Source organism: Symphalangus syndactylus, chromosome 15, assembly GCF_028878055.3.
Source record: "Symphalangus syndactylus isolate Jambi chromosome 15, NHGRI_mSymSyn1-v2.1_pri, whole genome shotgun sequence".
NCBI classification, from domain to species: domain Eukaryota; kingdom Metazoa; phylum Chordata; class Mammalia; order Primates; family Hylobatidae; genus Symphalangus; species Symphalangus syndactylus.
This window is the reverse complement of record NC_072437.2, coordinates 25,927,564-25,978,869: the sequence shown is the minus strand read 5'-3', so window position 1 is coordinate 25,978,869 and position 51,306 is coordinate 25,927,564. Positions and strand designations below refer to the sequence as shown.

Genomic DNA, 51,306 nt, shown 5'->3' with positions numbered 1-51,306 from the left:
CAACAGTTGTTAAAAAGTAACTGGGGATCGGGCCATTCCCTAAGCAACCTCTAGGCAATTTATCATATTTCGCTGTTAACCTAGTCATTTGAATGAGTTGTTTTTGTCTGTTTTTCTTTCCTTTTTTTTTTTTTTTTTTTTTTTTTTTTTGAGATGGAGTCTTGCTCTGTCACCCAGGCTAGAGTGCAATGGCGCGATCTCGGCTCACTGTAACCTCCGCCTCCCAGATTCAAGCAATTCTCCTGCCTCAGCCTCCCGAGTAGCTGGGATTACAGGCGCCCACCACCACACCTGGCTAATTTTTGTATTTTTAGTAGAGACGGGCTTTCACCATGTTGGCCAGGCTCATCTCGAATTCCTGACCTCAGGTGATCCGCCCACCTCGGCCCCCCAAACTGCTGGGATTACAGGCGTTAGCCACCTTGCCCGGCCTGTAATTCTTAAAACCTTAATAACCTTGGCTGATGATGAAACCTCCTCAGAATCCAGACACCCCAACTATCCACACACAAAAAAATATATCAAAATCAAACAAAAAAAAACTGCCCCCAAGTAATGTGCATAGTGGTTTGTCTAGAAGAAATAGCGTGGCATAAGAATGAAATCTTGTCACATCTAAGAAATATAAATTCAACAAAGATAGATCTGCAGACCTCCTGTAGAGAACCCATCATCGTCATGGCCCAAAACTTTCTAAGAGAATTTTCTCTAGGAATCAATTAGAATCCTTTAGAAAAAAATCTTGGCTGGCCATCACAACTGCACGTGGATGCCAGGGCTCAGCCCAGATTCTGGACACAGTGGCCAAGATTTAAAATCATTCACCAAAGAGCAAATGTTTTGACTTTCAAAGAGCAGAACTGCAGCAGAATAGCCAACAGGAAATTAAATTCCCTAAGTTAAATACTATGTACTGCCAGCGGTGTGGAACTACTCTCCATCTCACCCAATATGAAACCTCCTCACTAGAGATGTAGTGTCCCTTTGGGGCAGAAATAAATTGTTTTTGTAGCTGGGCGCGGTGGCTCATGCCTATAATCCTAGCACTTTGGGAGGCCGAGACGGAGGTGGGGGGGTATCGCCTGAGGTCAGGAGTTCGAGACCAACTGGGCCAACATGGTGAAACCCCTTTTCTACTAAAAATACAAAAAAGTTAGCTGGGCATGGTGGAACATGCCTGTAATCCCAGCTACTTGGGAGGCTGAGGCATGAGAATTGCTTGAACCCAGGAGGCAGAGGTCACACTGAACCGAGATCGTGCCACTGCACTCCAGCCTAGGCTACAGAGCGAGGCTTCCACTGACACCCTTAGCCCAATGTATTGGATACAACAGGGTCTCAACAAAAGTACCCTTTAATTTGTACGCTGCTCTCTGCCTTTGGCAGCCCCAGGAGTTAAAGAACATTGCGTGTATTATGTATGCATTAGAAAGCTGAAATTGAAATTACGCCTCTAGGTTCCTAGACTGAGATTGAGATATCAGCCCTGTAAACCAGTGCTCCTTTAGGAAGAAAGGTGTCTCTCTTGACGTTCCCCAATCATTGAGAGAACATAATTCCTAAACAAGGGATTCAAAGGAACAGTCACAGATCCTGGGGTGGGGGCATGTTTGCTACGTGGACATCCGAGGACGACCGCGGGCTGGTGACGGGCGGCCTGGCGGGAGAACCCCAGGCTGAGTAACCCCTCTTCCGGGCAAGCCCCAGGTGTGACTCACTGGCGAGCACGGCGGGAGGAAGGGGCACCCTGAGTCCACAGCCTTGGGGGAGGTCGGCAAAGCGCGGAGTCTGTGAGTGGAAGGTACATAGGAAGTGGGTCTAAAGGGACTGCCTTCCTGGGGTGGGTGATGGGCTGGATCCCAGGGGGCGAGGGACCAAAGGGGTGGGGCCTGCAACTGCGGCCGCGGGGAGGGGCCGGGGGTCCGCGAGAAGGAGGCCGACCAGCCCGCGGCGCCGAAATCTCCCGCGCTCAGAAGCAGGCCCCTCCTCCCCGGCCCGGCCTCAGGCCCCTCGCCGCGGCCGTGCCTGCCGGCCAGCTCCTCCCGCTGTCCCCGCGACGCAGCCCTGGCCCCAGCCCAGGCCTCGACCTCGACCCCGATCCCAGCCCTGGCCCGGCTGCGAAGCCGCCAGCCTACCCCACCCGCGCACAGCCGGCGGCCCCCGCCCCGCGGCCAGTGACGGCACCGCAGGGTGCGTGGCCAATCAGCGCGGCCCCCGAGGCGGCGGCCTCGGCCCCGCTCCCCTGCTCCCAGGGCCAGTGAGGCGCCAGCGCTGGCGGCTGCGGCGGTGTGAGAGGCCACGAGGCCCCGCCCTGTCCTCCCCTTTCCCCTTTGCCCCGCCTGGCCCCCCTCCCACCCCGCCCAAAGCCCCGCGCCCTAGCTGGTGCCGGTCCCTGCGCTGGGCCCGCCCCCGCCCCTCCCGCGGCGTGGCGAGCGCGCCTCACGGCTCATGTCTCCCTTCCCTCCTTCTCTCTCACGCGTAGCGCAATGGCGGCGGAGCAGCAACAGTTCTACCTGCTCCTAGGAAACCTGCTCAGCCCGGACAATGTGGTCCGGAAACAGGCAGAGGTAACCGAGTTCGCAGCCCGCGTCTCCGCGCCCTGGCCGGTGCGCCGACCCTTTCCCGACGCCGGGCGCGCCGGGCCTCGGCCAGTCCGCGGCGGCCGCGCAGCCCACGTGTGAGGCGGCCTGCGGCTCCCGGTCGTGCCCCCGGGCTTTTCCGGCCATTGCTGCCGCGGCGCCCGGCACCAGTTACCTCCCCGCCGCTGCTCCCACCACGTGCCCCCGTCCAGGTGCGGGGGGCCGGGCGGGCCCCGGGCCCCAACTCCGCTGGCCCCTCCCCCGTTCCGAGCTCCCCGCTTGCCCCTTTCCCGCTTTCTCCCGGCGGGAGCCCCCACTGCCCTTCCAGCCGCTGTCTCCACCCAGCCTAGCGCTGTGGGTCTCCCAAACCCTGGCTGCTGCCTGACCCGTCACGCCTGCTTCTACCCCCTGCTCATCTCCCACACCGTCTGTCCCTCTCTTTTTAAATGTGTGCACTGCCTTGTTGCTACTGCCTTTTTCCATTTAGTTCTTTCTCATTCTAGTTCCTAACATCAGAAGCCAGATTTCCCTGCCCCCTCCCACCCCCAGTTTTGTAAAGTTGCCTTTAGGGTTTCTTTCTATGCAGTTTCCACCTTACTCTGGGCTTATAATACACTTACTCTGCTCTGCAGACAAATTTTCTTTGCTCTCTAGAGAATCGTGGGATAAATGGGAGGTAGTGGGACTTCCGTTGTTTAACTGGGCCAGTACCATATGTTTATCTTCAACTTCATTAAATCTAACCGTAATCTTTATTTCACACCACCTCTTGTTGCTGGCCTCCAAAATGTGGAGATACTTTCAAGTGACAGTATTTTAAATATATCTGTAAGCTCATTTACCAAGTTCACTAGAGGACTGATGTTACATTGTCAGCGTTGAGACCACGATTCTGGTGGGATACTTCCAGGGGAGGGAGAAACTTTCCAGTTTCTTAGCTGACCGCCAAACTTGGTTATATATGGGGTTTTTGCAACCAAGCGATTGAAGAGTTTTATAAGATTAAGTGAAGGATGTTCAGCCAGATATTTTTAAATAACAAAAATTAATTTTACATATAGCCAATGAAGTTGACTACAGGTCCTCTTCTGAACTCAGGCCTGAAGACTTTTCCAGGTGTCTTTAAAACGACAGTGGTAATCCTTGTTTTTAATAGATGGTGGATATGCTGGTTACACTTAGGGGTTTTATATTAAGTGAAGTAAACACACCCAAAATTCGGTTCTATGTGAAAAGGTTTTTTCAACTATTCATTAAGTTTTTATTTTTTATACACGTAATACATGTTCAGGGTAAAAATTCAAACAGTGAATAGTTTCTTACCCCGTTTCCCAAAGGTGACCGCTTTTAAGTGTCTTGTGAATCTTCCATGAAAATTTAACATACATATTCATTTTTTACTTAATGGGCTTATAATACTATTTACACTATTTTGCAACTTGAATTTTTCACTCTATATTTCACATTGCCTCATGAGTGAGTTTTTTGGTCAGCTGTAGATTATACATCATATGGATAAATATTTATATAAGCAACCCTCTGTGAAATGGATATTGCGGTTTCCAGTGACCTGCTCTTTTAAAAATAGTACTATGCACAGGAGTACATGTATACCTATCTTTGCATACTTTGCCAGATTTGCTTGTAGAATACTGAAAAGTAGCATTTGTTCCTAGAAGTAATATGCATGTATTGCACCAATTTGCCGTGGGGATATGATGATGCTTAAAACAATATTAATGCTTTCTGCTAACCCTTGAGATAATTTTTCGCCAAAATAAGTTTTTAATCCCAGCCTATAATAGAGATTTTCATGTTACAAAGCAGAACAGCATTGTAATTAGTAAGCTAGCTTATTCTCCTTCTTCCCTCCAGTCGCTTAAGTCTCTATTGTCAAGCCTAGTGGGGAATCTCTCTTCTATTGAACTAAATGCCAGTGTCTGGTTTAGCTTGAATTCCAATTGGTGCCTGTTGTAAATCTTTTATCACTTACATCACTTTGGGGATAGTTATCAGCATTCAGCACATTTTCTCATAAAGAACAATTGGAAATAAGTACTGTTATTCTCTTAGTCTCTTTATTCCTAATGAAAACATTCAGATGCTAGGTTTTTACTTTCTTTGTATATCCTGAGAATATATTAATATGTAAACTAAATACTGTGATACAGAATTTTCTAATTTGACCCCCAAAAAAGTAAATGTTAAGAGAAGCTCTCCGGTGCCATATAATGCCCCTTTCTTTTTTACCTAATGAAATAAGTGTTTTATAAGAAATCAAATGAAATAAAATTAGCATTAAGTCTGATAGAGCAAATATAGAAATATTTTCTGTGAACTGAAAAATTGGCCAGGGCTCAGTAAATATCTTTGTAATTTACTCATTCAAAATAAAAATACTTAATCGACACATAAATACCAAACTGTTGACTAAGGTGACTTCTTTTGTATTCAAATATGGTTATATATTTGGTTGTAATCATTGAAGGGACATCAAAACTCTAAAAAGTTAAAACTTTTTTCATCGTATATGCCATTTAGTAGGCTTTATATTTATTTCTATTTTTAAAAATCTGTAAGGATATTTCTCTTTATAGAAAATGTTTCTCATTTGAAGAAACATATGTGAATGTCCCTGAGTCTCAGAATACAATAACGTGAATAAACCATTGAATAAATAGTTGACAAGTAGTGCAAAGTAGAGTATTCATGGTATTTATCTCTAGACGTTTTTATATGACATAAGCTTAAGTATTTATTAATTATATGCATGGATTTTATTTTCTTACTAAGGTTCTCCATACAGAATTTGTTCCTCATTGACTCTGAGAATTTCACTGAGTGTTTTTTGTAGAGATAGGGTCTTGCTGTATTGCCCAGGCTGGTCTTGAACTCCTGGCCTCAAGTGATCCTCCCATCTCCCAAAGTGTTGGAATTACAGGCATGACCCACCACACCCAGCCCATTGTTGAGATTTCAATAGACGGAGGATAAAATTGAAAAATATGCCTGATTGTTGAGGAACCAGGGTGTTAATAGATAAAAGTCATGCGTCCCCTCTTACTTTTCCTCATACAAGGTAGGCTCACTATAAATATTTATGGAATGAGATGAGTACATATGAGCATTTCTTCTTTGTGGGCAGGGAAGAGGTGGAGGAGAAGTCTTTGCATTGTGTAAATTGTATGAGGTGGAATCAAATCGAATTGAAATTTTGTTTGCCACAACTCATAACATTCACTGAACCTAACTGGACTAGTGCTGGGAATGGTATTAGAAACAGTCTGTATAATTCTTATATGCTAATGTGCTAGGTACTCAGATACAAAGATAAAGAGTTACCATCCCTGTCTGTGTGGAACTTAGACTGTTTAACCATTATCCTTGACCATTGTGATGCTTAAAACAATATTGATGTAATCCTATATTTGGATTACCACAATGGAACATATCAGATGGAGAGAACCCTCTCTCAACAGACATCATCTGTCACTCGTACTAAACTCTCCCACCATTGGCTTCTAATTCATTATGGAGTAGAGTTTAATATTTGACCCTGTGTTAAGTTGGGTCAAATGTTAAGTCTGCTAGTTACCATAGTCACACCAGCAGTTCACCCTGGGCAAGAGTAGGGAGCCTCAAGATTTATATTAGGTATTCTGAGAGTGACAGCATAGTAGAGAAGTTTTTGGCCGGGCGCGGTGGCTCATGCCTGTAATCCCAGCACTTTGGGAGGCTGAGGTTGGTGGATCACTCGAGGTCAGGAGTTCAAGACCAGCCTGGCCAAGATGGTGAAATGCCGTCTTTACTAAAAATAAAAAAAAATTAGCCGGGCGCCATGGCAGGCGCCTGTAAATCCCAGCTGCTCAGGAGGCTGAGGCAGGAGAATCTCTTGAACCTGGGCAGCAGAGGTTGCAGTGAGCCGAGATCGCCCCACTGCACTCTAGGCTGGGCGACAGGGTGAGACTCCCTCTGAAAAAAAAAAAAAAAAGTTTTTACAAAAACTTGATTTAGACCACTGAAAATTTAAGTGTTAAACATTGATCACATTACCAGTGTTTAAGTGGCTAAGCTGGGTGCTTTTTATTGTATAGTGAGATACTTTTTAAATGAAAACATACTACTGGTATAAGGAGTTGCTTTGGTAAATATTAAGTGAAAAGTCTCAAAGGTACATAACCATTTTTGCATTCAGCTTGTGAATATCTTTACATAAATTATCTCTTCTGGATAAATAAATTCAGACCATCTTCTCAGCTGTGAATACTTGTTGGCACAGTTTTCAGCATTGTTATAATCCTATGTGCTTTTTACTAGAATGGGAACTTGAGGTTATCAGAAGATCTTGAATCCTCCTTTCCCCCAAAATCTGTTCTTCCCCAGACAGATATGTTTGAAAAGTTTGAAAACTGTGTAGCACTGCATAAATACAACTGATTGTTTAATGAAGTGAGACAGAGCTTTCAGTACCAGAGAGATTTTGAATATGGTTGGCCTTAGAGGACCAGAGTTCTGTCTGCTGTTCATTGTCTGTGATCTTGGGCAAGTGATTAACTTATAAGCCTTTATTTCATTATCTGTTAATATCTCATGGATGCCATGGGGTGCTTAGTAAAAGGTTTAAGGTAGATGTGGATTCAAAATAGCCTTGTTTTTCCTCCCTTGTCACTTTGTTCCAGAGAAACCACGTAGATAAAGAGGTATGGTAACAATGGGGAGCAGGTAAGCTCTAAAGAAATTAATGTCACCCACATTAGACTCAACTCTAAATTGCTAGATAGGAATGGATTATCTATTTACTAAGAGGCTTCTTAGGGTAAGCAATTCCAAGTGTACTTAAATTGATTTCTTTTCCACAGTGAACGAATACCATTAGAATTCTTGCATATGAATCTGCACTTCTCTGGACAGCATATAGTTGGTTCTTGTCGTTTAATCCGTTCTGATCATCTGTCTTTTAATTGGTGTCAACTTTTTTTGTTAACCAATTTGTTGTGATTTTACATTATTAGCAGAGGATAGAGTGTCCTGAGTCACAAACCTCTTGCTAATAGATCTGCAAAAGACAATAAAGCCTCCTGGCCAAATTTATCCTGACCACATTCATTTATCTACGTAGTAAGGTTTTAGGACGATCCTTGCTTGGAAGAAAATGTAGCATGAAGGATTTGAATACTTTGTTTCTCTGACTTACTTCCAGGTGTGTGTCTGGTGGTTCTAAGTAGCAGTAATTTGAACCAGTTGTACATCATCCAGTCTCAAAAATGTTAACAAAACAGTTTCTCATGATGTAAGGTGATTTTAAGTGAGCACTAGAGTTTGCAGCACAATGGCTTAAGTCACATTTGGCAATTTTTTGGCCCTCTTAGGCCTTGAGTTTTGTTAACCAGGGAGCATAAGTTGGGAAAACATGCACACACATTAGAAACATTTAAGAGATATATGTAGAAAGGAACTTGATAAATAACCCTTTGGACATCTTCTCTTCCCTAACGTATCTGAAGTATATTTCATGTCACAGAAGGTGTTAACACCAGACCTAGATTAAATAATTTCTCAGGCATCCTTCCCACTCTTTATTTCTTTCACTGGTTTACTCATGAAGTTTTCTAACATTATTTCCTAACCATTTTTTTTTTCCATGCAGGAAACCTATGAGAATATCCCAGGCCAGTCAAAGATCACATTCCTCTTAGAAGCCATCAGAAATACGACAGCTGCTGAAGAGGTACTACCTTAATATTTGTGACTATTACATTCTTAGAAAATAAGTTATTAGATGATCATAGTACAAATGAGAATTGTGATTAACCACATAGACTTTACTAGAACTTTGTACTTATTATTTGCTAAAAGCTACTTAGGAGTTATAATGTAATTTTTTGAAGTACTTTGTATTAAGAATGAGAATTGCCTTTTATCCGCATAAGATGTGTCCAGGGTAGATGAAGGTTATTAATGAAGGTTATTAATGAAGATGAAGTTATTAGTCAAGTCCCAGCAATTTGGGGCCAACTGTTACACAAGTTATTGTTTAGCTTCCCAGATGGTTACTAGACACAGAGGTCTGACCTCCCGCAGGTCAGGCGGGCTTGCTGGGCTGTTTATTGTAGATAAGGGGTTGGTTTCCTGAGAGGTTGCTGGAAGCCATGGTCCAGTTCTATTGTTATATACGGTCTGACCATGGTCTATTTAGATATTCAGCCTCTCACACGCCATTTAGTGTTAAACAAAAAAGCTTTCTGGGTAAGTGTAACTCAGCAGATACAGGAAATGCAAGAGGGTGTGTGCACTGGTGTTGGTTGTTTTTCTTAGAAAACAATTGTTAATAGCTCCATGATGGGAGAACTTGTTAAAGGGTAAATAGAAGTGCAAGGTCCAAGCTGCGTGAATCTCATCAGTGGTAATAACAGGCGTGTGGTTAAGTGCTCACACACTGCGCTGGAAATTTCTCCTCAAATATTTTAAAAATTAAAAAGCACAAAGAGGATTCAGTTCACATGGAGCCTGCCCCACCTACCCTGATCTCATGCCCTCAGGAAAAAAGAAATGGGTCTGTTACTGCAGAAGGGTCTAAGAGGTCATTATTTTGAGCCACACATCATGACAATAACCAGGGTAGCAGTCTCAGAAGTGATTCTAGATTATTGCTCACAGAGGAGCACTCTAATGTTTTTTTCATTTGAGCCAATTATTTAAGGCAAAACTGTCTTTCACATTAAAAACCCAGTGGGCAACTTGTAAGCATCAAATAAATTGCACTGGGGGTCCATTTTCAGGCTCCGTTGTATAAAACTGCCATTACTTGCCCCACTAGTTATGGGGAAACAGAAAAGTTTGCATTATTCTACATTTCACATGCAAACAACTGGAGCTCAAAGGCATTTTAAAAATGCAATCTTGTCTTTCCAATCTTTGCAGCTTCCCTGGGCTCTATGAAATGGAGTGAGCTGAACACACTAAATTAGCCCCACTTGCTAACAGAATGAATGTCTCCTCAAAACCAGGTAGAGGAAAGAAGGCAGGAAGCCCCCTGCCAGCAGCAGCGACAAACCATTTCCTCTCCTTCCAGAAAGGGCCAAAGAATTAACTAAATCCTTAGCTCTTCTGAGAAGAGCAGCAAAGATAACAGTGAAGATTAAGCTTGAAGGAAAGAGAACCCCTTGGCTGCAGATTAGCAAACCTGAAGCAAAGAAAAACTGCTCATTTCAGCTGCATTGCCTTGGTCCCCAAAATTGCCACTGCACAGCCTTTTGCTATATGGTGAAGAAAACCCCACTCAAATACCCCGTAAAGATGAGCTAGGTCCTCTGTTTCATTATTTGTTTGAAAATATCTGAGCCTGTGCCTCACACAGGAGTTACTAAGGCACATTCTCAGAAAGGGAGAAAATAATAGTAGATTAACCAGAGCCAGGGACACCATTTCCTCCAGCTTCAATTGCTTGCCCATATTGTGTTCTTCTGTTAAGCAAGAGCCCAGAAAGCTAATTAGATTGGTCCTGCTCCCACAAGTCACCCTTGGGGAAGAGATGTTGGGAGGATGAATGTCCCCCTAAGGCTCTATGTCTTTCATTTTGCATGAAGTCAGTGCTCTTTCTGCTACAGGGGTGGGAAAGTGAACGAATGAGCCACCTTCCTGGACATTGTGCTTGTTGATTCTGGAACGTATCACACACACACACACAAACCCAGACAATGAAGCTGTATACCAAACCACAAGGATTTACATGTAACTGGAAAAAAAAAAAAAAAAAAAAAAGAAAGAAAAAGACCATGCACTATGCAGTATAATCACTCATTGATTTTTCAAATCGTTAACACCCATGATGTATCAGACACTGGGATTTCATAGATGTGAAAGTCATTATTCCCACCCTCAAGTAGCCCATGGTCTAGAAATTCAACCTCCAATCCGTGACCAGTCCATCACAAAATCTTGTCAATTTTACCTTCTAATTAGCTCTCAAAAGCATCCAATTCTAACTTTATACCCACCAAAGCGACCCAAACCATCATCTCTCACCTGAACTTTTACAATAGTCTTCTAACTGTTCTCTCCACATCCTCTCTTCTTCCTTATATTCTCCAAAGCCAGAATTACCTTTTTGAAGGTAAAGATACATCTTAAAATCTTTAAGTGATGTCTTTGTACACCTTAAAATCTTTAAGTAATTGCTCAGTATTCACAGACTAAAAATAAAATGCCTTAAAATGTCCATAAGGCCCTAAGTGTAATAGCCCCAACCTGCCTGCAGTCAAATGCAAAAAACAAACAAACAAACAAACAAACAAACAAAAAAACTGCCCCAATTCTCCAGCCCTCCTGTATCCATGGCTTTGCAGCATAACTTTGTAGCTCATTCCATTACAAACGGGAGTCTACTTCTCCACCCGTGAATCCAGGCTGCTTTGTGACTTGCTGTGGCCAATAGAATAGGAGAGAAATGATGGCGGTGTTCTAAAGCTGCATCTCAAGAGGCTTTAGTCATTGCCATTCATTCACTTGGAATTCCACCACCACGTTAACGAGCCCAAGCTAGCCTGCTGCAGTGTGACAGACCAAGTGGAGCACCACCACGCCATCCGGGTTTCCTAGCCAAGGCTCCACACACATGAGAGAACCCAGCCACGATCAGACACCTATCCAACCCATAGCTGACCACAGATGATGAGTGAGTCCTGGTCAGCCCAACCTAGCCAGGAGACTCACACCACTGACTACAGATGTGGAAGCAATGATAAATGGTTACTGTTTTAAGGCAGGACATTTTGTTTAGCAGCTTGCTGTACAGCATAGCTAACAGATACACTGTCTCCACATCCCCATCTAGCCCTTTCTTCTTGTCTGAAGCCCTGAGACACTAGCCTTCTTTTCAGTCTCTGATACTGGCCATGCTTCCTCCTGCCACTAGGCTTTGAACATGCTGATCCTTCTGTAGACATATTTGTAACCCTTCCCTCCAACACCATTGCCTAGTTAGCTCTTCTTCTTCCATCCAAATCAGCTCAGCCACTGCATCTTGAGGAAAGTCCCTACTGACCTTGATTATTTCATTTCCAAATATTCCCTATTACATAATCTCTAATATATGTGACAGTACAGCATAGTAGTAACAGCCCAGACCCTAAGGCCAGACTTCCTGGCTTAGAGCCCTAACCTCCCAACTTGCTAGTTCTTAATCCATGGAAAGAAACAAGAGCTCTGTGTCTCAGTTTCCTTATCAGTAAAACAGTGATTATAAAGTTACCAGTCTCATAGCCTTGTTCTGAGGACTCGATGGGTTAGTAAAATACTTGGAATAGTTCCTGGCATGCACCAAGTGCAATGTAAGAATTAGCTATCATTAAAGTACCATGCGCCTCTGTTAAAGAGATTGTAATTTTCCATTTATTTGTGATTCTTTGATGAATGTCTGTAGGCCAGTGTATTAGGGTTGTCTAGAGGGACAGAACTAATAGGAGATAAACATATATATATGTATGTTTATTAACTTACACAATCACAAGGCCCCACAATGATAGGCCAACTGCAAGCTGAGGAGCAAGGAGAGCCAGTCTGAGTCCCAAAACTGAAGAAGTTGGAGTCGGATGTTCAAGGGCAGGAAGCATCCAGCACGGGAGAAAGATGTAGGCTGGGAGGCTATGGAAGTATTGTCTTTTCACGTTTTTCTGCCTGCTTTATATACCAGCCGCACTGGCAGCTGAGTAGATGGTGCCCACCCAGATTAAGGGTGAGTGTGTCTTTCCCAACCCACTGACTCAAATGTTAATCTCCTTTGGCAACACCCTCACAGACACACTCAGAATCAGTACCTTGCATCTTTCAATCCAAACAGGTTGACACTCAGTAAATTTGCCTCTTTATGTCAAAAGGTGAAACGCAGGGCACAAACCCATCTTGCGTGCAGTCTGAGTGGACTGGCCAGCACCAGTCTGTGGTGGGCAGTCATTCATTAAGCAGCAGTGTTTTGCAAGACTGGTTAGCTGTCCCACCAAAACCATAATGGGGGCAAGGGAGTTTTTGGCCACAACATAAGGTGGTCTGTTAAGATTGGTGGAGAAATCTTCCAGACATTGTTTTTCAGGAACTGGTTTCTGTTCAATCATAGGAAAGCAAGTCTTCTAGCAGTTAGCAAGGTAGGAGAATATTGACCTCTGACTGACCTCCTGCCTTGCCAAAGCCAGAGAATCTGGTTTAAAGTTTTCTGGGATTTCTTTGCGCCACAAGGACTCTGTTTCATTCTGCCCCGGGGGTTTTAAGACTATTTCACAGTGGTTCTAAACCCTCAGAAATGACCATACTATTTGTCAGGTCTTTCTCAGCCTTTGCTATAAAAGGAGTGAGACCTCAAAGCCATTCAAGAGATGTAGCTTCTAGGTGGGTGGATTGGGAGAGAAAGTCAAATATTCACCTGAGAAAACACCATCTTCTGAGGCATTCATTCATCAAAAAAATATTTATTAGGTGCTTATTCTGTGCCAAGGAATCTTTTAGGTGTAGGAGATACAATAGTAAACAAAAAGACAAAAATAAAATTCCTGCCCTCATGAACTTATATTCTCACATGTGTGTGTAATAGAGAGGAATAGAGGCAAAATTTTTCCTTAAAATAAGTAAAATGTAGTACATTATAGGGTGTAAGTTCTATGGAGAAAAATAAAGCAAGGAAGGACCCTAGAGGGTGCTAGATTGGGAATATGGGACATTTCCGTTAACTCTCACGGTGTTGGGTAAATGAGCTCATTCCTACTTTAGCATTTGGCATTACAAGAAGAAACTTCCTCATTGCACTAGAAAAGTATTTGGCTATTTGATCTTCACTTTAGGGAGGAAAGTATTGAAATCTCAGCTTTCTGGGAGTTTCAAATTTTTAGCGCGGTTACAGTAACAATTCATTCCCCTACCCTGAACCTCTTGTGTGCATCTTTGACATAACACACTTGTCCAAGTGGAAAGTCATACCTTGGTCCACCAAGAAAACAAGGACACAGAATACAGAAGTTGGCTGAAGCTGGCCATTTGAATATGGGCTGGCCAAACTCATATAGTAGTTTTCTTATCAGGGTCAGAAATCTCTGCAAGCCAGGGAACTATCCTTCAGGCTCCCTTTACTTCATTAGGCATTTTCCAAACAGAAGGAAGGACCCATGTTTCGGAAATTCTGGTCAGAGTATTCGGGTGGTCACATATGAAAGTACTCCTTCATGCCTGCCAACACCCACTCAGCAGTGCTAAACCCTGCAAGAAAGCAGGGGCTTGGGGAGAGGGCTTGAGTTTGAAACATACTGCCAATGCACTGAAAACCATGAAAAAAATCTTCTCGACTTAACTGGCTTGGCCAATGAGATTGAATCATTTGCAAAACCACTTTTATGAAGCATTGTCCAGAGACTGAGAATACAGCATAAAGATCTAAACAGCCCCCAGTCTTCTCCTAAGTAATGACAAGAGTCTTCAGTGTCTGATGAAACAAAAGCAAATTCTGTCTCTCAGAAGGTGGGAAGGGGGCCACATGACCTATACTGCACTGCAGAACCCCAGGTGATATGCTGAACGGGAGTGGAGGGGAAATTGTGGAAGAGCTAGAGAAACTTCCACATAAACAATTTGTAAGGTAATATAAATGATCTCTGGACAATTTTAATTGCTCTCAGAGTACAATGAAAAGATGCTAAAACATCCCAGCAAATATTTATAAATGTTTTTAGCTCAACTCTCCATAAATCAGTGTGCTTTTTCATGTTTCTCGTAAGATTTACACCTGAACAATTTTTAAGAGATGAGCTCACTGTGATTAGTTAATTCAGTATGGTTACTTAACAGCTTGCTATTCCTGAGGTATAGTGACCCTAACATGCTGATTGGTGTTAACTGCGAAACCAAGCTGACTGACTCACAAGAAGACCTCTTAAAAATAGCAAGCCTTCATTTGCTCTCTGTGCCACCAATAGCTTCTGAGTTTTGTTTTGTTTTTTTTTTAATTGAAACACGTGAAGATTTGTTTAAAAGTACCATTCTAATACTTCTTCAAAAGTGGCTTCTCATTGTACTTCAGCGTAAATATGAGCACCGGGAACAGTTTCATGGAGTTTAAGTTGAGTGAACATCGGCCATGAAAATCCATCACAAATACTTTTGGATCAATAGTCTATTTTTAAAAAGAAAGGAAAAAACCACTTTTTTATAGTCCCTAGCTTTGCCATATGCCCGCCTTAAGTGGAAGGAAAATTAATCACTTAACTATGTTTTACAAAAAGCATTCCAAGCCCTTTTTTTCTTTTTGTAAAACATAGTTAAGTGATTAATTTTCCGTCCACTTAAGGCGGGCATATGGCAAAGCTAGGGACTGCAAACAAGTGGTTTTTTCCTTTCTTTTTTAAAATAGACTATTGATCCAAAAGTATTTGTGATGGATTTTCATGGCCGATGTTCACTCAACTTAAACTCCATGAAACTGTTCCCGGTGCTCATATTTACGCTGAAGTACAATGAGAAGCCACTTTTGAAGAAGTATTAGAATGGTACTTTTAAACAAATCTTCACGTGTTTCAATTAAAAAAAAAAAAACAAAACAAAACTCAGAAGCTATTGGTGGCACAGAGAGCAAATGAAGGCTTGCTATTTTTAAGAGGTCTTCTTGTGAGTCAGTCAGCTTGGTTTCGCAGTGTCTAGCAACTTAACACCAATCAGCAGTGTAGTCAAAATCTCTGAACATTTCCTGCTCCTCTTCCGAAAGTATCCTTCGTTCTCGAGGTGGAGTCAGAATAGGTGCTTCTGAGGTAAATTCATCATGGAAATTGCTAACAGCTTCTCGTCCTCTTATGGTGGGTATAAATGGTGGCTTTACTTTTTTGTCCATCAGAGCGCTCCAATCAATTAGCCGGAAAAATGGGTGCTTTTTTACATCTTCTGCATCTTTCTTGCTAGCCCCAAGGCGCCGCTCAGGCTTTCTTCTTAACAGCCTTCTCATTATAGAAATGGCTTCTGTAGATAAGAACCTTGGATAGTTTACTTCGTCATTTACAATACTGTCAAAAAGTTTCTCTTCGTCATCACCAAGAAAGGGATAGTCACCAACAAGCATTTGATATATAAGCACGCCAAGGCCCCACCAATCTACAGCCCTTGTATAGGAAATTTCTGTTAATACTTCTGGGGCAAGATATAGAGGAGTGCCACAAAATGTGCTTGTTCTATCTCTGTATCCCATTCCTTCTTTGCAAAGACCAAAATCAGCAATTTTCACAAAGCCCTCTGTATCTAGCAATAAGTTTTCCAATTTCAAATCTCTATGAGCAATTTTGTGTTCGTGTAAATACTGCAACCCAAGAACTACACAAGCAGCATAAAATACAGCTGTTGGTTCAGAAAAGACACCAGTATTAATGTGCATCCTTAGGTCCCCACCGGCAGCATATTCCATTACAAAGCAAACATGCTCTTTGGTTTGGAAACATGCAAAAAGGTTCGTCAAAAAGGGATGCCTTACGCTATTCACAGTCTCAAAAATTCTTTTTTCACACATCAGGATGTCTACTTGATGTCGAGCCACAATATCTCCTTTCTTTAGGGCTTTTATAGCAAACATCTCATTTGTGTGTTTATATTCAGCTAAAAGCACCTTTCCAAACCGTCCTCTTCCCAAGACAGCACAACACCTGAAATCTTGCAGATTAAACTGAAACCTTTGCTGCGATCTGCGAGTCGTTGGGCAATCTGTAATATCTTCTGGATCTGATACAACAATATGTGCATTTAATTCCTGCAGCTTGTGATGTAGTTCTTCTAATTTTTTATTTGATTTTTTCAAAATGTTGTCTACATAAGACAAACTTTTTTTATCTCTTGTGACTTTCCTCAGATTTTCAGCTCCCTCTTTGATTTTCAGTTCTTTCCTTATTTCTCTCTTAATTCGATCCTTGATATCATCCAATTTCTGCTGCACCATTGTATCTGAAAAGTCTAATTTTTGAACAGCACTCACATTCTCAGAAAACGGAAGACTTCGGGAATCCCCCTGCAGTTCCGTGAGCAGAATCTCCCCCCGTTGGGGGTTGGACGCCATTGCACTCCGGTATGGACTCCGCACCTGGACGCGGCCGCCGCTGACGAAGGGAGCCTTCAATCTATTGTTGCTAGTAGAACAACGAGGGTCACTATTTGGAATATCTGGAGTCCTTGGGCAATCTGTAATATCTTCTGGATCTGACACAACAATATGTGCATTTAATTCCTGCAGCTTGTGATGTAGTTCTTCTAATTTTTTATTTGACTTTTTCAAAATGTTGTCTACATAAGACAAACTTTTTTTATCTCTTGTGACTTTCCTCAGATTTTCAGCTCCTTCTTTGATTTTCAGTTCTTTCCTTATTTCTCTCTTAATTCGATCCTTGATATCATCCAATTTCTGCTGCACCATCGTATCTGAAAAGTCTAATTTTTGAACAGCACTCACATTCTCAGAAAACGGAAGACTTCGGGAATCCCCCTGCAGTTCCCTGAGCAGAATCTCCCCCCGTTGGGGGTTGGACGCCATTGCACTCCGGTATGGACTCCGCACCTGGACGCGACCGCCGCTGACGAAGGGAGCCTTCAATCTATTGTTGCTAGTAGAACAACGAGGGTCACTATTTGGAATATCTGGAGTCCTTGGGCAATCTGTAATATCTTCTGGATCTGACACAACAATATGTGCATTTAATTCCTGCAGCTTGTGATGTAGTTCTTCTAATTTTTTATTTGATTTTTTCAAAATGTTGTCTACATAAGACAAACTTTTTTTATCTCTTGTGACTTTCCTCAGATTTTCAGCTCCCTCTTTGATTTTCAGTTCTTTCCTTATTTCTCTCTTAATTCGATCCTTGATATCATCCAATTTCTGCTGCACCATCGTATCTGAAAAGTCTAATTTTTGAACAGCACTCACATTCTCAGGAAACGGAAGACTTCGGGAATCCCCCTGCAGTTCCCTGAGCAGAATCTCCCCCCGTTGGGGGTTGGACGCCATTGCGCTGGTATGGACTCCGCACATGGATTCGGCCGCCACTGGCGAAGGGAGAAGGCGGGACGGAGCTCGGAGTGGGGGTGAGGAGAGGGGAGAGAAAGCAAAAAAAAACAACTAGGGATTCATGGAGGCGCAGCCCCTGCGGGAGGAGCGGCTTATTCCCTCCGGTTCATCGAGAGAGGCGGGGAACGAGGGCACTTGTAGCGGGCTTCCTCTCACTGCCTGCCGGCCGCCACCACTGCCCACACCGGAATGTTGGTCTAGTCGCTCTGGGTGACACCAGAATCTGCCTCAAGCTTCTGTGTTCTGACCATTGTGGCCGCCTATTGCATTTTTTTTAAAACTTGGAGTCAATGACATGGATGACCAGTTAATCAAGGCTGCCCACTTGGATGCCTTTTTTCATGTCTCTGCAAATTCAGAGAATTCATCGAACATTCACTAAGCATCTAGAGCCAGGAATGGTGTGGACACATTAAGTTATTGCTGAATAAAAGAGTAAACCACGCTTACTTAGAGGCTGGTCTTGCAGATATTACAGAAACACTTGTCAATCATAAAACAAGATGCATGTGTTCTTATAACCTGCTGACCAGTTTCTCAAAGTTCTCCTCAGAGTCTTCCTTAGGTAATTGCCCTCTATTCAGCTGGTCTCCCTAGCAACAGCTGACATCCTGAGAAAGGCAGCTGTGGCTCTGCCTCAGCTCCATCCATTGCTCACTCTAGTGGGTTTCTGTAATTTTCCATAGCAGCAGCACCTATGTTCATGTTATATTATCTTCTCATTGTTCTTGTGAATTTTTAAAAAATAAGGGTGGGTTATATATACAGTTTGACTCATTTCCATTAAAAACAATTAAAATGATTGATAAAATGAAAACAAACAAAAAATTCACCATCATAAATATGTCTCCAAGCTGGCAAGAAAGTAAGGAATCCTCAGATTAAAAACTGAATCGAGACAGGCACCCAGAAACAAAAGCAGAGACAACTTTTGCATTGAGGATATTTGCCATGAATTTGAGCCTGGGTGCTCAAGGTCTTGCAGGGTATGGAAAAACAGAGACAAAGACTAGGGCCCAACCAGGTTGTGATTTAATAGAAACCCCACCCCCACATATAAACCCTGGACCCCAAAGCCTATACCCTACAAATAAACATGCTCCCTGCCCCTCTCCCCAGGGGACAGTGAGGACACATACTATCTGGAGTCACTGACTGTATTAGTCTGTTTTGACACTGCTGATAAAGACATACCTGAGATTGGGTAATTTAAAAGAAAAAGAGGTTTAATGGACTCACATTTCCACGTGGCTGGGAGGGCCTTGCCATCATGGTGGAAGGCAAAAGCCGTGTCTTACATGGCAGTAAACGAGAGAATGAGAACCAAGCAAAAAGGGAAACCCCTTATAAAACCATCAGATCTCATGAGATTTAGTCACTACCAAGTGAACTGTATGGGGGGAAACTGCCCCCATGATTCAGTTATCTCCCACCAGGTCCCTCCTATAACATATGGGAATTATGGGAGCTACAATTCAAGATGAGATTTGTCAAGATGAGATATAAACCATATCACCGAGTATACAGGGAAAGTCTCCTTTGGGAATTTGCAACTATACACTGGCCCTCACATGGTTTGTAACCCAAATTCACACAATCTATGTTGTCTAAAAAACATACCATCAAAAATGTAGTTTAAAGTGATCCCAGGCTGGTAGTAGTACTGCTTGCCTAGTGGAACCAAGTGCAGTTCTTTTCTGGAAGAACTACCTTGCTTCTAAAAACAGAAGGTAAGATATGGCCTAAGACAGAATAGTGAATTTAAAGATAAACCTGAGGAAACCACAAGAATAAAGCATAGACAGAAAACAAGATGAGAAACAGGACAGTTTGAGAACCATGGAGGACAGAATGAAAAGGACTAACACAGGTCTGATGTGAGAATGACAGGGAGAAAGAAAGAATCGGGTAGAAACAATATTCGAAGAGAGGGCAGCTGAGAGGTTTTTAGAAAGCCATCTACAGATTGAGAAAACCCAGCTATGGTTGGGTGCAGTGGTTCAATCCTGTAATCCCAGCACTTTGGGAGGCTGAGGTTGGTGGATCACTCGAGGTCAGGAGTTCAAGACCAGCCTGGCCAAGATGGTGAAATGCCGTCTTTACTAAAAATAAAAAAAAATTAGCCGGGCGCCATGGCAGGCGCCTGTAAATCCCAGCTGCTCAGGAGGCTGAGGCAGGAGAATCTCTTGAACCTGGGCAGCAGAGGTTGCAGTGAGCCGAGATCGCCCCACTGCACTCTAGGCTGGGCGACAGGGTGAGACTCCCTCTGAAAAAAAAAAAAAAAAGTTTTTACAAAAACTTGATTTAGACCACTGAAAATTTAAGTGTTAAACATTGATCACATTACCAGTGTTTAAGTGGCTAAGCTGGGTGCTTTTTATTGTATAGTGAGATACTTTTTAAATGAAAACATACTACTGGTATAAGGAGTTGCTTTGGTAAATATTAAGTGAAAAGTCTCAAAGGTACATAACCATTTTTGCATTCAGCTTGTGAATATCTTTACATAAATTATCTCTTCTGGATAAATAAATTCAGACCATCTTCTCAGCTGTGAATACTTGTTGGCACAGTTTTCAGCATTGTTATAATCCTATGTGCTTTTTACTAGAATGGGAACTTGAGGTTATCAGAAGATCTTGAATCCTCCTTTCCCCCAAAATCTGTTCTTCCCCAGACAGATATGTTTGAAAAGTTTGAAAACTGTGTAGCACTGCATAAATACAACTGATTGTTTAATGAAGTGAGACAGAGCTTTCAGTACCAGAGAGATTTTGAATATGGTTGGCCTTAGAGGACCAGAGTTCTGTCTGCTGTTCATTGTCTGTGATCTTGGGCAAGTGATTAACTTATAAGCCTTTATTTCATTATCTGTTAATATCTCATGGATGCCATGGGGTGCTTAGTAAAAGGTTTAAGGTAGATGTGGATTCAAAATAGCCTTGTTTTTCCTCCCTTGTCACTTTGTTCCAGAGAAACCACGTAGATAAAGAGGTATGGTAACAATGGGGAGCAGGTAAGCTCTAAAGAAATTAATGTCACCCACATTAGACTCAACTCTAAATTGCTAGATAGGAATGGATTATCTATTTACTAAGAGGCTTCTTAGGGTAAGCAATTCCAAGTGTACTTAAATTGATTTCTTTTCCACAGTGAACGAATACCATTAGAATTCTTGCATATGAATCTGCACTTCTCTGGACAGCATATAGTTGGTTCTTGTCGTTTAATCCGTTCTGATCATCTGTCTTTTAATTGGTGTCAACTTTTTTTGTTAACCAATTTGTTGTGATTTTACATTATTAGCAGAGGATAGAGTGTCCTGAGTCACAAACCTCTTGCTAATAGATCTGCAAAAGACAATAAAGCCTCCTGGCCAAATTTATCCTGACCACATTCATTTATCTACGTAGTAAGGTTTTAGGACGATCCTTGCTTGGAAGAAAATGTAGCATGAAGGATTTGAATACTTTGTTTCTCTGACTTACTTCCAGGTGTGTGTCTGGTGGTTCTAAGTAGCAGTAATTTGAACCAGTTGTACATCATCCAGTCTCAAAAATGTTAACAAAACAGTTTCTCATGATGTAAGGTGATTTTAAGTGAGCACTAGAGTTTGCAGCACAATGGCTTAAGTCACATTTGGCAATTTTTTGGCCCTCTTAGGCCTTGAGTTTTGTTAACCAGGGAGCATAAGTTGGGAAAACATGCACACACATTAGAAACATTTAAGAGATATATGTAGAAAGGAACTTGATAAATAACCCTTTGGACATCTTCTCTTCCCTAACGTATCTGAAGTATATTTCATGTCACAGAAGGTGTTAACACCAGACCTAGATTAAATAATTTCTCAGGCATCCTTCCCACTCTTTATTTCTTTCACTGGTTTACTCATGAAGTTTTCTAACATTATTTCCTAACCATTTTTTTTTTCCATGCAGGAAACCTATGAGAATATCCCAGGCCAGTCAAAGATCACATTCCTCTTAGAAGCCATCAGAAATACGACAGCTGCTGAAGAGGTACTACCTTAATATTTGTGACTATTACATTCTTAGAAAATAAGTTATTAGATGATCATAGTACAAATGAGAATTGTGATTAACCACATAGACTTTACTAGAACTTTGTACTTATTATTTGCTAAAAGCTACTTAGGAGTTATAATGTAATTTTTTGAAGTACTTTGTATTAAGAATGAGAATTGCCTTTTATCCGCATAAGATGTGTCCAGGGTAGATGAAGGTTATTAATGAAGGTTATTAATGAAGATGAAGTTATTAGTCAAGTCCCAGCAATTTGGGGCCAACTGTTACACAAGTTATTGTTTAGCTTCCCAGATGGTTACTAGACACAGAGGTCTGACCTCCCGCAGGTCAGGCGGGCTTGCTGGGCTGTTTATTGTAGATAAGGGGTTGGTTTCCTGAGAGGTTGCTGGAAGCCATGGTCCAGTTCTATTGTTATATACGGTCTGACCATGGTCTATTTAGATATTCAGCCTCTCACACGCCATTTAGTGTTAAACAAAAAAGCTTTCTGGGTAAGTGTAACTCAGCAGATACAGGAAATGCAAGAGGGTGTGTGCACTGGTGTTGGTTGTTTTTCTTAGAAAACAATTGTTAATAGCTCCATGATGGGAGAACTTGTTAAAGGGTAAATAGAAGTGCAAGGTCCAAGCTGCGTGAATCTCATCAGTGGTAATAACAGGCGTGTGGTTAAGTGCTCACACACTGCGCTGGAAATTTCTCCTCAAATATTTTAAAAATTAAAAAGCACAAAGAGGATTCAGTTCACATGGAGCCTGCCCCACCTACCCTGATCTCATGCCCTCAGGAAAAAAGAAATGGGTCTGTTACTGCAGAAGGGTCTAAGAGGTCATTATTTTGAGCCACACATCATGACAATAACCAGGGTAACAGTCTCAGAAGTGATTCTAGATTATTGCTCACAGAGGAGCACTCTAATGTTTTTTTCATTTGAGCCAATTATTTAAGGCAAAACTGTCTTTCACATTAAAAACCCAGTGGGCAACTTGTAAGCATCAAATAAATTGCACTGGGGGTCCATTTTCAGGCTCCGTTGTATAAAACTGCCATTACTTGCCCCACTAGTTATGGGGAAACAGAAAAGTTTGCATTATTCTACATTTCACATGCAAACAACTGGAGCTCAAAGGCATTTTAAAAATGCAATCTTGTCTTTCCAATCTTTGCAGCTTCCCTGGGCTCTATGAAATGGAGTGAGCTGAACACACTAAATTAGCCCCACTTGCTAACAGAATGAATGTCTCCTCAAAACCAGGCAGAGGAAAGAAGGCAGGAAGCCCCCTGCCAGCAGCAGCGACAAACCATTTCCTCTCCTTCCAGAAAGGGCCAAAGAATTAACTAAATCCTTAGCTCTTCTGAGAAGAGCAGCAAAGATAACAGTGAAGATTAAGCTTGAAGGAAAGAGAACCCCTTGGCTGCAGATTAGCAAACCTGAAGCAAAGAAAAACTGCTCATTTCAGCTGCATTGCCTTGGTCCCCAAAATTGCCACTGCACAGCCTTTTGCTATATGGTGAAGAAAACCCCACTCAAATACCCCGTAAAGATGAGCTAGGTCCTCTGTTTCATTATTTGTTTGAAAATATCTGAGCCTGTGCCTCACACAGGAGTTACTAAGGCACATTCTCAGAAAGGGAGAAAATAATAGTAGATTAACCAGAGCCAGGGACACCATTTCCTCCAGCTTCAATTGCTTGCCCATATTGTGTTCTTCTGTTAAGCAAGAGCCCAGAAAGCTAATTAGATTGGTCCTGCTCCCACAAGTCACCCTTGGGGAAGAGATGTTGGGAGGATGAATGTCCCCCTAAGGCTCTATGTCTTTCATTTTGCATGAAGTCAGTGCTCTTTCTGCTACAGGGGTGGGAAAGTGAACGAATGAGCCACCTTCCTGGACATTGTGCTTGTTGATTCTGGAACGTATCACACACACACACACAAACCCAGACAATGAAGCTGTATACCAAACCACAAGGATTTACATGTAACTGGAAAAAAAAAAAAAAAAAAAAAAGAAAGAAAAAGACCATGCACTATGCAGTATAATCACTCATTGATTTTTCAAATCGTTAACACCCATGATGTATCAGACACTGGGATTTCATAGATGTGAAAGTCATTATTCCCACCCTCAAGTAGCCCATGGTCTAGAAATTCAACCTCCAATCCATGACCAGTCCATCACAAAATCTTGTCAATTTTACCTTCTAATTAGCTCTCAAAAGCATCCAATTCTAACTTTATACCCACCAAAGCGACCCAAACCATCATCTCTCACCTGAACTTTTACAATAGTCTTCTAACTGTTCTCTCCACATCCTCTCTTCTTCCTTATATTCTCCAAAGCCAGAATTACCTTTTTGAAGGTAAAGATACATCTTAAAATCTTTAAGTGATGTCTTTGTACACCTTAAAATCTTTAAGTAATTGCTCAGTATTCACAGACTAAAAATAAAATGCCTTAAAATGTCCATAAGGCCCTAAGTGTAATAGCCCCAACCTGCCTGCAGTCAAATGCAAAAAACAAACAAACAAACAAACAAACAAACAAAAAAACTGCCCCAATTCTCCAGCCCTCCTGTATCCATGGCTTTGCAGCATAACTTTGTAGCTCATTCCATTACAAACGGGAGTCTACTTCTCCACCCGTGAATCCAGGCTGCTTTGTGACTTGCTGTGGCCAATAGAATAGGAGAGAAATGATGGCGGTGTTCTAAAGCTGCATCTCAAGAGGCTTTAGTCATTGCCATTCATTCACTTGGAATTCCACCACCACGTTAACGAGCCCAAGCTAGCCTGCTGCAGTGTGACAGACCAAGTGGAGCACCACCACGCCATCCGGGTTTCCTAGCCAAGGCTCCACACACATGAGAGAACCCAGCCACGATCAGACACCTATCCAACCCATAGCTGACCACAGATGATGAGTGAGTCCTGGTCAGCCCAACCTAGCCAGGAGACTCACACCACTGACTACAGATGTGGAAGCAATGATAAATGGTTACTGTTTTAAGGCAGGACATTTTGTTTAGCAGCTTGCTGTACAGCATAGCTAACAGATACACTGTCTCCACATCCCCATCTAGCCCTTTCTTCTTGTCTGAAGCCCTGAGACACTAGCCTTCTTTTCAGTCTCTGATACTGGCCATGCTTCCTCCTGCCACTAGGCTTTGAACATGCTGATCCTTCTGTAGACATATTTGTAACCCTTCCCTCCAACACCATTGCCTAGTTAGCTCTTCTTCTTCCATCCAAATCAGCTCAGCCACTGCATCTTGAGGAAAGTCCCTACTGACCTTGATTATTTCATTTCCAAATATTCCCTATTACATAATCTCTAATATATGTGACAGTACAGCATAGTAGTAACAGCCCAGACCCTAAGGCCAGACTTCCTGGCTTAGAGCCCTAACCTCCCAACTTGCTAGTTCTTAATCCATGGAAAGAAACAAGAGCTCTGTGTCTCAGTTTCCTTATCAGTAAAACAGTGATTATAAAGTTACCAGTCTCATAGCCTTGTTCTGAGGACTCGATGGGTTAGTAAAATACTTGGAATAGTTCCTGGCATGCACCAAGTGCAATGTAAGAATTAGCTATCATTAAAGTACCATGCGCCTCTGTTAAAGAGATTGTAATTTTCCATTTATTTGTGATTCTTTGATGAATGTCTGTAGGCCAGTGTATTAGGGTTGTCTAGAGGGACAGAACTAATAGGAGATAAACATATATATATGTATGTTTATTAACTTACACAATCACAAGGCCCCACAATGATAGGCCAACTGCAAGCTGAGGAGCAAGGAGAGCCAGTCTGAGTCCCAAAACTGAAGAAGTTGGAGTCGGATGTTCAAGGGCAGGAAGCATCCAGCACGGGAGAAAGATGTAGGCTGGGAGGCTATGGAAGTATTGTCTTTTCACGTTTTTCTGCCTGCTTTATATACCAGCCGCACTGGCAGCTGAGTAGATGGTGCCCACCCAGATTAAGGGTGAGTGTGTCTTTCCCAACCCACTGACTCAAATGTTAATCTCCTTTGGCAACACCCTCACAGACACACTCAGAATCAGTACCTTGCATCTTTCAATCCAAACAGGTTGACACTCAGTAAATTTGCCTCTTTATGTCAAAAGGTGAAACGCAGGGCACAAACCCATCTTGCGTGCAGTCTGAGTGGACTGGCCAGCACCAGTCTGTGGTGGGCAGTCATTCATTAAGCAGCAGTGTTTTGCAAGACTGGTTAGCTGTCCCACCAAAACCATAATGGGGGCAAGGGAGTTTTTGGCCACAACATAAGGTGGTCTGTTAAGATTGGTGGAGAAATCTTCCAGACATTGTTTTTCAGGAACTGGTTTCTGTTCAATCATAGGAAAGCAAGTCTTCTAGCAGTTAGCAAGGTAGGAGAATATTGACCTCTGACTGACCTCCTGCCTTGCCAAAGCCAGAGAATCTGGTTTAAAGTTTTCTGGGATTTCTTTGCGCCACAAGGACTCTGTTTCATTCTGCCCCGGGGGTTTTAAGACTATTTCACAGTGGTTCTAAACCCTCAGAAATGACCATACTATTTGTCAGGTCTTTCTCAGCCTTTGCTATAAAAGGAGTGAGACCTCAAAGCCATTCAAGAGATGTAGCTTCTAGGTGGGTGGATTGGGAGAGAAAGTCAAATATTCACCTGAGAAAACACCATCTTCTGAGGCATTCATTCATCAAAAAAATATTTATTAGGTGCTTATTCTGTGCCAAGGAATCTTTTAGGTGTAGGAGATACAATAGTAAACAAAAAGACAAAAATAAAATTCCTGCCCTCATGAACTTATATTCTCACATGTGTGTGTAATAGAGAGGAATAGAGGCAAAATTTTTCCTTAAAATAAGTAAAATGTAGTACATTATAGGGTGTAAGTTCTATGGAGAAAAATAAAGCAAGGAAGGACCCTAGAGGGTGCTAGATTGGGAATATGGGACATTTCCGTTAACTCTCACGGTGTTGGGTAAATGAGCTCATTCCTACTTTAGCATTTGGCATTACAAGAAGAAACTTCCTCATTGCACTAGAAAAGTATTTGGCTATTTGATCTTCACTTTAGGGAGGAAAGTATTGAAATCTCAGCTTTCTGGGAGTTTCAAATTTTTAGCGCGGTTACAGTAACAATTCATTCCCCTACCCTGAACCTCTTGTGTGCATCTTTGACATAACACACTTGTCCAAGTGGAAAGTCATACCTTGGTCCACCAAGAAAACAAGGACACAGAATACAGAAGTTGGCTGAAGCTGGCCATTTGAATATGGGCTGGCCAAACTCATATAGTAGTTTTCTTATCAGGGTCAGAAATCTCTGCAAGCCAGGGAACTATCCTTCAGGCTCCCTTTACTTCATTAGGCATTTTCCAAACAGAAGGAAGGACCCATGTTTCGGAAATTCTGGTCAGAGTATTCGGGTGGTCACATATGAAAGTACTCCTTCATGCCTGCCAACACCCACTCAGCAGTGCTAAACCCTGCAAGAAAGCAGGGGCTTGGGGAGAGGGCTTGAGTTTGAAACATACTGCCAATGCACTGAAAACCATGAAAAAAATCTTCTCGACTTAACTGGCTTGGCCAATGAGATTGAATCATTTGCAAAACCACTTTTATGAAGCATTGTCCAGAGACTGAGAATACAGCATAAAGATCTAAACAGCCCCCAGTCTTCTCCTAAGTAATGACAAGAGTCTTCAGTGTCTGATGAAACAAAAGCAAATTCTGTCTCTCAGAAGGTGGGAAGGGGGCCACATGACCTATACTGCACTGCAGAACCCCAGGTGATATGCTGAACGGGAGTGGAGGGGAAATTGTGGAAGAGCTAGAGAAACTTCCACATAAACAATTTGTAAGGTAATATAAATGATCTCTGGACAATTTTAATTGCTCTCAGAGTACAATGAAAAGATGCTAAAACATCCCAGCAAATATTTATAAATGTTTTTAGCTCAACTCTCCATAAATCAGTGTGCTTTTTCATGTTTCTCGTAAGATTTACACCTGAACAATTTTTAAGAGATGAGCTCACTGTGATTAGTTAATTCAGTATGGTTACTTAACAGCTTGCTATTCCTGAGGTATAGTGACCCTAACATGCTGATTGGTGTTAACTGCGAAACCAAGCTGACTGACTCACAAGAAGACCTCTTAAAAATAGCAAGCCTTCATTTGCTCTCTGTGCCACCAATAGCTTCTGAGTTTTGTTTTGTTTTTTTTTTAATTGAAACACGTGAAGATTTGTTTAAAAGTACCATTCTAATACTTCTTCAAAAGTGGCTTCTCATTGTACTTCAGCGTAAATATGAGCACCGGGAACAGTTTCATGGAGTTTAAGTTGAGTGAACATCGGCCATGAAAATCCATCACAAATACTTTTGGATCAATAGTCTATTTTTAAAAAGAAAGGAAAAAACCACTTTTTTATAGTCCCTAGCTTTGCCATATGCCCGCCTTAAGTGGAAGGAAAATTAATCACTTAACTATGTTTTACAAAAAGCATTCCAAGCCCTTTTTTTCTTTTTGTAAGACATAGTTAAGTGATTAATTTTCCGTCCACTTAAGGCGGGCATATGGCAAAGCTAGGGACTGCAAACAAGTGGTTTTTTCCTTTCTTTTTTAAAATAGACTATTGATCCAAAAGTATTTGTGATGGATTTTCATGGCCGATGTTCACTCAACTTAAACTCCATGAAACTGTTCCCGGTGCTCATATTTACGCTGAAGTACAATGAGAAGCCACTTTTGAAGAAGTATTAGAATGGTACTTTTAAACAAATCTTCACGTGTTTCAATTAAAAAAAAAAAAACAAAACAAAACTCAGAAGCTATTGGTGGCACAGAGAGCAAATGAAGGCTTGCTATTTTTAAGAGGTCTTCTTGTGAGTCAGTCAGCTTGGTTTCGCAGTGTCTAGCAACTTAACACCAATCAGCAGTGTAGTCAAAATCTCTGAACATTTCCTGCTCCTCTTCCGAAAGTATCCTTCGTTCTCGAGGTGGAGTCAGAATAGGTGCTTCTGAGGTAAATTCATCATGGAAATTGCTAACAGCTTCTCGTCCTCTTATGGTGGGTATAAATGGTGGCTTTACTTTTTTGTCCATCAGAGCGCTCCAATCAATTAGCCGGAAAAATGGGTGCTTTTTTACATCTTCTGCATCTTTCTTGCTAGCCCCAAGGCGCCGCTCAGGCTTTCTTCTTAACAGCCTTCTCATTATAGAAATGGCTTCTGTAGATAAGAACCTTGGATAGTTTACTTCGTCATTTACAATACTGTCAAAAAGTTTCTCTTCGTCATCACCAAGAAAGGGATAGTCACCAACAAGCATTTGATATATAAGCACGCCAAGGCCCCACCAATCTACAGCCCTTGTATAGGAAATTTCTGTTAATACTTCTGGGGCAAGATATAGAGGAGTGCCACAAAATGTGCTTGTTCTATCTCTGTATCCCATTCCTTCTTTGCAAAGACCAAAATCAGCAATTTTCACAAAGCCCTCTGTATCTAGCAATAAGTTTTCCAATTTCAAATCTCTATGAGCAATTTTGTGTTCGTGTAAATACTGCAACCCAAGAACTACACAAGCAGCATAAAATACAGCTGTTGGTTCAGAAAAGACACCAGTATTAATGTGCATCCTTAGGTCCCCACCGGCAGCATATTCCATTACAAAGCAAACATGCTCTTTGGTTTGGAAACATGCAAAAAGGTTCGTCAAAAAGGGATGCCTTACGCTATTCACAGTCTCAAAAATTCTTTTTTCACACATCAGGATGTCTACTTGATGTCGAGCCACAATATCTCCTTTCTTTAGGGCTTTTATAGCAAACATCTCATTTGTGTGTTTATATTCAGCTAAAAGCACCTTTCCAAACCGTCCTCTTCCCAAGACAGCACAACACCTGAAATCTTGCAGATTAAACTGAAACCTTTGCTGCGATCTGCGAGTCGTTGGGCAATCTGTAATATCTTCTGGATCTGATACAACAATATGTGCATTTAATTCCTGCAGCTTGTGATGTAGTTCTTCTAATTTTTTATTTGATTTTTTCAAAATGTTGTCTACATAAGACAAACTTTTTTTATCTCTTGTGACTTTCCTCAGATTTTCAGCTCCCTCTTTGATTTTCAGTTCTTTCCTTATTTCTCTCTTAATTCGATCCTTGATATCATCCAATTTCTGCTGCACCATTGTATCTGAAAAGTCTAATTTTTGAACAGCACTCACATTCTCAGAAAACGGAAGACTTCGGGAATCCCCCTGCAGTTCCGTGAGCAGAATCTCCCCCCGTTGGGGGTTGGACGCCATTGCACTCCGGTATGGACTCCGCACCTGGACGCGGCCGCCGCTGACGAAGGGAGCCTTCAATCTATTGTTGCTAGTAGAACAACGAGGGTCACTATTTGGAATATCTGGAGTCCTTGGGCAATCTGTAATATCTTCTGGATCTGACACAACAATATGTGCATTTAATTCCTGCAGCTTGTGATGTAGTTCTTCTAATTTTTTATTTGACTTTTTCAAAATGTTGTCTACATAAGACAAACTTTTTTTATCTCTTGTGACTTTCCTCAGATTTTCAGCTCCTTCTTTGATTTTCAGTTCTTTCCTTATTTCTCTCTTAATTCGATCCTTGATATCATCCAATTTCTGCTGCACCATCGTATCTGAAAAGTCTAATTTTTGAACAGCACTCACATTCTCAGAAAACGGAAGACTTCGGGAATCCCCCTGCAGTTCCCTGAGCAGAATCTCCCCCCGTTGGGGGTTGGACGCCATTGCACTCCGGTATGGACTCCGCACCTGGACGCGACCGCCGCTGACGAAGGGAGCCTTCAATCTATTGTTGCTAGTAGAACAACGAGGGTCACTATTTGGAATATCTGGAGTCCTTGGGCAATCTGTAATATCTTCTGGATCTGACACAACAATATGTGCATTTAATTCCTGCAGCTTGTGATGTAGTTCTTCTAATTTTTTATTTGATTTTTTCAAAATGTTGTCTACATAAGACAAACTTTTTTTATCTCTTGTGACTTTCCTCAGATTTTCAGCTCCCTCTTTGATTTTCAGTTCTTTCCTTATTTCTCTCTTAATTCGATCCTTGATATCATCCAATTTCTGCTGCACCATCGTATCTGAAAAGTCTAATTTTTGAACAGCACTCACATTCTCAGGAAACGGAAGACTTCGGGAATCCCCCTGCAGTTCCCTGAGCAGAATCTCCCCCCGTTGGGGGTTGGACGCCATTGCGCTGGTATGGACTCCGCACATGGATTCGGCCGCCACTGGCGAAGGGAGAAGGCGGGACGGAGCTCGGAGTGGGGGTGAGGAGAGGGGAGAGAAAGCAAAAAAAAACAACTAGGGATTCATGGAGGCGCAGCCCCTGCGGGAGGAGCGGCTTATTCCCTCCGGTTCATCGAGAGAGGCGGGGAACGAGGGCACTTGTAGCGGGCTTCCTCTCACTGCCTGCCGGCCGCCACCACTGCCCACACCGGAATGTTGGTCTAGTCGCTCTGGGTGACACCAGAATCTGCCTCAAGCTTCTGTGTTCTGACCATTGTGGCCGCCTATTGCATTTTTTTTAAAACTTGGAGTCAATGACATGGATGACCAGTTAATCAAGGCTGCCCACTTGGATGCCTTTTTTCATGTCTCTGCAAATTCAGAGAATTCATCGAACATTCACTAAGCATCTAGAGCCAGGAATGGTGTGGACACATTAAGTTATTGCTGAATAAAAGAGTAAACCACGCTTACTTAGAGGCTGGTCTTGCAGATATTACAGAAACACTTGTCAATCATAAAACAAGATGCATGTGTTCTTATAACCTGCTGACCAGTTTCTCAAAGTTCTCCTCAGAGTCTTCCTTAGGTAATTGCCCTCTATTCAGCTGGTCTCCCTAGCAACAGCTGACATCCTGAGAAAGGCAGCTGTGGCTCTGCCTCAGCTCCATCCATTGCTCACTCTAGTGGGTTTCTGTAATTTTCCATAGCAGCAGCACCTATGTTCATGTTATATTATCTTCTCATTGTTCTTGTGAATTTTTAAAAAATAAGGGTGGGTTATATATACAGTTTGACTCATTTCCATTAAAAACAATTAAAATGATTGATAAAATGAAAACAAACAAAAAATTCACCATCATAAATATGTCTCCAAGCTGGCAAGAAAGTAAGGAATCCTCAGATTAAAAACTGAATCGAGACAGGCACCCAGAAACAAAAGCAGAGACAACTTTTGCATTGAGGATATTTGCCATGAATTTGAGCCTGGGTGCTCAAGGTCTTGCAGGGTATGGAAAAACAGAGACAAAGACTAGGGCCCAACCAGGTTGTGATTTAATAGAAACCCCACCCCCACATATAAACCCTGGACCCCAAAGCCTATACCCTACAAATAAACATGCTCCCTGCCCCTCTCCCCAGGGGACAGTGAGGACACATACTATCTGGAGTCACTGACTGTATTAGTCTGTTTTGACACTGCTGATAAAGACATACCTGAGATTGGGTAATTTAAAAGAAAAAGAGGTTTAATGGACTCACATTTCCACGTGGCTGGGAGGGCCTTGCCATCATGGTGGAAGGCAAAAGCCGTGTCTTACATGGCAGTAAACGAGAGAATGAGAACCAAGCAAAAAGGGAAACCCCTTATAAAACCATCAGATCTCATGAGATTTAGTCACTACCAAGTGAACTGTATGGGGGGAAACTGCCCCCATGATTCAGTTATCTCCCACCAGGTCCCTCCTATAACATATGGGAATTATGGGAGCTACAATTCAAGATGAGATTTGTCAAGATGAGATATAAACCATATCACCGAGTATACAGGGAAAGTCTCCTTTGGGAATTTGCAACTATACACTGGCCCTCACATGGTTTGTAACCCAAATTCACACAATCTATGTTGTCTAAAAAACATACCATCAAAAATGTAGTTTAAAGTGATCCCAGGCTGGTAGTAGTACTGCTTGCCTAGTGGAACCAAGTGCAGTTCTTTTCTGGAAGAACTACCTTGCTTCTAAAAACAGAAGGTAAGATATGGCCTAAGACAGAATAGTGAATTTAAAGATAAACCTGAGGAAACCACAAGAATAAAGCATAGACAGAAAACAAGATGAGAAACAGGACAGTTTGAGAACCATGGAGGACAGAATGAAAAGGACTAACACAGGTCTGATGTGAGAATGACAGGGAGAAAGAAAGAATCGGGTAGAAACAATATTCGAAGAGAGGGCAGCTGAGAGGTTTTTAGAAAGCCATCTACAGATTGAGAAAACCCAGCTATGGTTGGGTGCAGTGGTTCAATCCTGTAATCCCAGCACTTTGGGAGGCTGAGGTTGGTGGATCACTCGAGGTCAGGAGTTCAAGACCAGCCTGGCCAAGATGGTGAAATGCCGTCTTTACTAAAAATAAAAAAAAATTAGCCGGGCGCCATGGCAGGCGCCTGTAAATCCCAGCTGCTCAGGAGGCTGAGGCAGGAGAATCTCTTGAACCTGGGCAGCAGAGGTTGCAGTGAGCCGAGATCGCCCCACTGCACTCTAGGCTGGGCGACAGGGTGAGACTCCCTCTGAAAAAAAAAAAAAAAAGTTTTTACAAAAACTTGATTTAGACCACTGAAAATTTAAGTGTTAAACATTGATCACATTACCAGTGTTTAAGTGGCTAAGCTGGGTGCTTTTTATTGTATAGTGAGATACTTTTTAAATGAAAACATACTACTGGTATAAGGAGTTGCTTTGGTAAATATTAAGTGAAAAGTCTCAAAGGTACATAACCATTTTTGCATTCAGCTTGTGAATATCTTTACATAAATTATCTCTTCTGGATAAATAAATTCAGACCATCTTCTCAGCTGTGAATACTTGTTGGCACAGTTTTCAGCATTGTTATAATCCTATGTGCTTTTTACTAGAATGGGAACTTGAGGTTATCAGAAGATCTTGAATCCTCCTTTCCCCCAAAATCTGTTCTTCCCCAGACAGATATGTTTGAAAAGTTTGAAAACTGTGTAGCACTGCATAAATACAACTGATTGTTTAATGAAGTGAGACAGAGCTTTCAGTACCAGAGAGATTTTGAATATGGTTGGCCTTAGAGGACCAGAGTTCTGTCTGCTGTTCATTGTCTGTGATCTTGGGCAAGTGATTAACTTATAAGCCTTTATTTCATTATCTGTTAATATCTCATGGATGCCATGGGGTGCTTAGTAAAAGGTTTAAGGTAGATGTGGATTCAAAATAGCCTTGTTTTTCCTCCCTTGTCACTTTGTTCCAGAGAAACCACGTAGATAAAGAGGTATGGTAACAATGGGGAGCAGGTAAGCTCTAAAGAAATTAATGTCACCCACATTAGACTCAACTCTAAATTGCTAGATAGGAATGGATTATCTATTTACTAAGAGGCTTCTTAGGGTAAGCAATTCCAAGTGTACTTAAATTGATTTCTTTTCCACAGTGAACGAATACCATTAGAATTCTTGCATATGAATCTGCACTTCTCTGGACAGCATATAGTTGGTTCTTGTCGTTTAATCCGTTCTGATCATCTGTCTTTTAATTGGTGTCAACTTTTTTTGTTAACCAATTTGTTGTGATTTTACATTATTAGCAGAGGATAGAGTGTCCTGAGTCACAAACCTCTTGCTAATAGATCTGCAAAAGACAATAAAGCCTCCTGGCCAAATTTATCCTGACCACATTCATTTATCTACGTAGTAAGGTTTTAGGACGATCCTTGCTTGGAAGAAAATGTAGCATGAAGGATTTGAATACTTTGTTTCTCTGACTTACTTCCAGGTGTGTGTCTGGTGGTTCTAAGTAGCAGTAATTTGAACCAGTTGTACATCATCCAGTCTCAAAAATGTTAACAAAACAGTTTCTCATGATGTAAGGTGATTTTAAGTGAGCACTAGAGTTTGCAGCACAATGGCTTAAGTCACATTTGGCAATTTTTTGGCCCTCTTAGGCCTTGAGTTTTGTTAACCAGGGAGCATAAGTTGGGAAAACATGCACACACATTAGAAACATTTAAGAGATATATGTAGAAAGGAACTTGATAAATAACCCTTTGGACATCTTCTCTTCCCTAACGTATCTGAAGTATATTTCATGTCACAGAAGGTGTTAACACCAGACCTAGATTAAATAATTTCTCAGGCATCCTTCCCACTCTTTATTTCTTTCACTGGTTTACTCATGAAGTTTTCTAACATTATTTCCTAACCATTTTTTTTTTCCATGCAGGAAACCTATGAGAATATCCCAGGCCAGTCAAAGATCACATTCCTCTTAGAAGCCATCAGAAATACGACAGCTGCTGAAGAGGTACTACCTTAATATTTGTGACTATTACATTCTTAGAAAATAAGTTATTAGATGATCATAGTACAAATGAGAATTGTGATTAACCACATAGACTTTACTAGAACTTTGTACTTATTATTTGCTAAAAGCTACTTAGGAGTTATAATGTAATTTTTTGAAGTACTTTGTATTAAGAATGAGAATTGCCTTTTATCCGCATAAGATGTGTCCAGGGTAGATGAAGGTTATTAATGAAGGTTATTAATGAAGATGAAGTTATTAGTCAAGTCCCAGCAATTTGGGGCCAACTGTTACACAAGTTATTGTTTAGCTTCCCAGATGGTTACTAGACACAGAGGTCTGACCTCCCGCAGGTCAGGCGGGCTTGCTGGGCTGTTTATTGTAGATAAGGGGTTGGTTTCCTGAGAGGTTGCTGGAAGCCATGGTCCAGTTCTATTGTTATATACGGTCTGACCATGGTCTATTTAGATATTCAGCCTCTCACACGCCATTTAGTGTTAAACAAAAAAGCTTTCTGGGTAAGTGTAACTCAGCAGATACAGGAAATGCAAGAGGGTGTGTGCACTGGTGTTGGTTGTTTTTCTTAGAAAACAATTGTTAATAGCTCCATGATGGGAGAACTTGTTAAAGGGTAAATAGAAGTGCAAGGTCCAAGCTGCGTGAATCTCATCAGTGGTAATAACAGGCGTGTGGTTAAGTGCTCACACACTGCGCTGGAAATTTCTCCTCAAATATTTTAAAAATTAAAAAGCACAAAGAGGATTCAGTTCACATGGAGCCTGCCCCACCTACCCTGATCTCATGCCCTCAGGAAAAAAGAAATGGGTCTGTTACTGCAGAAGGGTCTAAGAGGTCATTATTTTGAGCCACACATCATGACAATAACCAGGGTAGCAGTCTCAGAAGTGATTCTAGATTATTGCTCACAGAGGAGCACTCTAATGTTTTTTTCATTTGAGCCAATTATTTAAGGCAAAACTGTCTTTCACATTAAAAACCCAGTGGGCAACTTGTAAGCATCAAATAAATTGCACTGGGGGTCCATTTTCAGGCTCCGTTGTATAAAACTGCCATTACTTGCCCCACTAGTTATGGGGAAACAGAAAAGTTTGCATTATTCTACATTTCACATGCAAACAACTGGAGCTCAAAGGCATTTTAAAAATGCAATCTTGTCTTTCCAATCTTTGCAGCTTCCCTGGGCTCTATGAAATGGAGTGAGCTGAACACACTAAATTAGCCCCACTTGCTAACAGAATGAATGTCTCCTCAAAACCAGGTAGAGGAAAGAAGGCAGGAAGCCCCCTGCCAGCAGCAGCGACAAACCATTTCCTCTCCTTCCAGAAAGGGCCAAAGAATTAACTAAATCCTTAGCTCTTCTGAGAAGAGCAGCAAAGATAACAGTGAAGATTAAGCTTGAAGGAAAGAGAACCCCTTGGCTGCAGATTAGCAAACCTGAAGCAAAGAAAAACTGCTCATTTCAGCTGCATTGCCTTGGTCCCCAAAATTGCCACTGCACAGCCTTTTGCTATATGGTGAAGAAAACCCCACTCAAATACCCCGTAAAGATGAGCTAGGTCCTCTGTTTCATTATTTGTTTGAAAATATCTGAGCCTGTGCCTCACACAGGAGTTACTAAGGCACATTCTCAGAAAGGGAGAAAATAATAGTAGATTAACCAGAGCCAGGGACACCATTTCCTCCAGCTTCAATTGCTTGCCCATATTGTGTTCTTCTGTTAAGCAAGAGCCCAGAAAGCTAATTAGATTGGTCCTGCTCCCACAAGTCACCCTTGGGGAAGAGATGTTGGGAGGATGAATGTCCCCCTAAGGCTCTATGTCTTTCATTTTGCATGAAGTCAGTGCTCTTTCTGCTACAGGGGTGGGAAAGTGAACGAATGAGCCACCTTCCTGGACATTGTGCTTGTTGATTCTGGAACGTATCACACACACACACACAAACCCAGACAATGAAGCTGTATACCAAACCACAAGGATTTACATGTAACTGGAAAAAAAAAAAAAAAAAAAAAAGAAAGAAAAAGACCATGCACTATGCAGTATAATCACTCATTGATTTTTCAAATCGTTAACACCCATGATGTATCAGACACTGGGATTTCATAGATGTGAAAGTCATTATTCCCACCCTCAAGTAGCCCATGGTCTAGAAATTCAACCTCCAATCCGTGACCAGTCCATCACAAAATCTTGTCAATTTTACCTTCTAATTAGCTCTCAAAAGCATCCAATTCTAACTTTATACCCACCAAAGCGACCCAAACCATCATCTCTCACCTGAACTTTTACAATAGTCTTCTAACTGTTCTCTCCACATCCTCTCTTCTTCCTTATATTCTCCAAAGCCAGAATTACCTTTTTGAAGGTAAAGATACATCTTAAAATCTTTAAGTGATGTCTTTGTACACCTTAAAATCTTTAAGTAATTGCTCAGTATTCACAGACTAAAAATAAAATGCCTTAAAATGTCCATAAGGCCCTAAGTGTAATAGCCCCAACCTGCCTGCAGTCAAATGCAAAAAACAAACAAACAAACAAACAAACAAACAAAAAAACTGCCCCAATTCTCCAGCCCTCCTGTATCCATGGCTTTGCAGCATAACTTTGTAGCTCATTCCATTACAAACGGGAGTCTACTTCTCCACCCGTGAATCCAGGCTGCTTTGTGACTTGCTGTGGCCAATAGAATAGGAGAGAAATGATGGCGGTGTTCTAAAGCTGCATCTCAAGAGGCTTTAGTCATTGCCATTCATTCACTTGGAATTCCACCACCACGTTAACGAGCCCAAGCTAGCCTGCTGCAGTGTGACAGACCAAGTGGAGCACCACCACGCCATCCGGGTTTCCTAGCCAAGGCTCCACACACATGAGAGAACCCAGCCACGATCAGACACCTATCCAACCCATAGCTGACCACAGATGATGAGTGAGTCCTGGTCAGCCCAACCTAGCCAGGAGACTCACACCACTGACTACAGATGTGGAAGCAATGATAAATGGTTACTGTTTTAAGGCAGGACATTTTGTTTAGCAGCTTGCTGTACAGCATAGCTAACAGATACACTGTCTCCACATCCCCATCTAGCCCTTTCTTCTTGTCTGAAGCCCTGAGACACTAGCCTTCTTTTCAGTCTCTGATACTGGCCATGCTTCCTCCTGCCACTAGGCTTTGAACATGCTGATCCTTCTGTAGACATATTTGTAACCCTTCCCTCCAACACCATTGCCTAGTTAGCTCTTCTTCTTCCATCCAAATCAGCTCAGCCACTGCATCTTGAGGAAAGTCCCTACTGACCTTGATTATTTCATTTCCAAATATTCCCTATTACATAATCTCTAATATATGTGACAGTACAGCATAGTAGTAACAGCCCAGACCCTAAGGCCAGACTTCCTGGCTTAGAGCCCTAACCTCCCAACTTGCTAGTTCTTAATCCATGGAAAGAAACAAGAGCTCTGTGTCTCAGTTTCCTTATCAGTAAAACAGTGATTATAAAGTTACCAGTCTCATAGCCTTGTTCTGAGGACTCGATGGGTTAGTAAAATACTTGGAATAGTTCCTGGCATGCACCAAGTGCAATGTAAGAATTAGCTATCATTAAAGTACCATGCGCCTCTGTTAAAGAGATTGTAATTTTCCATTTATTTGTGATTCTTTGATGAATGTCTGTAGGCCAGTGTATTAGGGTTGTCTAGAGGGACAGAACTAATAGGAGATAAACATATATATATGTATGTTTATTAACTTACACAATCACAAGGCCCCACAATGATAGGCCAACTGCAAGCTGAGGAGCAAGGAGAGCCAGTCTGAGTCCCAAAACTGAAGAAGTTGGAGTCGGATGTTCAAGGGCAGGAAGCATCCAGCACGGGAGAAAGATGTAGGCTGGGAGGCTATGGAAGTATTGTCTTTTCACGTTTTTCTGCCTGCTTTATATACCAGCCGCACTGGCAGCTGAGTAGATGGTGCCCACCCAGATTAAGGGTGAGTGTGTCTTTCCCAACCCACTGACTCAAATGTTAATCTCCTTTGGCAACACCCTCACAGACACACTCAGAATCAGTACCTTGCATCTTTCAATCCAAACAGGTTGACACTCAGTAAATTTGCCTCTTTATGTCAAAAGGTGAAACGCAGGGCACAAACCCATCTTGCGTGCAGTCTGAGTGGACTGGCCAGCACCAGTCTGTGGTGGGCAGTCATTCATTAAGCAGCAGTGTTTTGCAAGACTGGTTAGCTGTCCCACCAAAACCATAATGGGGGCAAGGGAGTTTTTGGCCACAACATAAGGTGGTCTGTTAAGATTGGTGGAGAAATCTTCCAGACATTGTTTTTCAGGAACTGGTTTCTGTTCAATCATAGGAAAGCAAGTCTTCTAGCAGTTAGCAAGGTAGGAGAATATTGACCTCTGACTGACCTCCTGCCTTGCCAAAGCCAGAGAATCTGGTTTAAAGTTTTCTGGGATTTCTTTGCGCCACAAGGACTCTGTTTCATTCTGCCCCGGGGGTTTTAAGACTATTTCACAGTGGTTCTAAACCCTCAGAAATGACCATACTATTTGTCAGGTCTTTCTCAGCCTTTGCTATAAAAGGAGTGAGACCTCAAAGCCATTCAAGAGATGTAGCTTCTAGGTGGGTGGATTGGGAGAGAAAGTCAAATATTCACCTGAGAAAACACCATCTTCTGAGGCATTCATTCATCAAAAAAATATTTATTAGGTGCTTATTCTGTGCCAAGGAATCTTTTAGGTGTAGGAGATACAATAGTAAACAAAAAGACAAAAATAAAATTCCTGCCCTCATGAACTTATATTCTCACATGTGTGTGTAATAGAGAGGAATAGAGGCAAAATTTTTCCTTAAAATAAGTAAAATGTAGTACATTATAGGGTGTAAGTTCTATGGAGAAAAATAAAGCAAGGAAGGACCCTAGAGGGTGCTAGATTGGGAATATGGGACATTTCCGTTAACTCTCACGGTGTTGGGTAAATGAGCTCATTCCTACTTTAGCATTTGGCATTACAAGAAGAAACTTCCTCATTGCACTAGAAAAGTATTTGGCTATTTGATCTTCACTTTAGGGAGGAAAGTATTGAAAAACGAATGACCTTGTAAGTAATCTTAATACTTGTATCTGATATTTAAGAATTTGTGCTTTTTAGCTTTTGCAGAAAAGAATGCTGAGAGAGAGTCACACAGAAAATTAGGGCAGTAATTGTCAAGGCTATTCTAGACTTAGTAAACAGACCTATAAAGAAACCTTCCAATTCTCTTTGTAAAATAATATCCTAGCTTTCTTCTAAGGTTGGCAGTGAACGACAGTCACTCTGTGTGTGAAGGAGCAGTTGGACTTTTAAGCCCTTATGCTGCTCCCATTGTCCCCACACTCTGCAGAGCCCCATTTCCCTGAGTTGTCTCTCAGATTCTGGCAAGCTTTCAGGTATCAGTCTCAGATGGTGTACCTCCTTCTCTGCCACCCTGCTGCTTTCAGCAGACTATCTCTTCATAAGCACTGATAAGACTGTTAATTAGTCAAGACTACCACAGGCCCCAAACCCCAGGAATATCCAGTCCATAAGCAGTATAGCTGGTTTTGGAACCCACCCTCCATAAAGGTTGTGGTCCCAGGAAATTGTCACAAAGTAGTTTTTATTCAGGTAAGATATACATGGCATAAAATTTGCTCTTTTAACCATTCAGTGGCATTAAGTACATTCACAGTGTTGTACAACCATCACCACTATTTATTTTCAGAACTTTTTCATTATCCCAAACAAAGCTCTGTTCACATTAAACAATAAATCCCCATACCCTTCTTCCTGAAGACTCTGGTAAGCTCTATCTACTTTCTATCTTTATGAATTTGCCTATTGATATTTCATATAAGTGGAATTATACAATATTAGTTCTTTTGTGTCTGGCTAATTTCATTTAGCATAATGTTTTCAGGGTTCAGCCATGTTGTAGCATGTATCAGAATTTTGTTCCTCTTTAAGACTGAATAATATTTCATTGAATGTATACACCACAGTTTGTTTATCCATTCATCTGTTGGACATTTACACTGCTGCTAACTTTTGGCTATTGTGAATAATGCTGTGCTATGAACTTTGATGTACAAGTACCTGTATGAAACTCTGCTTTCAGTTCTCGTGGGTATATACCTAGAATTAGAATTGCTGAATCATATGGTATTTCTGTGTCTAACTTTTTTGACAAACTGCTAAAGTTTTTCACAGCTGTTGCATCATTCGTCATTCCCACTGTCCGTTCACAAGTGTTCCCATTTCTCCACATCCTCACCAATTCTTGTTATTTTCTGGTTTTGGCATGTTTTGCTTTGTGGTAATTGCCATCCTAATGAGTGTGAACTGGTATCTCATTGTGGTTCTCATTACATTTCCTTAATAACTGGTGATGTTGAGCATTGATTCATAATACCTGTTGGCCATTTGTATATCTTCTCTAGAGGAGTATCTATTCAATTCCTTTGCCCATTTTAAATTGAGTTCTTTGTTTCTTGTTGAGTTGTAGGAGTCCTTTATATATTCTGGATATTAATTCCTTATCAGATACATGATTTGCAAATATTTCTTCCCATTCTGCAGGTTGCCTTTTGACTCTGTTAGTAGTGTCCTTTGATGTACAACAAAATTTTAATTTTTATGAATTCCACCTTTTTTCGGTTACCTTTGCTTGGCACCTTTGTCAGATATCAATTGATCATAAATGCAGATTTATTTCTGGGCTGTCTAGTCTATTCCATTGATCTGTATGTCTGTCCTTATTCTAGTACCGCATTGTTTTGATTACTGTAGCTTTATAGTCAGTTTTGAAATCAAGAGGTATGTGTTCTCCAACTTTATACTTCTTTATTAAGATTGTTTTAGCTTGTCGTTAAATTTTATTTCCTGCTCTGTTTTGTGATTGCCTTTTACTAACAACAGTGGCTTAAATTTATTGAGCACTGAGTGCCAGATACTATGTTCAGCATTTAAAATGAATTATCTCATTTAATTTGCACAGCAACCCTATTAGAAAGGTATTGATAGCATCCCCATTATACAGATGAAGAAACTGAGACACTAAAAGGTTATTTGAACTCATGCTCGTAACTGTGACATCATATTACTTAGTTACATTTACTGCATCTGTTTAAACATTTCCTAAAGTTCAAAAGAAATGTCACTTTATAGACTTTATCTTAAAATGAAGAAGTGTGCACAAAAAATGAACAATAATATGCAGCAGCCCTGTTTGAGCACTTTGAAAACTGAAAGCTTAGGGAGGCTTGACCCTCTAACCAACCCCTCTACTGCCCCTGTGTACCTGGTTGAGGGAAAGAGCGTGGGGCTAAACTCTGAGCACATTTCTCCTGGCCATGTCCCGTGTGTGCCCTGCCTGATAAGAGGAAGGGTTACATCCTTTTATAATTTGTCCTGCAGAGAGGGAACACCTTTATTCATTTTGTATACTCAGAAGTATTACTGTTTTGCAACTAACAGAAAAGAACCGTATGAGTAGCAACAGCCTACACCCAGGTACCACCTGATTTGCATAACGATCCTATCTAGATTCTTAAGCTTGCATTTCCCACTCTCACTAGGTTTCTGTTTTGTTTCATTTTTTACCTTTTTGGCCTATTGCAACTTTTCTGGAAACTAATCTACCTATTTACCAGGTACAAGTAACTTGTAAAAAATGATTTGCAGCTGTACCATAGCCTGGTGGACACAGACTTTAGGCCGCCTGAGATCTATTCCTGTAATTCATCCTGTTTAAAGGTTCATAATTAAAAATAGGAACATAGTATTTTGACTTTTTAAAACATTTTGTTGAATCTACAAATAGCAATCATGGTTATTATGATAGCAGTTTGTCCTACTTGAAGGATCAGTGCTACACTGAGTAAACAAACCAAAGTAGTTCACATTTCTTAAGTAATTCAGTGATTTGTTCTTTATGCCCTCTACTTTCTTGTAAGACATCAGGCATAGACAACTGTTACACATTACAAGTTGAGTGTCCCTTATCCAAAATGCTTGGGACCAGAAGGTTTCAGATTTCAATTTTATGGATTTTGGAATATTTGCATATATGTGTTGATGAAGTGTCAAATTCTGTAAAATATTTGAAGAGATTCATTTGGAGCCAAATATGAGTGACCAGTGGCCTGTGACACAGCCCTTAGGAGATCCTGAGAACATTTGCCCGAGGTGGTCAAACTACAACTTGGTTTTATACATTTTAGGGAGACATAAGACATCAATTGATACATGTAAGATGTACATTGGTTTGGTACATCTGGCAAAGCAGGAAAACTGGAAGCAGTTGCCTTCCAGGTTATAGGCAGATTCAAAGATTTTCTAGTTGGCAATTGGCTGATTTATTATCTGGAATCAATAGAAAGGAATGTCTGTTTTAAGATAAGGGTAGTGGAGACCAAGGTTTTATCGTGCAGATGAAGCCTTCAGGTGGCAGCTTCAGAAAGAATAGATGGTAAATGTTTCTAATCAGACTTAAAGCATCTGTTCTATCAGTCTTAAGATCTGCTTGAATGTTAATGCTGGTCAGCTATGTCTGAATTCCAAAAGGAAGGAGGGAATAATGAGGCCTATCTGACTCCCCCTTCCCATCATGGCCTGAGCTAGTTTTTCAGGTTAACTTTGGAATGCCCTTGCAAAAAGGAGGAGTCCATTCAGATTGTTGTGGGGCATAGAATTTTATTTTTGGTTTACATACATAATGAGATATCTTGGAAAAGGGATCAAGTCTAAACATGAAAGTTATTTATGTTTCATGTATACCTTATGCCCATAGCCTGAAGGTAATTTTAGACAATATTTTTTTAAATTGTGTGTATGAAACTAAGTTTGTGTACTTGAGCCATCAGAAAACAAAGGTATCAGGTGTGGAAGTTTCTACTTGGAGCATCATGTGAGCACTCAAAAAGTTGCAGATTTTGGAACGTTTTGGATTTTCAGATTAGGGATGCTCAACCTGTAGTATATTTGACTTATCTCTGAAACATTTCCTTTTGAGCATCATGCTTAGGGACTCTCACAAACACTAAAAGTTCTTTTTAACTATAGTAACTATTTTCTTTTAGATGCTAAAATAATCAGCACATGGCCTCTGGCAGCCTTCCCTTCAAACTGACCTCTTTATTCTTTAAACACTACCCCCTTCTGACAAGGTGTCTCATAGATCATCTTGATTCTTTTTTCTCCAAATGTGGAACTGCCTATTCACCAAGATTTTTCTGTAGAAAATAGTGCTAATGACCAAAATCTGGGCATTAGATGTGCACTGCATATTGTTTCATATAAAATATTCAGAGTAGAAAAGAGTGAAAACAGAGCAAGAAAAAATGTTCTTCTTTTAAAAGGGCATATATTTATGTTGGTAGTTCTAATTAACCTCTACCTTTATTTCATCTCTTTAAACTTTACAGTTTCCTCCTTTTCCATTATATGATCTTACCCAATAATGTGTTCAAATTACAATTTTGGTCCTCCCTTCTGCACTCCCGCCAAAGTTAAAAGGCTCTTCTTCTTTTGTAACTCTTGACACTAGGGCCCTGGTATTGCATTCAAAGTATGCAGGTTCTGACTGTCCCCCGTGTCAGAATCATTTGTCCTTCAGCTCTCTGAAAAGAAAAAGACATTGCAAAATTTTTCTTATGGAATACTAAAGTATATAATGCACACATAAATTTCCATAAACTTAGACGTAGCATGAAGGGAACAAAGACAGATTCAAGGTTTTCTGGATTTAACCAAAACTCTCCTTTTGCTTTGCACTTTGATGGTAACAGTGTCATTTATCTTTTATCACAGCCAGCTTTGGTGTTGAAATTTCACATATAATGTGTTCATTCACTGTTGAAGCAGTCAACTTTCTTTTTTTTTTTTTTTTTGAGACGGGGTCTTGCTCTTTCGCCCAGCCAGGAGTGCAGTGGCGCAATCTCGGCTCACTGCAAGCTCCACCTCCCGGGTTCATGCCATTCTCCTGCCTCAGCCTCCCGAGTAGCTGGGACTACAGGCACCCGCCACTACGCCCGGCTAATTTTTTGTATTTTTAGTAGAGACGGGGTTTCACCGTGTTAGCCAGGATGGTCTGTAGCAGTCAACTTTTTAAAAGCTGATTTAAAGTGACAGAAAATATGCCCAAAGTAATGTTAAGAATCATAATCATAATCTTTAAAATTTAAAAAACTTAAAGTATAATAATTTCTTTAGGTACATATTGTCATAACATTGTCTCATTCAGTAAGAGTCACTCTATAAAAGACATCAAGACATTTGGATCATAGCATATTTTCATTATAGTTTTTATATAGTTGTCTTACATTCGTGATCAATCTCCAGAGGTTTTCTTTTCCACATGAGTATGGAGAATTTAGTTAATTTAGCTGCAAAGAGTAAACTTGATGACAATAATACAATTTTAGGGTGAATTAAAACATGTCAGTCTCCTAGTCTCATAAGCTTTGATTTTCATATTATCTTCATAGATGGGAAAAAACCCACAAACTCACTTTTTCCTTGTGACTTGGTTAAATAGGTTTCAATAAGATCATGGATGTAAAATATCATTGGCCTTCCATATCCAAGGGTTCCACATTCCTGGATTCAACTAACCATGGAATGAAAATACTCAAAAAAAGAAAAACAATTAAAAATTACAAATTTTAAAACAATATAACAACTATTTACTTAGCATTTACACTGTATTAGGCGTTATATGTAATCTCGGATGATTTAAGGTATATGGAAGGATGTGAGTAGGTTCTATGCAAATACTATGCCATTTTATGTTAGAGACTTGCATATTCTTAGATTTTGGTATCCTCAGGGAGTCCTGGAACCTATCCCCCTACAGATACTAGGGGATGGGTATATCTTTTGCCAAAATCTTATCAGAATGACCACAGGTAATGCTTTCATCTTGGACCCTAGCGAAACCTGGGGCCATCATATCTTTTTTTTTTTAATTTCTTTTTTTTTCTTTTTTTTTTCCTGTGGTTTTTCAGAGATAGCCCTCACCAAGTGCTAGAGCATTACTTCTTAAACTCTCCATAGTAAGAGAATAACATTTTTTCCCTAACCCATTGCCAATAAATATGTTGTCCTACTCCTATGACTAATATGTATCTTTTTTTTTTTTTTTTTGAGACAGTCTTGCTCTATTGCCCAGCCTGGAGTATAGTGGTGCAATCTCAGCCTACCACAACCTCTGCCTCCTGGGTTCAAGCGATTCTCCTGCCTCAGCCTCTTGAGTAGTTGGCACTACAGGTGTGTGTCACCATGCCTGGCTAATTTTTGTATTTTTGGTAGAGACGGAGTTTCACTATGTTGGCCAAGCTGGTCTCGAACTCCTGACCTCATGATCCACCCGCCTCAGGCTCCCAAAGTGCTGTAATATGTATTTTGTACTACATGTGGCACACCACGGGAGTCTGATGAACCCCAAGCTAGCCTACACCATGTTCAGTGAAATGAGACTGATACATGCTCAAATGTCATGGCCATGTCAAATTACTGCAAGTTGTTGAACACTTAATCTCAATTTCTGTACTTACAGGTTATTAACAGTCTTCAGACCACAAGTTTAGTTGCACTGTAGTTGAGAGTCTCATTTTGTCTGTCTAGGCACACTTGTTTTTAGTCAGGAAAAGTGGCACTGCTTGAAGGCTCTGTATGATTCTGAGCTGCATTGGGAATGGGAGTTCTGATTGCCCTTTCCTAAGAGCTGCCAAATTCTCACCCTCAGCGGCCTTTGGGTCAAGATAAGGCCTGTTTCCCCTTTGGTGCTAGACTCCTCTGCACCTATATCTTCCTTTCTCTTTTCTTCCTCAGACTGAGTAAGCTCATTTACTTACCTTCAAATTCATTAATTCTTTCTTCTATCTGCTCAAATATGCTGTTGAGCTCCTCTCATTAATTTTTTATTTCAATTATTATACTTTTGAATTCCAAAATTTTTATTTGATTCTTTTTATAATTTTTATCTGTTTATTGATTTGTCTTCATGCCTTCCTTTATTTAGACATCGTTTCTTTTAGCTATTGGAACATATACCCTGAATTCCTCTGTTTTATTCATCTACCTGTGTGTATCTCTTAATTCTGTCACCTTTTCTCTAAAGCCACTGCCTCTGACTTAGTTCAGTCCACAATAAACTCATACCTGGATTATCTGAATTACTGTAGAAACCTAATTTCTTCAAGTATTATTTGCTTCAGTCTTTCTCTCCTTTCCTCTTGGATTTTTAGTTACCTATATGCTAGATCTTTTTCATATATTCCTAATTTCTCTCACACTTTGTTTGGTTTGTTTTTTCTTTCCTTTGTACTTTAGTTACTATAACAGTTGATCTGTTATCACATTTACTAATCCCTGTCTCTTCTGTGTACAGTCTGCAATTAAACCCACCCAATAAGTTCTTAGAGTTCTTAATTATAAATATTATATTTTAAAAATCTTAAATATCTCTTTGATTCTTTTTAAATAGATTTTAGTTGTGTCAAAATTTTTCTTTTTATAAATTTTTGTGCTTTTTAAAAAATATATTGATGGTTATTTTAAAGTCCTTGTCTAAGTAATCTTTGGGGTTTTTTTACCGTCTTTTTTTTTTTTTCCTGTTGGATTTCAATATTTGGTCCTTTTCTCTTTGCATGACTTTTTTTTTTTTTTTTTTTTTTTTTTTTTTAATGAGAGCCAGAAATCGATGAAAAGCTGTAGAAGCAAAGAGCTAAGGTTTGTTGTGGTAGCCTGTGTGCCAGGTGCTCACTTGCTTCTGTTGAGGCCTGTTTTTAGGCTTTGTGAAGGCTCTACTATTTTTGTGTCTTACTTCTTGGATCTGGCCTTACTGGGTCTCAAATGAAAGTCTACAGTGTATATAGTACTTGAACTTTGGTCTCTGTCTTCTCAATACTATTTTATAGCTGTGGTTTCAACTTCTCCTTTTCTCTTTCCTTCTGGCTTTTGTAGAGGTGTTTTCATATGTATGTGCAGGATAGGAGTCAGCAAATGACTTGAGAGGAATTTGTATGGAGATTTTTCTGGTTTCCTGCAGTTTCTTTCTCTCCTACCCTCTCACCCTGCATCCTGCCCTCAAGTCTCAGCACTTTGGCAGCCCGTAATTTGACTTCTGCTTTCCAACTCAGTATTCCTCCAGGACGCAATCTGGGGACCCAGGGATGAAGTTTAGGTGAATGTGGAGCTTGCTGCCTATGCCTCCTTCTTTCAAGGACCATAACACCTCACTTCTTGATTGGTGGTTGCTTCCCCGACCACATGCCTCTAAACAGCAGTTTATATGTTTTCTCTAGCTTGTATAGTGGATTAGAACTTGATTTCTAAGATGTTGATTTTATAATTTAATTTTTATAAGCTGTTTTATTTTCCTTATATCCAAGCCTTTAAATTGAGAGGGGAGGTGGAGAGGGCTTCATTTACTACTGATAATTAAAATACATATTCATCTCTCTTAACTGGTTTTTGGAGAGTAATTTTCATACAATTTTATGTTGGGATATGAAAAACAAACACAAGTGAAAGGAATTAATTGTTTTTGAGAGAAAGTTTAATGTAAAAGGCTACACAAGTATAAAATTATTGCACATAATGTATTCTTTAATTTAGAGAATATTAAACTAGCTTCTATATTTAATCAGAAATATAGAAAATTCTATGTATATTTTTATTTGTCACTTGATATAGTAAAAATCTGGCTTTGAAAATGATTTCAGTGTTAATATAGCTTTCACAAATGTCTGCGTTCTTTTCTAGTGGATTAATGACTTGGAAAATGATGATTGGTGTATTACATGGCCTACAAGTTGCCAGAAAACTTCTGAAGCCAATATTTCCTGGAAGTATACCTTCCATAAGGCGCAATTTTCATAATTTGGTGAGTTTTATATTTTGATTATACATATATATCTTATAAAGATATCAGCATTCTTTCTGGATTATCCTTCTGTCAATGAATAGGCATCTGAGTTGTAAGGAAATAAGTATTTGCCTGAAGCAGCAAGCTTAGGTGGCATGGCTGACTGGGTATCAACAACTAGCAATGTCACTGTATTAGTATGCTCTCATGCTGCTAATAAAGACATACCCGAGAACTGGGTAATTTATAAAGGAAAGAGGTGTAATTGACTCCCCAGCATGGCTGGGGAGGCCTCAGGAAACTTACAGTCACGGCAGAAGGGGAAGCAAACGTGCTTCTTCACATAGTGGCAGGAAGGAGAAGTGTGAGCAAAAGGGGAAAGCCCCTTATAAAACCATCAGATGTCCTGAGAACTCACTATCACAAGAACAGCATAGAGGCAACTGCCTCCATGATTTAATTACCTCCTACTGGGTCCCTCCTATGGCACATGGGGATTATGAGAACTACAATTCAAGATGAGATTTGAGTGGGCACACAGCCAAAGCATATTAGTCACATGTTCTGCCTCTTACTCTTTAGCCCTTATGTCATTTTATAATAACCATATTAATGTTACTTTTACATTTTTTCAAAAGAATTTATGACAGAACTTTTTCTTCTTTATTAAAAAGAACTAATGATTAAAGTGTAGTAATTTTAGGAAAAGATACATAAATACCACTTTATCATCTGTGCATATAATTTTATTATCCCAGTAATATCTAAACATTAATATTGGAACTTTGAAAGTTGGAGAAAATACCTACGGCTGTTTTTTCACGTAGGAAATGAATAAGATATTTTTTGCAGCAGTCTTGATAAAGCAGTTATGTTAATGCTATTTTTTTTGGTCAAAATTCAACCTCTATTTCCTTTTGAAAAAATTTATCATAGAAAATCTAATGAACATTTAGAATAAGGTATTTCAATTCAGGTAAAAGAAAATATACTGGGCTTCCAAAAAGAAGATGAGTCGTCTGATGTTAAATTCCATGTATAATTACATTTGGATGTGCAGCTTTTAGAAATCCTTCATAAATTGTGAAATCCTTTGTGTGTGTGTGTTTGTGTGTGTGTGTGTATTCCTTACAATTGCTAGAATTTCTTTAAAAATTACACATTGAATTTCATACTTTCAGTCACAAAAATTAGTCTAAACTTGAATTTCATGAAGATTCTAAGGTGTTGAAATAGTGATTATATACTGTCTTTCTTTTAGGTTCTGTTTATTGATCCGGCCCAAGAATATACCTTGGATTTTATAAAACTTGTTGATCTTTTCTATTCTCACGAAGTTCCCCTTAGGTAATTGTCATTTTATAGCATTAAACTGTCAACTAAAGGAAATTTAATGTTATTCATATTGTGTTACACAGAGTATTAATAGGGCATTCAAAGCGATGGTTAGCTCTAGTGCCTGACATAACACAGCTGCATGTTGTGAAGTATTATATACCTTTATGTTAGACTCTGTTTATCACATCTGTCTTGTAATGTTGTTTACTTTATTACCTTACTGAGAGAATAATCTGATCACTCTGGAAGCTTATAGAAAGGTCCAGCTTCCTATGCTTGTAATCCCAGCACTTTGGGAGGCCGAATTGGGCAGATCACGAGGTCAGGGGTTCAAGACCAGCCTGGCCAATATGATGAAAGCCCGTCTCTACTAAAAATTCAAAAATGAGCCAGGCATGGTGGTGCGCGCCTGTAGTCCCAGCTACCTGGGAGGCTGAGGCAGGAGAATCACTTGAACCGAGGAGGCAGAGGTTGCGGTGAGCCTAGATTGTGCCACTGCACTCCAGCCTGGGTGACAGAGCAAGACTCTGTCTCAAAAAAAAAAACAAAAAAAAGTATATTTACCCTTTTTGTACAAAAGAACATGGCCATTTGATAATGTTAGCACCAGAGGGAGACAGTTTGATATTTTGCTGGAATCCAGTAGCTATGTGGATTTTGGTGAATAGGCATTACATTCAAACTTTTAGAGTGATAAAATTCTCCTTTTCTCTGTCTATTAATACATTCACTCCATCTAGATATTGTAGTCTAATAATGTTTCTTAATAATGGTTTATTGTGATTCAAGAGGTAATTATAACAGTCCTTATTCATCTTCTTTTTCCAGAATTGGTTTTGTGTTCATTCTTAATACAGATGATGAAGTTGATGGAGCAAATGATGCTGGAGTTGCTCTTTGGCGAGCTTTCAACTATATTGCAGAAGAATTTGATAAATCAGAAGCATTTATTTCTATAGTACATGTGAGTTTATGCACTAAATATGATTAGAATGTAAAATTTTTGCATTACTA

At 40.6% G+C, this 51,306-nt stretch overlaps 3 protein-coding genes across 3 annotated transcripts; 1 reads left to right on the top strand and 2 right to left on the bottom strand.

Moving 5' to 3' along the window:
- Positions 1–1,606: 1,606 nt before the first annotated feature.
- LOC129463715 (uncharacterized) lies at positions 1,607–50,301 on the top strand. Its single transcript, XM_063618500.1, has 8 exons — positions 1,607–1,680; positions 1,825–2,190; positions 2,483–2,567; positions 8,227–8,307; positions 21,591–21,671; positions 34,955–35,035; positions 48,852–48,972; positions 50,216–50,301. The coding sequence occupies exons 1-7, from the start codon at positions 1,607–1,609 to the stop codon at positions 48,966–48,968; spliced, it is 885 nt and encodes a 294-aa protein (XP_063474570.1). The 3' UTR covers positions 48,969–48,972; positions 50,216–50,301.
- LOC129463791 (serine/threonine-protein kinase N2-like) lies at positions 14,959–16,844 on the bottom strand. The gene has a single exon (XM_055244477.2). The coding sequence runs from the start codon at positions 16,645–16,647 to the stop codon at positions 15,259–15,261; it is 1,389 nt and encodes a 462-aa protein (XP_055100452.2). The 5' UTR covers positions 16,648–16,844; the 3' UTR covers positions 14,959–15,258.
- LOC129463786 (serine/threonine-protein kinase N2-like) lies at positions 27,562–34,173 on the bottom strand. The gene has a single exon (XM_063618992.1). The coding sequence runs from the start codon at positions 30,975–30,977 to the stop codon at positions 28,623–28,625; it is 2,355 nt and encodes a 784-aa protein (XP_063475062.1). The 5' UTR covers positions 30,978–34,173; the 3' UTR covers positions 27,562–28,622.
- Positions 50,302–51,306: the final 1,005 nt, after the last annotated feature.

Excerpts from the sequence above, each read along its gene's own strand:
- LOC129463715 (XM_063618500.1), top strand. The coding sequence starts at position 1,607 with ATGTTTGCTACGTGGACATCCGAGGACGACCGCGGGCTGGTGACGGGC. Across the intron at positions 2,568-8,226 it reads TGGTCCGGAAACAGGCAGAG|GAAACCTATGAGAATATCCC; the intron begins GTAACCGAGTTC and ends TTTTCCATGCAG. Across the intron at positions 21,672-34,954 it reads ATACGACAGCTGCTGAAGAG|GAAACCTATGAGAATATCCC; the intron begins GTACTACCTTAA and ends TTTTCCATGCAG.
- LOC129463791 (XM_055244477.2), bottom strand. The coding sequence starts at position 16,647 with ATGGCGTCCAACCCCCAACGGGGGGAGATTCTGCTCACGGAACTGCAG.
- LOC129463786 (XM_063618992.1), bottom strand. The coding sequence starts at position 30,977 with ATGTGCGGAGTCCATACCAGCGCAATGGCGTCCAACCCCCAACGGGGG.